General features: G+C 45.3%; 2 protein-coding genes and 1 long non-coding RNA gene across 3 annotated transcripts; all 3 read right to left on the bottom strand.

The window, feature by feature from the left end:
• Positions 1-5856: 5856 nt before the first annotated feature.
• On the bottom strand, positions 5857-26462 carry LOC311114632. The gene is made up of 3 exons (XR_014611136.1): positions 26234-26462; positions 9924-10007; positions 5857-6614 (listed from the first exon to the last, which is right to left on the bottom strand). It is a non-coding gene; the product is annotated as an uncharacterized lncRNA (long non-coding RNA).
• A 532-nt stretch (positions 26463-26994) lies between these two features.
• On the bottom strand, positions 26995-41796 carry LOC311114633 (PHD finger protein 20-like). The gene is made up of 17 exons (XM_084189875.1): positions 41436-41796; positions 37656-37756; positions 37247-37418; positions 36987-37071; positions 36814-36890; positions 36027-36639; positions 35683-35733; positions 35299-35568; positions 35004-35204; positions 34273-34374; positions 32889-33044; positions 32075-32256; positions 31733-31832; positions 30838-31033; positions 30250-30721; positions 29893-30079; positions 26995-29449 (listed from the first exon to the last, which is right to left on the bottom strand). Exons 1-17 carry the CDS (start codon positions 41463-41465, stop codon positions 29307-29309), a joined length of 3138 nt encoding a protein of 1045 aa, XP_084046001.1. The 5' UTR covers positions 41466-41796; the 3' UTR covers positions 26995-29306.
• Positions 41797-45644: 3848 nt separating this feature from the next.
• On the bottom strand, positions 45645-61847 carry LOC311114631 (rho GTPase-activating protein 39-like; the record flags this gene model as incomplete). The annotated part of the gene is made up of 8 exons (XM_084189874.1): positions 45645-47601; positions 47874-48043; positions 48129-48220; positions 53500-53699; positions 54080-54153; positions 56107-56196; positions 56407-57043; positions 60563-61847. Coding segments are annotated over 8 exons (2743 nt in total), but the record flags the coding sequence as incomplete, so codon positions are not given.
• Between the last annotated feature and the right edge of the window lie 378 nt (positions 61848-62225).

The raw sequence follows: 62225 nt of genomic DNA, 5'->3' as shown, positions 1-62225 counted from the left end.
AGAGTGAAAACTCAAATGGCAGTGGCAGTGAAACATCAAATTGCTGAGGCTATTTTGGGCTCTGAGGGAAGAAGGTCTGCATTGAATATCAATATGATCTCAGGCTTCTAATGCACCAATATGATTTTGTAACAGCAGATTTTCCAGTAAGTAAGGCATTGAGTAATGATTTTGCTCATTAATGACTGTGCAATGAACCAGCTGTGACCCCATGGTCATCCAAAGAACCTTCACCATGATGGGCTGCAAAAGATACATTTGTATCCTAAAGAGATTGACAAACGTCTATATTACACTGTAATAACAATCCACATTCCTCTATATCACTTATATGAGTGAGTGTGTGTACGCATGCATTCACTGGAATCAGTATGTGTGAGAGATTGGTGCATACAGCGATACACAGATATTTCTCTGTAAACGTCTCTCCTTCTCTATTGAACCTGATAACCTATTGATTCTTCATATATTTTATCTCATCTCTATGCGAGTTTCCCACTAGCAATTACCAGTTGGAGGGGCGTTCAAGTGGATTTTTCCCAATCGTATGCTGGTATTTACAAATTTACGAGATGTTATGAATGCAGCATAACAGATTGATATTGCTGGCCAAGTGGGCTGAGTTTACCCGTGGAGACCAACAGGTACATACTGTAGAATATATCGAGTGGGCGGAGCAGCAAACTCAGTGTGTGTTCTATTGGTCCTACAGTGTGAACTCCACCGACAGTGATAGGCGAGCTGGGTGGAGCACTGCTACTCCAGCTGCCCTGTCTTCCTCTGACTATGTTTTCCCTCATAGTCCAAGAGCATCTGGTCGTGGTGGTGGCAGAGGGCTACTCATTTCTCCTAACTGGAGAGTTTCTCTTCTCTCCCTCTCTCAACTGTCCATCTGCTCATTTGAATTCCATGCTGTCATTGTCACTTGTCCATTCAAGCTTGTTGTCATTTATCGCCCACCAGGTGCCCTTGGAGAGTTCCTCAATAAGCTTGACACCTTGATAAGCTCATTTCCTGATGAGGGCTCACCGCTCTTCATACTTGGCGACTTCAACCTCCCAACGTCTGCCTTCGATTAATTTCTTTCCAACTCTCTCTTTCTTCACCTTGCCTCTTTTGACCTTACCTTTTCCCAATCCCCTCCAACTCACAAGGCAGGAAATACGCTTGACCTCATTTTTACTAGAGGCTGCTCACCTACTAATCTCACTGCAAACCCCCCCCCCCCTTTTCTGACTCCTTCCACCTACCCTAGCCACTCAACCCCTACCCAGATGATCATGCACCGTCGCAATCTTCGCTCTCTCTCTCCCACTACTCTTTTCTCTTCTATCCTATCATCTCGCCCTTCTGCTAAATCCGTCTCCCTCCTGTCTCCTAATTCTGCTTCTTCGACCCTACTCTCCTCCCTTTCCACATCCTATGACTCGCACTGTCCCCTTTCCTCCAGGCCGAGCTGGCTGAGTGACTCATTGTGAGCTTACAAAACAGGGCTTTGGGCAGCTGAGCAAAAATGAAGGAAAACTATACTTCCGCAGGACCTATCATCCTTTCACTCCCGCCTCTCTACCTTCTCTTCCTCTGTATTCACTGCTTTCTATCACTCTACATTTCAAGCTTCTGCCTCTAACCCTAGGAAACTATTTTCCACCTTCTCCTCCCTCCTTAATCCCCCTCCCTCCTCACTCTCTGCAGATGACTTTGTCAACCACTTTGAAAAGAAGGTTGACGACATCCGCTCCTCATTCACTCAGCCTATTGAATCCACTGGTCTCACTCACACAGAAGTACCCTACGCCTTGACCTCTTTCTCCCCTCTCTCTCCAGATGAAATCCTGCGACTAGTGAGTTCTGGCCGCCTGACAACCTGCCTGCTTGACTCCCATTCCTCACTTCCCTCATCAACTCATCCCTGACTAATGGCTGCGTCCCCTCTGACTTAAAAATGGCCCAAGTCGTTCCACTCCTCAAGAAACCAACACTCGACTCATCTGACGTCAAAAACTATAGACCTGTATCGCTTCTTTCTTTTCTTTCCAAAACACTTGAGCGTGCTGTCTCTGATCAACTTTCTTATTATCTCTCTCAGGACGATCTTCTTGAACCTAACCACTCAGGCTTCAAGACGGGTCACTCAACCAAGACTGCTCTACTCTGTGTCACAGAGGTTCTCCGCACTGCCAAAGCTGACTCTCTCTCCTCTGTTCTCATCCTCCTAGATCTATCCGCTGTCTTCGACACCGTGAACCATCAGATCCTTCTCTCCACCCTCTCAGGGCTGGACATCTCAGGCTCTGCACACTCTTGGATTGCATCCTACCTGGCAGGCCGCTCCTATCAGGTGACGTGGAGAGGATCTGTGTCTGCACCACATACTCTCACTACTGGTGTCCCCCAGGGCTCGGTTCTAGGCCCTCTCCTCTTCTCTCTATAGACCATGTCACTCGGCTCCGTCATATCCTATCATTACTATGCGGATGACACTCAACTACTTTTCTCCTTCCCCCCTTCTGACACCCAGGTGGCGACATGCATCTCTGCGTGTCTGGCAGATATCTCAGCTTGGATGTCGGCCCACCACGTCAAGCACAACCTCGACAAGACGGAGCTGCTCTTCCTCCCAGGGAAGGCCTGCCCGCTCAAAGACCTCTCATCACGGTTGACAACTCCACAGTGTCGCCCTCCCAGAGTGTAAAGAACCTTGGCGTGACCCTGGACAACACTTTGGCTTTCTCTGCAAACATTAAAGCAGTGACTCGCTCCTGCAGGTTCATGCTCTACAACATCCATAGAGTACAACCCTACCTCACACAGGAAGTGGCACAGGTCCTAAACCAGGCTCTTGTCATCTCCCGTCTGGACTACTGCAACTCGCTGTTGGCAGGGCTCACCGCTTGTGCCATCAAACCCCTGCAACTTATCCAGAACGCTACAGCCCGCCTGGTTTTCAACCTTCCCAAGTTCTCCCATGTCATCCCGCTCCTCCGCACATTCCACTGGCTTCCAGTTGAAGCTTGCATCCACTACAAGAGCATGGCGCTTGCCTACGGAACAGCAAGAGGAACTGCCCCTCCCAACCTTCAGGCTATGCTCAAACCCTACACCACCTGTGGTCTCTTAGCCCTCCCACCCCTACGGGAGGGCAGCTCCCGCTCAGCCCAGTCCAAGCTCTTCTCTATCCTGGTACCCCAATGGTGGAACCAGCTTCCCCCTGAAGCTAGGACAGCAGAGTCCCTGCCCATCTTCCAATAGCACCTGAAACCCTACCTCTTCAAAGATTATCTTCAATAATCCCCCTCCTCACCTAAACCCCCCTCCTAAAAAAAGAAATGTTCCTGAACCAACACTTGCACTTGACTCAATCCCCCCCCCCCCACCCCCCCCCCCTCTAGCGCTGACTTTGCTGATAGTTACTTTATTGAGGAAAAGTGTACTTACTATGCCTGTGATAAGTGGTTGTCCCACCTAGCTATCTTAAAATGAATGCACTAACTGTAAGTCGCTCTGGATAAGAGCGTCTGCTAAATGACTGAAATGTAAATGTCAAATGGAGCGTACTACCTAGTGTTTCTACATTAATTATTCCCACTACTGCCCCACAGGGGGTGCCACATACACACACATGCAGAGGTATGGATACAGAGACACATTCACACTGTACAAACACCTGTTGTCCGGTCTAATGATGATGCATGCATCTCTGGTAAAAATCACCCCACCCGGATTATCAATAATCTGTTCACAAGTGACTGCTATCTCCGCACACAGGCACACAGCAGCTATGCGCACATATTTTTACTGATAAATCACCACCACTTTAATTCAGGTATACATTTCTCATTAGTCTGTTTTGGTTCAATTCCACAGTGTCACCTCAGAACGCAATCATAGAGACTCGTCATGACTGTTTCTAAGTCTCTCAGCCAAAGGCAGGCCAGTGACAGTGACACAGTCAAGCTGTAGTGACAGTGACACAGCCAAGCTGTCACCTCTCCGTCCCTGTGAGTCATACAGACACTATTGTCTCAGCACCAACCACCCCCTCCAAGGAGATGGAGGACAGAGGAGAAAGTGGAGGACAGGGATAGCGTCTTAAAGAGGACACTGATGTACTTCTTCTCATTGCACTGTTTTCCCCACTTCTCCTTTGGAGCTACATTAACCAATATCTTAACCACATTATTCTTCAATAACATAGACAAGTTTTCTGCATTGTACAGGCACATCTTAGACACGAAAGTCCAGCTCCTCTGCTCTGCACCATCAGTCAGGCTTAGAGCGCCCTCTCCTGGGCTAAACGAGATCAGCAGAACACAGGGGGCCAATGACTTGCAATCCCAGTTTGACTTCATTTGAAGCCATTTGCTTCACCCACTGAAGGGGAAGAGAGAGGAGAGAGCATTCCTGGAGAAGGCCAAGATCAAGCTGGGAAGAGGTTGTCAGGTTCTTTAAATTCATACACTATCATGTTAATTCAACTAGCTTATAAAGTGAGCTCCAAAAGTATTGGGCAGTTTTTTTGGCTCTGTACTCCAGCACTTTGAATTTAAACGGATACAATGACTATGAGGTTAAAGTGCAGACTGTCAGCTTTAATTTGAGGGTATTTTCATTCATACAGCACTTTTTGTGCATAGTCCCCCCATTTTAGGGGACCAAAGGTATTGGGACAAATTAACTTATATGTGTATTAAAGTAGTCAAAAGCTTAGTATTTGGTCCCATATTCCTAGCACACAATGATTACATCAAGCTTTGCTGTTTGTTTTAGTTGTGTTTCAGATTTTGTGCCCAATAGAAATGAATGGTAAATCATGAATTGTGTCATTTTGGAGTCACTTTTATTGTAAATAAGAATAGAATAGAACACTTCTACATTAATGTGAATGCTACCATGATTACAGATAACCTCTCAACATTACAATAACAGGGCAGGTTAGCATTTTTGGGGGTATGATATTTATGCATCTGTAACTTTCTCACTATGTACAAAAAGTGCTGTAATTTCTAAACGGTTCACCCGATATGGATGAAAATACCCTAAAATTAAAGCTGACAGTCTGCACTTTAACCTCACAGCCATTGTATCATTTCAAATCCAAAGTGCTGGAGTACAGTGCCAAAACAACAGCAAAAAATTGTCAGTGTCCCAATACTTTTGAAGCTCACTGTACATAGAACAATATATCTGAAATGGATTACACCATTGTCTCTGCTAGATCTAAGGAGGACTGAATTGTGATGTTGAACAGAGCTAAGCACCCTGTTACTCCCCCTTTAGTGTCATTGCAGCTCCCAGAGCAGGTCTCCTGACACTGCACTCATTTAGCATCACATTTTGAAAGCATAGCCATGTCTAGCTCCATCATTTTGTTCAGAATTCCTGCAAGAGTTTAAATGTATAACAATGTGCGAAGGGAGGGAGGGTGACACACATCTAGTGGCTACCTCCGTGTGATGTAAGAGAAACATTTTTTATTTAACCTTTATTTAACCAGGTAAGCCAGTTGAGAACAAGTTCTCATTTACAACTGCAACCTGGCCAAGATAAAGCAAAGCAGTGCGATAAAAACAACAACACAGAGTTACATATGGGGTAAAACAAAACAGAAAGTCAAAATTACAACAGAAAATATATATACAGTGTGTGCAAATGTAGCAAGTTATGGAGGTAAGGCAATAAATAGGCTATAGTGCAAAATAATTACAATTAGTATTAACACTGGAATGATAGATGTGCAAGAGATGATGTGCAAATAGAGATACTGGGGTGCAAATTAGCAAAATAAATAACAATATGGGGATGAGGTAGTTGGGTGGGCTAATTTCAGATGGGCTGTGTACAGGTGCAGTGATCGGTAAGGTGCTCTGACAACTGATGCTTAAAGTTAGTGAGGGAGATAAGTGTCTCCAGCTTCAGAGATCATCATCAGGTTGGGACTGCATCATCCCTGTGGTGACTGATACCCTATGCCTCACCCTCGGGCCCTGTCGCCCCTTCCCATCCACATCCACACACACCGTCTCTGGGTGATGACGTCACAGCAGTGCTGCAGTGGAATGACTAATGGAAGCTTCTGTAATAATTATACAAATCCTGGTGGATTTACTGGCTATACAAACACTGCTGGTACAATGTCCCGATGGATGTGGCAAAGGTTAAGGGAATATGTCTGAAAGTGTGTGTGTTTGTGTGTCTGACAATGCCTATATGTGTGTCTGAGTGTATGCATGAAGGGGGGGATGGGTGAACAGACAGGACCACATGGAGGAAAAGAGCATACACCAGCCCTGCTCCACTGAGCATGCTTACTATCCTACCTGCTGTAGCTATATTTAGCCCAGGATGTGATGCAGGGAACAGGCATGACTGCATGGAGGCTGGGAAAGCCAGGGTTAGTTAACCCTTTACAGCCCCTGGGAGAGGCAGCATCTACCTGACTGTTGAAGGGCAACCCTCATACTTATGTATTTTGTACTGTGCACAGACCACTGTCCACTGTCAGAAGATACAAAAATAATTAAGATATATTTCTGACTGTAGCCTATGTATGTAGGCTAATAATAACTGGAGACACTCACCTGGCAGTCAAAGTCCTGGAAATTTCGTGAATTCTGAGAGAAAAGAGGAAAGAAAGGTATATGTTATTGAGGTGTTGGATGGTAGAAATAGTTTCACCTACAGTATTTTACACTGAACAAAAATATAAACGCAACATATAAAGTGTTGGTCCCATGTTTCATGAGCTGAAATAGAATATCCCAGAAACTTTCCATATGCACAAAAAACGTATTTCTCTCAAATGTTGTGCACAAATTTGTTTACATCCCTGTTAGTGAGCATTTCTCCTTTGCCAAGATAATCCATCCACCTGACAGGTATGACACATCAAAAAGCTGATAAAACAGCATGATCATTACATAGATGCACCTTGAGCTGGGGACAATAAAAGGCCACTCTAAAATGTGCAGTTTTGTCACACAACACAATGTCACAGATGTGTCAAGTTTTGAGGGAGTGTGCAATTGGCATGCTGACTGCAGGAATGTCCACCAGAGCTGTTGCCAGAAAATTTAATGTTAAGTTCTCTACCATAAGCCACCTCCAAAATCGTTTTAGAGAATTTGGCAACATGTCTAACTGGCCTCACAACCGCAGACCACGTGTATGGTGTTGTGTTGGCGAGCGGTTTGCTGATGTCAACGTTGTGAACAGAGTGCTCCATGGTGGCGGTGGGGTTATGGTATGGGCAGGCATAAGCTACGGACAATGAACACAATTGCATTTTAGCGATGGCAATTCAAATGGACAGAGATACTGTGACGAGATCCTGAGGCCTATTGTCGTGCCATTCATCCGCAGCCATCACCCCATGTTTCAGCATGATCATTTACAGCCCCATGTCGCAAGGATCTGTACACAATTCCTGGAAGCTGAAAATGTCCCAGTTCTTCCATGGCCTGCATACTCATTAGACATGTCACCCATTGAGCATGTTTGGGATGCTCTGGATCGACATGTACGACAGCTTGTTCCAGTTCCCGCCAATATCCATCAACTTCGCACAGCCATTGAAGAGGAGTGGGATAACATTCCACAGGCCACAATCAACAGCCATCAACTCTATGCGAAAGAGATGCTGACTGGTTTTCTGATCCATGCCCCTTCATTTTTTTAAAGTACATGTGACCAACAGAGGCATATCTGTATTCCCAGTCATGTGAAATCCATAGATTAGATCCTAATGAATTTATTTCAATTGACTGATTTCCTTATATGAACTGTAACTCAGTAAAATTGTTGATTGTTGCATTTATTTATTTTTATTTTTCCTTTATTTAACTAGGCAAGTCAGTTAAGAACAAATTATTATTTACAATAACGGCCTACACCGGCCAAACCCGGATGATGCTGGGCCAATTGTGCGCCGCCCTATGGGACTCCCAATCACAGCCGGTTGTGATACAGCCTGGAATCGAACCAGGGCGTCTGTAGTGACGCCTCAAGCACTGAGATGCAGTGCCTTAGACCACTGCGCCACTATTTTTGTTCAGTATAGAAAAAAACACTATGGGTGTTTCAATATACATGCGCTGCCTAATTGACATACTCTAAATATGCTATCCTATTTATCACCTGTCTGCCTCTCCTGTCAACTCATTACTGTCTGTCTGTCCTCACATCTATCCTGCAGGCTCCTGTGAGTATGTCTGTCAGTTGGGTTCTTAATGAGGTGGCCTGGCCACTAGGTGGAGATAGAGGTAAACCATAAACCCATTCATTCAGATGAGCTCATGACGCTGCCTTCCTTCCACCTGTCTGTCCACAGCCAGCCCACTTCACCAGCACCACTGTCAGGTGATGAATGGCCTGTTCAGCCCATGATGTATGACGCAACACCCTCTGCCTCAGCCTATACATCAACTCATGTCCTGTGATGCAGAGAAAGCCTAACAGTGGGTTTTGACCAGAGGCGTGGCCTCCTCTTGACAACGCTTGGCTCCAAGGCTTCACTTTTCCTGAAATTTGCATAAAGTAGAGCAGAGCTGAACTTTTTCTACCGCTCCGCTAACAGGGTTCTCGTCGCTCACCTTCCCACAATGCCCTGCACATTTATCCACGCGCCCTCGTTGAAAATGAATGTGGGCGGAACTTCTCCTGCCAAATTCATTTTTTGGTGAAAACCTTCTGTAACTGTCTGTAATATTAAATTTACATTACATTTTAGTCATTTAGCAGACGCTCTTATCCAGAGCGACTTACAGTAATATCACCCTGGAACTGTCTGGAACAGAATAGTCCCCTCTGGGTATAAAACGAGTCAATTTACACAGATGGGCTGACTTCCTTCTCCATGCCCCACTCCAAGGCAGGCTGGGAGCTCATCCCCTCCTCGATGCTGCAGTGGAGACGGAGGTCCTTGAGGAACGGTGGGATGAAAGCTTTGATCTACTGGAGGTTTTTTTCTTCTCTCATCTGAATCTTTCAAGCAAAAAAGAGATGAGTTTCTGCTAGGTTCCCCTTTGATATTCCCCTCTTTCCTCCCCTCCCTCTTGCTTTCAAGCTTCATCTGCCTACTCTCTCTCTCTCCATCTCTCTGTGTCTCTCTCTGTATCCTCTGTATCTCTCTCTTGAGCCTAACTCCATCCCTTGCTTTTTCTTCTATTGACTCCTATTCCTCTATTTTTCTCTAGTCTTTTCTCTTCCCTCACTACAGTGAAGCAGAGATTATAAATAATTCACTTTGATGAACAGAGTTCTGGAGTGGGGAGGGAAGCACTGTTCACGATGGAGACAAACAGTGAATAAGTCTCTGTGTGTAATTCACACTGAGTCTAAAAAACATTAAGAACACCTTGTATTTCAATGACATAGACTGACCAGGTGAATCCAGGTGAAAGCTATGATCCCTTATTGATGTCACTTGTTAAATCCACTTCAATCAGTGTAGATGAAGGGGAGGAGACAAGTTAAAGAAGGATTTTTAAGCCTTGAGACAATTGAGACATGGACTGTGTATGTGTTCCATTCAGAGGGTGAATGGGCAAGACACAATATTTAAGTGCCTTTGAACGGGGTATGGTAGTAGGTGCCAGACGCACCAGTTTGTGTCAAGAACTGCAATACTGCTGAATTTTTCACACTCAACAGTTTCCCATGTGCATCAAGAATGGTCCAACACCCAAAGGACATCCAGCCAACTTGACACAAGTGTGGGAAGCACTGGAGTCAACATGGGCCAGCATCCCTGTGGAACGCTTTCAACACCTTGTAGAGTCCATGCCCCGAGGAATGCAACTCAATATTAGGAAGGTATTCCTAATGTTTGGTATACTCAGTGTATAGGCAACATTTTGTGTGTGGTGTACATCTGTCTGTGTATGTGTGACTCTCCCTCGCAGGTGGTCATCTCATACTCTCACCTTATTGGTCAGCAGGGGCTTGATCTCAGTCAGCTGCACGTCCTGTAGCTCATCCATCTTCCTGTCTGGTCACTCTACTCCACACTGAGAGAAAGACAGAGAGAGAGAGAGAGAGAGAGAAGAAGACAACAAATGATCCATGTGAGCCACACATGGTATACATAGCACATAACATACCTTCTGAAATTAGAGCTACACAATTATAGCACATACCATCATACAAATACTTTATTATTTGCGTATTCACACACACACACACAGAACATAACAGAGATCTGAGAGACCACTGCTGCGTCGATAAGTTCATGTCAGCTTCACACTATTAGTTAATATGGGAGCGGTTAGTAACAGCACATCAGGCTGATTGATCTATTTGTATTGGATGAGAGAGGCAGGCAGCTGTGTGTCATGCTGTGGCCATGGCCCTCCTGGCCCTGTCATTCCTCCCCTGAGACTCACACACAGACCTGAGCTGTATCGCCATGACACGCATGTGATGATGATGCATGAGGATGAAGCTGAAGGGTTGAAGGATTGAAGGGCATTCTCCCCCTCTGTGTGCTCTGTGAAAGGTTATTCCAGCCTTACATAGCCTACACCTAAGGACCAGGCAGCAGGCAGGCAAGGGGGCAGGCAGGCTGGCAGGCAGGGACACCACACAAATCCCTCCTCATTTGTTTTCCGTTTGAGGCAAATAATTACACAGAGAGAGACTACACCCCCGCCAGCACCTCCCCCTTTGACCTCAGCCCTGCTTGCTCAATGTGAGGACAGTAAACGGTGTTCTGTTACCTGGCTCTCTGAGAGAAGATCATGTTACAGAAGGGATAACAGGGGATATAATCTAAAGAGACAGGCCTAGGTCAATGCTTCTAACAACATGTAGAATAAAATAAAACTTATCCCATTTTGTAATTGTCTCTCACTTACATGTATTGGTAAGTTAATACTCATATATTAACAACCTCAACAATTAATAGAAAATCGATCTAAAAAGTAACAGTACAAATACGGTGAAGGCTGGTCTTCAATAGAAAAGGCCATGGCTATTGGACTCACAACAGCCAATGGGAGTTCCAGTACTATAATAACTTCCTGTGTCAGGGCCCACCTCTCTCTAACAACCTTGAGCTGAGCATATAACCTTCAGGGTAGGCTGGTGATGTGCTTGGATAGTCTGGAACTCAACCAACCAGAACATCTCCACTCCACAGATGACTTCATCCCAGTTTGAGTCAGCAGGAACCCTTAGGGTGTTCTCAGACCTGCTATGGTGGCTCACCCATGTGCATAGCCTCCGTCTGAAATATAATATAGCCCTATGGCAAAACATCACTACCTTCCTGGAACAGACTGGACATTCCATCAAAACCCTAGCCTATGCCTGCACATCAATCATCAGAAGTAGTTAGTATGATGAAAACATGCCCAGCAATCCTGCTGACAAATCCGGTTCAAAGGAACTAAATAATATTTAGACAAGGAGCGAGAAAAAAGAAAAACAAATATTCTGCATGCTTGAGCAGATTCAGCGTATTGGCCGTATCAATCCAACACTTCCTCGGGCTGACACAGAAAGTGGGCAGGTAGCAAAGGCCAACTGCAATCGTGGCCTGCTAATCGGCTAACACAGCCACCAGAGGGAAGGGTCAGGGTAGGCTTATACCCAAATGACAGACAGACAGTTCCTAAAAGCTATCTTACAATAGGAAGTTGTATTGTATTGTACTGTATTGTATTGTACTGTTTTGTACTGTATTGTACTGTACTGTACTTTATTGTATTTTATTGTACTATATTGTATTGTAGTGTATGATTATACTGTACATTTCCTATGGCCCGACCCTGTTCCAACTATAAGAACACCAGGTCCTGTCTAGATACCTTAGTCTCCAACAGACTCACATTCCACTGTACGGTGTGTGCTGTGGTTGCCATAGAGACAAAGCCAGTGATGTTTATTCTAAGATAGGACAAACCCTTGGGACAAATGAGAGACAAAGAGACAAAGGGAACATAGAGAGGCTGTAATGGGACGTACAGATTGGGGCAGTGCAGGTCTGGAGAGAGAAGTTTTACCAATGATAACTTCTTCCCTGAGGCCACACAGTGCCATGTAGGACAATTCAAATACAGTCATTCAGATACACATTATTCAGACAATGAGAGTTCAATGAGTTAGCCTAGGCCAGGGATTCCCAAACTCGGTCCTGGCCCCCGTCCCCCCCTGGGTGCACATTTTGTTTTTTTGCCCTAGCACTACAAAGCTGTTTTAAATAATCAAAGCTTAATGATGAGTTGGTTATTTGAATCAGCTGTGTAGTGTTAGGGCAAAAAACTAAACGTGCACCAAGGAGGGGGGGGGGGGGGGGGGGGAACCCTGACCTAGAGGAGTCACATTTGGTTAAATGCCTCTGACATCAGACGATGCTCAGAACACGCTATGTGCGTGGATGAATATAGAGTATGGGGAAGGGAAAATACTGGAAACAGCTGACACAGTACAATGAGGTACATACCTGTGACCTAACTGTCTGGAAAGTCTGACTGGTGGTGGATTATGGATATTCTGAATACAGTACGTCTCTTAACTGTCTTGTTTACAAAGACCAATACACACACTTATACACACACATGCACAAGCACACACACAGGTCCTCTGGTCAATTTAGCGCTCAGCAGGTTGCTCCTGCAGTGCCTCCTCTTATCAGTGTTAAAAATCACGCCACACTGCACCACAGTGACTGAGGACCGAGCACTAGGAAAAACATCACTGAAGATCATGTCTGAGGTAAACCACGAGTCACAAAAGTGAAGAAAGCTCAGTCTTCACCACAGAATTAAACAGACAAAATAGTCCTATTTTTAAATGTCTGACTGTGTATTCTTATTTTCCCAGTCTTCCATCCTATGTGAAACTACACTGGTCTAACGGACAACCCACCAACGATGCCCTGCCCTCTGACGTGAGCTGGCTGGAGGTCATAGTATGAGAGAGGTGTTATTAGCTTTAGCCTAGTGCTGAGACACACACACATGCACACACACACACACACACACACACACACACACACACACACACACACACACACACACACACACACACACACACACACACACACACACACACACACACACACACACACACACACACACACACACACACACACAAGGGAGTGCTGTAGCTGCCTTGTCAGCAGCCGGTGCTGAATGATCGATTGAGAGGACACATTCACACTCCTCCCCCTGCCTCATCCCTCTCTCCATCCATCTATCTATCTCCATCTCACATTGGAGAGCAGTGCACACTGGGAGGGGCTCCTATTATGGATTACAGTCGCCTGAGAGTCGTGATGCTGACCCTGAGGTAGCCCTCCTTAAATGGCAAATGTTGCCATGGTGACCTTATTTCTACCTACCTAGATGTCGCCGTGGAAACCCTAGGTCTAAGGTAACCTATAGACGTCGCCATGGTGACCCTGACTTGACCTACCAAATGCCACCATGGTGCCTTGAGTTAACCTACCTGTATGTTGTCATGGTGACACTGATTTCACTTACCTTAACGTCACCTATGACGGGCTGATGGATCTGCTGTGAGAGCAGGGCCCTGACAACAAGCTGAAATAAAGGGACTGTCTGTGTCGTGTGGCTGTCCCCTTTCACTTTGGATCAAATAACTTTGATGACACAGTCCCAATTAAAGAACAGAGGATCCTCTGTGTGTGGGGGAGATGTTTTGGGGTAAGTAGTCAAGCATAAAAATAACACGAGAGAAACAGGGCAAGACAAATTCCTGGGACGCTCCCGCCTCCCTCCCAGCCAACCATTGAGGACAGATCCCATGCCTGCTTTCCTTTATGTGACTCAATCGTGCTGGCATGGCCACCATCTGAAAGGAACAACTAACTGGCCTGTGTTCAAACCAGGAACATCTGAATAGAAACGTCTGCCCTGGCTGCTCCGCATCGCTGCCCCCACTCCCTCTGACACACTGTTTACAGTGCTTAGTCTGTGTATAATCCGCCCCAGAGTATAATTCTGTGACTGTGACGGGCTCAGTTCCAGATTATTCCTAACACTCTAACCCAGGCCATTCGTTTGGTAAGAGAATTAGAGGGAAAATCTAAATTTCACGTTTCCCTTTCCCTTCCTATCAGGGGATTAACAACACGACTATAGTGTTAGTCTTATGTTCTGATCCAATCCCTCTGCTCTGTTCTGACTGGAGGGGGAGAGACTAGTCGGTCAGACAGAGCATCAGAACTGGGAAAAGATTCTCTCTCTCCCTCTCTCCTTCCCTCCCTACCATCACCCCGGGAGCTTCCTGTGATATAGGAGCACACCCAGGCCTGAGAGGAAGCGAGCTCCTAGTGCTCCAGCCTTAATTACACTCCTCCTTTCCCAGAACAGTCTGTTCTCCTGGGGCCCACATCTCTCTTGTTACTGCACTGAGGCCTACTGATCCAAGCAGACAACAAAATCTCTCCTCTGTTATAGTGCACACGCAACCTCCCATCCACAGGGTCGGTTAAGAAAACATACGCTTTAACTGAAGAGCACTCACACACACACACACCTTAGCCAAAGTATTCAATCTAGAATCAACACACACATCATTCACCCATTTATAATTCACAATTCTTATTCACAAGCAGTGTGTGCAGTAGCATAACCATGTGTTAATTCAGGTGACTGCAGTGAATTATTGAGGTGACCATTTAAAGTGGAATTCTCTGGATCTTTGAAGGATTAACCAGCCAAATACATAATCCATTAATCCAAATACATAATCCATTAATATAATTAACTCATAATGATATTGGAAAACACAACCACACTCTCACACACAGATTTTAATTTCCTGACCCTCCTATAAGCATAACTCAAAAGACTGGCAATAATTCCCTGGTTCTACACAGACGGTTGATTAATGTTAAGAGCCACCCCTCCACCCTCCCCCCTCTCTCTCTCTCTCTCTCTCTCTCTCCCTATCTGGTACTAGACTAGGGCTTTGATAGGGAGGTCGTAAAGGGGCGGAGGGACGTGACCTTGTGGAGTCTCCTCCTTCTTACTCAATCTCAGTATCCGTCTCTTATCTCTCTGCCTCTCAATTCAATTCAATTCAAAGGGCTTTATTGGCAGGGGAAACATATGTTTACATTGCCAACACAAGTGAAATAGATAATAAACAAAAGTGAAATAAACAATCAAAATGAACAGTAAACATTACACTCTCAAAGATTTCAGAGGAATAGAGACATGGCTATGTACAGTGTTATAACGATGTGCAAATAGTTAAAGTACAAAAGGGAAAATAGATAAACATAAATATGGTTTGTATTTACAATGGTGTTTCTTCTTCACTAGTTGCCCTTTTCTTGTGGCAACTGGTCACAAATATTACTGCTGTGATGGCACACTGTGGTATTTCACCCAATAGACATGGGAGTTTATCAAAATTGGATTTGTTTTGAAATTCTTTGTGGGTCTGTGTAATCTGAGGGAAATATGTGTCTCTAATTTGGTCATACTGTACATTTGGCAGGAGGTTAGGAAGTGCAGCTCAGTTTCCACCTCATTTTGTGGGCAGTGTGCACATAGCCTATCTTCTCTTGAGAGCCAGGTCTACCTACGGCGGCCATTCTCAATAGCAAGGCTATGCTCACCGAGTCTGTACATACAGTGCATTCGGAAAGTATTCAGACCCCTTGACTTTTTCCACATTTTGTTATGTTACAGCCTTAATCTAAAATTGATAATACATTTGTATTCCTCATCAATCTACCCACAGTACCCCATAATGACAAAGGGAAAACATGTTTTTTGACATTGTTGCAAACTTATTAAAAATAAAAAACAGAAATATCTTATTTACATAAGTATTCAGACCCTTTGCTATGAGACTCAGGTGCCTCCTGTTTCCATTGATCATCCTTGAGATGTTTCTACAACTTGATTGGAGTCCACCTGTGGTAAATTCAATTAATTGGACATGATATATAAAGTCCCACAGTTGACAGTGCATGTCAGAGCAAAAACCAAGCCATGAGGTTGAAGGAATTGTCCGTAGAGCTCCGTGACAGGATTGTGTGGAGCCACAGATCTGGGGAAGGGTACCAAAATATTTCTGCAGCATTGAAGGTCCCCAAGAACACAATGGCCTCCATCATTCTTAAATGGAAGAAGTTTGGAACCACCAAGACTCTTCCTAGAGCTGGCCGCCCGGCCAAACTGAGCAATCGGGGGAGAAGGGCCTTGGTCAGGGAGGTGACCCCAGAACTCGATGGTCACTCTGACAGAGCTCTAGAGTTCCTCTGTGGAGATGGTAGAATCTTGTAGAAGGACAACCATCTCTGCAGCACTCCACCAATTAGGCCTTTATAGTAGTGGCCAGACGGAAGCCACACCTCAGTAAAAGGCACATGACAGCCCCCTTGGAGTTTGCCAAAAGGCACCTAAGAATCTCAGACCATGAGAAACAAGATTCTCTGGTCTGATGAAACCAAGATTGAACTCTTTGGCCTGAATGCCAAGCGTCACGTCTGGAGGAAACATGGCCTCATCCCTACGGTGAAGCATGGTGGTGGCAGCATCATGCTGTGGGGATGTTTTTGAGCGGCAGGGACTGGGAGACTAGTCAGGATCGAGGAAAAGATGAACAGAGCAAAGTACAGAGAGATCCTTGATGAAAACCTTCTCCAGAGCGCTCAGGACCTCAGACTGGGGAGAAGGTTCACCTTCCAACAGGACAACGACCCTAAGCACACAGCCAAGACAACGCAGGAGTGGCTTCGGGACAAGTCTTTGAATGTCCTTGAGTGGCCCAGCCAGAGCCCGGACCTGAACCCGATCGAACATGTCTGGAGAGACCTGAAAATAGCTGTGCAGCAATGCTCCCCATCCAACCTGACATAGCTTGAGAGGATCTGCAGAGAAAAATGCGAGAAACTCCCCAAATACAGGTGTGCCAAGCTTGTAGCGTTATACCCAAGAAGACTCGATGCTGTAATTGCTGCCAAAGGGGCTTCAACAAAGTACTGAGTAAAGGGTCTGAATACTTATGCAAATGTGATTTATTTTTATTTTTATAAATTAGTAACAATTCATAAAAACCTGTTTTTGCTTTGTCATTATGTGGTATTGTGTGTAGATTGATGAGGGGGGAAAAACTATTTAATCAATTTTAGAATAAGGCTGTAACGTAACAAAATGTGGAAAAGGTCAAGGGGTCTGAATACTTTCTGAAGGCACTGTATGTTGAAGAGGGTGGGGCTCACACTTTAAAATATGTGTGAAACACAAACCAATGATTGCAAAGTTATGCATAAGTACTACTTTTAACAATTTCCACAGAAAATCTTACAAAAACACATTTACCTGAAAACAGTGCAGATGCAACGCTTGGTAACAGAATGACAGTTTGGGCTGTTTGTGTAGCCCAACCCCCCCTGTCCACCAGCACCATTTTTTCACTCTAACTAACAAACAGGAAAACTCCATTTTAAACATTAAATCAAACAAAGAAGTATATGTATTAACCATAATTCATGCATCATCGTGACATGTAGGTCCTATGAGAGCCGATTGTTTGAGTAAGTCTTCCATGTTCCCAGTGTGTAGCCTACATCCACAGCCTCTCCGACTCAGCAAGGTCTATTTTGGTGTTCATGTATAAGTCATGTGGTGATCTGAGCAATACACTGCATGCACTTTTTGGGTGATGTGATTTGATTCTTCGAAGCGCTTGTGTCTATTGCTCTCTCTCACTCTCCCTCTCTCTCTCTTTAAGGACAAAAAAGCAATGATATCCCTGTTACATCAAGGGGGGTTGATTATAGAGCATGAAGATTGCACTGAACCACTGACAACACTAGCGGTGAAAAATGCAATACTTGTATGTTCACACCACATGATGTTATATCCACAGATTGAAAGAGAACACTGATTAACATATACCTAAACAAAATAGTCTGTTTTCTACCAGCTAAAAAAATTTGTGAGGTGTCTCTGACATTCCAAAGTAGGATTAATTAGAGAATGGACATTGTGACAATAGCAACTTGTATGCATTATCGATACATCGATACGACCAAACACGGCCCTCACAAAAGGCATAGGGGCAACTAAAAAAAACATACTACTGCGCGGAATGACAATAGATGGATGAATCCCAATAAATCTACTGCAATCTATAACATGGTCGCTACCAGCGCTACTCCAGCTAAAAATAAGGCTGATGGGCCTGTTCTCAATGCTGCTAATAGAGTACCTGCCTCCACTCAGCTCTGCACGCTGGCTGCCCTGCATGGGAGCTGGTGGGGACTGTCTGTAGGGGATTCCTAGCACTGCTTACTGGTGCAGATAGGAGTGAAGAGGCAGGGCAGAGGCAGGGCAGAGGGAGCGCAGAGGGAGGGTAGAGAGAGAAAGGTAGAGAGAGACAGAGGTAAAAAGAGGGGTAGAGAGAGAGAGAAAGAGCAGATGAGGCAGGGGTTCACATCATAGTTGAGCCACGGTGACGGTGAGCCTTACTCCAGATAACAGGTTTACAGGACCCAGGGCTCTGATGTGTCTACACTACAGGACATAACACTGGCCCAAAGATGGGTGACAGAACCACAAGGCCATCGGTACATGTTAGTGTGACAACAGCGAGGTTCACACTCAGAGATAACCAAGACACTATAGAAAACATTCAAGGTAGTATTCTTTATTTAACACAGGCTTATGAGAGTATCTCTATGTGGATGGCAGGTAGGTAGGTTGGGTCTAAGTCAGTCTGTAGAACTGTATGGATCTGTAGTGAGCAGCCTGTTGGTCTAACCAAGCAAGGCTTTTTCCTGATAGAGCCATCTCACATGGTCATGGCCGGCTGTCACTGTGACAGATCAGGACAACTCAATCTCCCAAAGAGAGACAGAGGTGGACCCTCTCAGAACAGCACTGGCACCATCTCTTGTCTCCTGGTCGCCAGGGAGGCTGGCTGTGTCCTTGACAACCACAGGGGGCTGTCAACCCCTCTATGCAGCACTGCTGGTGATGGCATGATGCATAAAACCGCTCATCAGACCAACCGAAACAGTGTAAAAAGCTGCCCTTAGTATTATGGAGGCAACCCCCTGAAAGCTGACCATTCAGATAGGCTAGATGGATAGGCTAACATATTCAAAGGGTTAAGGTATAGATAAATAAAGACAAAGTACAGGAACTAAAAAAAGACAGTGAGATAAGAATACAAGCTCTGAATCAGATTCCTGCCTTCTGCGGTACAGATCTATCCTGTACACTCCAAACACATATACAGTGGGGGAAAAAAGTATTTAGTCAGCCACCAATTGTGCAAGTTCTCCCACTTAAAAAGATGAGAGAGGCCTGTAATTTTCATCATAGGTACACGTCAACTATGACAGACAAATTGAGATTTTCTTTTCCAGAAAATCACATTGTAGGATTTTTTATGAATTTATTTGCAAATTATGGTGGAAAATAAGTATTTGGTCACCTACAAACAAGCAAGATTTCTGGCTCTCACAGACCTGTAACTTCTTCTTTAAGAGGCTCCTCTGTCCTCCACTATTTACCTGTATTAATGGCACCTGTTTGAACTTGTTATCAGTATAAAAGACACCTGTCCACAACCTCAAACAGTCACACTCCAAACTCCACTATGGCCAAGACCAAAGAGCTGTCAAAGGACACCAGAAACAAAATTGTAGACCTGCACCAGGCTGGGAAGACTGAATCTGCAATAGGTAAGCAGCTTGGTTTGAAGAAATCAACTGTGGGAGCAATTATTAGGAAATGGAAGACATACAAGACCACTGATAATCTCCCTCGATCTGGGGCTCCACGCAAGATCTCACCCCGTGGGGTCAAAATGATCACAAGAACGGTGAGCAAAAATCCCAGAACCACACGGGGGGACCTAGTGAATGACCTGCAGAGAGCTGGGACCAAAGTAACAAAGCCTACCATCAGTAACACACTACGCCGCCAGGGACTCAAATCCTGCAGTGCCAGACGTGTCCCCCTGCTTAAGCCAGTACATGTCCAGGCCCGTCTGAAGTTTGCTAGAGTGCATTTGGATGATCCAGAAGAGGATTGGGAGAATGTCATATGGTCAGATGAAACCAAAATAGAACTTTTCGGTAAAAACTCAACTCGTCGTGTTTGGAGGACAAAGAATGCTGAGTTGCATCCAAAGAACACCATACCTACTGTGAAGCATGGGGGTGGAAACATCATGCTTTGGGGCTGTTTTTCTGCAAAGGGACCAGGACGACTGATCCGTGTAAAGGAAAGAATGAATGGGGCCATGTATCGTGAGATTTTGAGTGAAAACCTCCTTCCATCAGCAAGGGCATTGAAGATGAAACGTGGCTGGGTCTTTCAGCATTACAATGATCCCAAACACACCGCCCGGGCAACGAAGGAGTGGCTTCGTAAGAAGCATTTCAAGGTCCTGGAGTGGCCTAGCCAGTCTCCAGATCTCAACCCCATAGAAAATCTTTGGAGGGAGTTGAAAGTCCGTGTTGCCCAGCGACAGCCCCAAAACATCACTGCTCTAGAGGAGATCTGCATGGAGGAATGGGCCAAAATACCAGCAACAGTGTGTGAAAACCTTGTGAAGACTTACAGAAAACGTTTGACCTGTGTCATTGCCAACAAAGGGTATATAACAAAGTATTGAGAAACTTTTGTTATTGACCAAATACTTATTTTCCACCATAATTTGCAAATAAATTCATAAAAAATCATACAATGTGATTTTCTGGAGAAAAAAAATCTCATTTTGTCTGTCATAGTTGACGTGTACCTATGATGAAAATTACAGGCCTCTCTCATCATTTTAATTGGGAGAACTTGCACAATTGGTGGCTGACTAAATACTTTTTTTCCCCACTGTATATCGTGTACACTACACACACAGATCTACCCTGTACACTACACACAAATATATATCCTGTACACTACACACAAATATCTATCCTGTACACTCCAAACACAGATCAATCCTGTACACTACACACACAGATCTACCCTGTACACTACACACAAATATATATCCTGTACACTCCAAACACAGATCTATCCTGTACACTACACACACAGATATATCCTGTACACTACACACACAGATCTATCCTGTACACTACACACACAGATCTATCCTGTACACTACACACACAGATATATCCTGTACACTACACACACAGATCTATCCTGTACACTACACACACAGATCTATCCTATACACTACACACACAGATCTATCCTGTACACTACACACACAGATATATCCTGTACACTACACACACAGATCTATCATGTACACTACACACACATATCTATCCTGTACACTACACACACAGATCTATCATGTACACTACACACACAGATCTATCCTGTACACTACACACACAGATCTATCCTGTACACTACACACACAGATATATCCTGTACACTACACACACAGATCTATCCTGTACACTACACACACAGATCTATCCTATACACTACACACACAGATCTATCCTGTACACTACACACACAGATATATCCTGTACACTACACACACAGATCTATCATGTACACTACACACACAGATCTATCCTGTACACTACACACACAGATCTATCATGTACACTACACACACAGATCTATCCTGTACACTACAAACACAGATCTATCCTGTGGCCTACCTACACTCCACAGACAGCAGACCATACAGATCTATCCTGTGGCCTACCTACACTCCACAGACAGCAGACCATACAGATCTATCCTGTGGCCTATCTACACTCCACAGACAGCAGACCATACAGATCTATCCTGTAGCGTAGCCTTCATAAACTTAACACACAGATTTAACCTGTAGTGGCCTACATACACTCCACACACAGCAGGGTCACGACTCACCAGGGAGCCACACGCTTAAGCACAGGCCCAATCTCCCTGAGTGCTATTCACTCTGTAAATGAGTGTTTGATGCTTGTTTGTCGTGTTCCTCTCCCTCTTCGTTTAACTGCACTCACAGAAACACAGCCCTTGGAGGGATTCAATTCACTGGGGTGTCATATCGTCAATTTGCTTTGCTGCAATTACAACTGGTAGGGTATTTCATTTTCTGGGCCAAGGATCAAATCCTTATACTCTTTACCCTATCTGAGACCTTCCATCATTTGACTTCCTCCTCTGAAGGCTGAGTGTGTAGTGTTTACCACAGGAGGCTGCTGAGGGGAGGACAGATTATAATAATGGCTGGAATGGAGCTAATGAAATGGCATGTATTTGATACCATTCCACTAATTCCGCTCCAGCCATTACCACGAGCCCGTCCTCCCCAATTAAGGTGCCACCAACCTCCTGTGGTGCTTACTTATGTATGGGAGGAGCCTGACCACAAGCATTGATCTGTCTATGAAATGCTTTGTGGAATGGAGCACAGACCAGCAAAGCCCTCACAAGAAGTGCTTTAGCTACAGAACTCAAGAAACATGAGAAATCTATAACCAAAGGTAAACACAGCAGAACTGCAGTCTTTCCATTAACAGAGGACAAAGAATGAGTAGTAAACATCCATCAATTACTGTCCAGTCCATAGGTCTTTGAGTTTGCAAGAAAGGCATTTCACTGTACTTGTGCATGTGACATTAAAACTTGAAATGATCCGTTTTTAAGTTCAGTCACTGGACACTCTCACAGCACCTTAAACCTTGTTGAGAATATCTAACTGTGTAGAGATACCCGGATGTCGACTGAGAAATTCTCTGTGGTCATGTTACTAGACTACATTTCTGTCTCCAGAGCCAGGTATCTCCTTTTACTGCAGCAGAGGTGTGCATGTGAGTGTGAATATGAATCCCAGGCGGCAGTGAAGGACAGCGCAGGGCATCCAGAGGTCCAGCTTGGAATCAGTCCATCTTCCTGGATCAACAAGCCAGCCACCTGTGCTCTCTCTCTCTCTCTCTCTCTCTCTCTCTCTCTCTCTCTCTCTCTCTCTCTCTTTCTCTACCTCCCTCCCTCACCACCTGCTGCTGCTGACGCTGATAAAGAACAGAGAGAGACAGCTCCAGAGGTCTGATCCAAGAGATTGGCATTACTGACAAATGTGAGGAAAGGATACCACAGGAGCTTCATATGACCATGATGAGACTGTACAGGGGCTTAGAGAGGTTTACTATGTCCAGCACAGGCATGGGTCCTCAGATCCTCAAAAGGTTCTACAGCTGCACCATCGAGAGCATCCTGACTGGTTACATCACCGCCTGGTACGGCAACTGCTCGGCCTCCGACCGCAAGGCACTACAGAGGGTAGTGTGTACGGCCCAGTACATCACTGGGGCCAAGCTTCCTGCCATCCAGGACCTCTATACCAGGCGGTGTCAGAGGAAGGCCCTAAAAATTGCCAAAAACTCCAGCCACCCTAGTCATAGACACACGGCAAGTGGTACCAGAGCGCCAAGTCTAGGTCCAAAATGCTTCTTAACAGCTTCTACCCCCAAGCCATAAGACTCCTGAACAGCTAATGGCTACCCAGACTATTTGCATTGTCCCCCACCCCCTCTTTTACGCTGCTGCTACTCTCTGTTTATTATCTATGCATAGTCACTTTACATCTACCTACATGTACATATTACCTCAATTACCTCGACTAACGTGTGCCCCCGCACATTGACTCTGTACCGGTACCCCCTGTATATAGCCTCGCTACTGTTCTTTTATTGTTGCTCTTTAATTATTATTATTATTATTTAATTTTTTTGACATCAGTTTATTTTAGTAAATACATTCTTAACACTTATTTTTCTTAAAACTGCATTGTTGGTTAAGGGTTTGTAAGTAAGCATTTCACTGTAAGGTCTATCTATACCTGTTGTATTCTGCACCGGTACCCCCCTGTATATATAGCCTCCCTACTGTTATTTTATTTTACTTCTGCTCTTTTTTTCTCAACACTTTTTTGTTGTTGTTTTATTTTACTTTTTTAAATTAAAAAATAAATGCATTGTTGGTTAAGGGCTGTAAGTAAGCATTTCACTGTAATGTCTACACCTGTTGTATTCGGCGCATGTGGCCAATAAAATTTGATTTGATTTTAAACACAATTTTATTTTATTTTATTTGACTAGACACACCAATCACCTCGGTATTGTGTGTTAGGCGATAGTACATAGTACAGTGTAGGCCTAACTAGTCTATTAGTGTTATTACAATGTAATAAGACTGACCATATAAGTATAGACCCAGGTTGTGAAAAGGAGACATATAGGCACTGCCACAGGACAGGAACCTGTGCATCAGCTCTTTCCTCTGATAGGTCCACTTAGCAGATAACCTGCTGTGCAAAGCAGGTACTGCTAAGGACTGCTGGGACTTCCAAAGCGTGAATTATATCCACACAGTTCAACTAGAGAAACTGAAGATACATCACTGCTTCGCTTGAGGGCAAATAGGTGAATCTGTGCCTGTGTCATACAAACACAACAAATTTGGATAAGGGTATAGAGATACAGTAGCACATAACTATACTGACCAGTGAGTTAGAAAATAACTACAAACAGTGAAGTTGTCTGATACTCTAGGCTAGGAGACTTCACTACTAGAAAACTCACTATGAGAACTTTCAACAGCCTGAGAGTAAGACATGGAGGTGTTCCTGGAGGTGTCAAGACGTTGAAGACGCATGACTCCTCTCATTGCCATGGTTTACAGGGCTTTGTTTTGCCCTCCAGCCATGACAGACAGACAGGGAAGCTGAGGTAATAGAGTAAACCTAACAGACTGGCTGACTGGCAGCACAGCTTCATTAAATCTCTCATTGCCCCTGTGGCCACTATTCCCTGACATTCATCTTTCTAACTCTGTTAAAAGTCTCACATCTCTCCATCACCAGACTCCTCACTTATGGGAATGGGGTACAGTCAGGAATCTCATTTGTGTGTGTGTATGTGTGTGTGTGTGGTGTTTACCTGTGCCTGTACAACACGGTCTCAGGTATAGTATAAGTAGGATCCCACCAGGTGTAGGGCTCACTCCACAGAGGAGAAATGCCCACCACTGGCCTCCTTCTAAACAACTTCTCAGCATGGACAATGGCTAATCCACAACTTTTAGACACTCCCACCAGTTAAGCATTACTTTTTAAAGTGATAATTAACCATGGTGGACTGCAGCTCTCTCCCAATAGAATAGAAGGCTTAGGCTATTATGATAACAACACTGTCCAAAGTATAATTTTGGCGAATCTTTCAGTCACATACTAAATCCTCGTAAAACCATAATAAACTCACAAAAAGCCTGTAGTGGTCTTTGAATGGGAGCACTGTTGTGAATGACAACAACTGGAAACTATGTCACTGTTTGTTGTGTAAACTCTACCCCCGCTTTGGTGATTATATGGCATTGTTGAGGTCATTCAAGAAGGGAGGACTCCCTTCCAAAAACTGAATTCAAACACCTGCGCTGAGGTCACACCTGAATCCAATGACCTACACAGCTACACCTGAGTGACCTTCACCAGGTGACTGCTGACATTGTCATGTAGTGCAAGAAGAATGATATGTAATATCTCCACGCCATTGGTTGCCAACTACAGCATGGACTTGCCAAGTCATGTCTGTTTAATTCAGCACTAACATACATTCATTTATTGAGTACGAAGCAAGCAACCATATTATTCAGTACGCTATGCATGATTTGTAACGTTGATGTTATAATGAAAGGTTCCAGACATGAGGGTCGAACAGGCACCCTGTTGTAGATCTCTATCTCGAGGATGGTGACACAGTGACAGAAATATTCAGCAACATACAGTAACCTTCCTAATCGTTCGATGTTGAGACATTATAGACATGGGCTATTGACATACAGTATGAAGTAATACACCTGTGACTCATGAAAAATAAGTTACTCATTCAACAGGAAATTGTATCCTACAAATGGGCTACTGTCGCAGCAGCGAATCGTGTTAGAGGAAACATTAAAGTGAATAGTAGTTCAGTTACAAAGTTGCAATGCATTTCATGTCCTGCATGCACCATGACACTTTAGTATCAAAACACCCGTTTTCATTGTTTCATTTAATTGTTTCAATGTAAAGTCCGCAGAATCGCGGAATGATACAACTGTGATGTTTAATTTAGGCTACTCATAGAAATTACCTAGGCCTACATTAGAACTGGTTGGAAAATGGATATAGAATATCATATCAAGATTACACCGCGAGCTGGTGGATTATCGACACCAATGGCCACATCTGCATTTGGCACAGCAGCCTATTAGAAAATGCTGTCTCGATCAACACTTACCGCTTGGGTTGAAGACGTATCCGTTCGATCCGCGTCAAATCCTCCGGGATAGATTTTAGGGTTAAATACCAGTGTTTAAACTGCACCTTCTCTTTGCCTAATTCCTTTCCTATTCCAACTAGTATTACTATTTCGATGTCACTCTTTCAAGGCGGAACTACACATTGCGTCCTAGACATTAGGGAGGACACGAGAAGCGAACGAAGCAGCCAATACGAGAGGAGGCAGTACAAATTAATTCGAACGCCCCCAAGAGGTTAACTGAGAAGATGATGTCTAAATAACGTGTACAGTTCACTTTTTTTTTTTCTTAGATGGGGGCCCATCATTCCCATCACTGTGTTGTTGACCCATTTCTCGGAGATTATGCGCTTAGAATTCACATGGAGTTTCTATTTTCAATCCTCAACTGATTGTATAAGCATACAAACAGGCTGTGCTGCTGCTGCAACATGTTACATAAAACTTTTTGATCTAAATTTCCGACATGTTTTCAAGTTGTATTTCCAGACCAGCTGTATAAATGTAGAGATCAGCAGAACGGTTTCCTTCAAATCCTCATGAAATGAGGGAGACAACCAACATGCATTGAGAAAGGGATAGAAAACAAGAGACTTTATACTAGGCTACCTGTATGTAAATAAATAAAAAAAAAATGTGGGGGGGGGATTTGTGCTGAAATGTGTGTGGTCAAGAGAGCACAATTGATTTGTTCAAAACCATGTTTTGTACTCCTCAGACAGATCGACAGTATTCATATCAATGGGAGAGATAGTAGTTTATTTATATATCAGCATCTGTTGCATTTCTTTCAACATCTCGTTTGGTTCTTAACCTGGCTGACACTAGTAAGGTATGGTTATTTTTGTAGGACTGTTTAAAAATAACTATCAATACAAATTCATCCCAAGAAAAGAACATATTCAAATGTATTTACACTAAAAATACAAAATATTGCAAATAAACAGTACAAGTGAAATACAAGAACATTAAAATGTATAGGTCCGTCACAAGTCTTTTTCACTGAGAACAGAGCACATAATGCTGAGGTCATAGCAGACATCTCTACAAATATTTGTAGCAAGCCAAAGGTCAAATGCTACAGTGAAGCAAAGTTGAAGGTCGAGTTCCTACCCGGCTACATGGGCAGGTGTTGCATTGCATCAACCAATGGTTGTGTGCCATGTCATCAACCGTGCAGTCGGGCACCAGATTGCTAGATCATTTGATGTGGCTAACTAAAATGTGAAATACCTATACAGGCTTTCTATGATCTGGCATACGTCTGCAATGTAGTCGGCCAGGAATTCGTCCAAAGACATCGAGACGAGAGTGAATAGGATAGAGGATATCCACAAGAAAACAATGAGAATGGAAAGAAACCAAACCCATTTAAAACAATATTGAAACAAAAATCCAGAAACTTCACTCGTCAAACTGTATGATACTGTCCCTCCAGTGTCTATAATACAGACACTAACTGTATAAGCCTGTATAAGCTGTAGCAATATAATTCACTGCGTAAAATCAGAAAGACAGTACTTATCTACAGTGCCATTATATAAGAATATAGTTTGTATTTTCACTCCCTATTTAAAACCTTATTAAGTAGGGCTGTGACGATACCAGTATCGCAAAACATTTTCCATGGCAAAAATGAAAAAAACGAAGCAGACTTCACTCGTTGATCCTTTAAAAGCCTGCTGCATGTAAAATATTGTGTGCTATAGCTTGAAATATAAATAAATGTGACTCTGGATAATGACATAATGATGTTTGTTTCTAACATTAGGGCTGTTTTCCTAAAGAAGTTCAATCCACTTAGTGTTTTGTTTCCTTGCCATGGCACTAAATGAGTATCGAGATACTGGTATCGTCCCGGCCCTAATATTACGGCTCTGCTATGTAAAACAGTCCACATGTTCAACAAACATAAGCTTAACAATTATGCAATGGGAGACAATCAAATACTAAGTACTTTACAGAAAGGAAAAAATGTTGCAGAATATAGCTCCAAGGAAAGTGTTGTCAGTTACTGAAAGTTGTCATTATGAAGATTAAAAGTATGCCTATCAGAAGTTCAGGTGAGGTCTTTGAATACACACTATAGCTCAGCAATTTGTAGAGTAGTTGACAGCAAGCGCCAAACTGAACCTCAGACCAAGGCATTAATATGATGCAGGTTTGCACCAACAAACCCATACAACCATGAACTGTCCCTGTTGTTTCTCTCTTGTATTGACTCCATCCATTACCAACTGTATGTTGTTTGACTATGATACAGTACACTTCCATTCTGTGGGCTTTTCCCTGTACAGACTAGAGGCCTTAAAGAGGAACACCAACCTACATCCTGAAGCATTCAACCCCATGACGTGAGATGCTCCCACCAGCCTACAGTATAATGAAAATAAGTGCATTTGCATTAAATTATCTGGTAATTTCTCCTCAGTCCAACACCCCAATGCCATAGATAGACCAGTGAGTGCTGCTCTCGACTGCAATGAGGGAGTTCAATTAAGTGCACCGGGCTATGGCCTGTGACGGGTAAAAGCGGTGAGGGAGGAGCACCCTTCTCAAATTGAACCGTAATCTGCGCCACTCGGTCATGTTGTCAACAAGGCAGCATCCCACTGGGCACAGACGCCAAATCAACATCTATTCCACTTTGGTTCAACATAATTTAATTGAAATGACATGGAAACAATGTTGATTCAACCAGTGTGTGCCCAGTGGTGCATCGTTCAGAAACATACATATATATTTTCCATAAAATGTTTGAATTTTCAAACTCATTTTCATTGGGAAGGCAGATAAAGCCTTCTTCTCAAAAGCAATCACCTTTGCATGTAAAAACACAGAACCCTACTCATTACATCACTTTTGTTTTGAGCCGACTTCGCGGTATGCCAAAATGGAACACCTGGCTCACGTCCGGGAGGCAGCCCAGTTCCAAAACAAATGCAATCAATGCTGACCCGGTTCACACGGGGCATTAATCGAATCCCCTCATTGTCTCTCGGAGTGCTGTGAACAGCGGTGAACATGGATGTCACACTGCTCACTGGCGCCCTTATGTGGAGCAGCACAGGGCGATCTGCTGCACCTTGGCCAGCTCTGTAAGCAGCAGCTTCATGCGGTGTTTGAGCTGAGGCAGGCGGGCCAGAGGCTCTGGGGGCTCCAGCTCTCCTGTGTAGTCCAGCCAGCTCTCCAACACTGAGGAGGAAAGATGGAACACTGTCAATTACTCATGTTAAATCCACAATACATAGCTGAGAGGTCATTATTAGGGCGGCAGGTAGCCTAGCGGTTAGAGCATTTGGCCAGTAATCGAAAGGTTGCTGGTTTGAATACCCGAGCCGACAAGGTGAAAAATCTGTCGATGTGCCCTTGAGCAAGGCACCTAACCCAAATTTGTTCCAGGGGCGCCATACTACTATGGCTGACCCTGTAAAACAACACACTTCACCTATGTGGCAATAAGAAATAGGTTCATTTATTGTGGCTACAATTTTGTGATGGATAAGAAAGAAGCTACTGTCTTCAGTTGACTTGTTTTGCTTGAAATTCTTTCTTATTCACTGTACATATACAATCTGTGGCATTACAAAATGCTTCCTTGCTAATAAACAGAAAACAGAGGGGCTATGTTGTCTCACCATCCAGCTCCCTCTCGATGAAATCCATCCTGTGAGTGACCTCGTCCTGTACAGCATCTATGTGATCCAGCAGGTTGATCTGCCACTGGTGCTGCTGGCCACTGCCATCTACGTCCCCTCCCCCACCGCAGCCAACACCCTCCTCCCGCTTCACCTCAGCCTGGCCCCACCGACCAACATCTGAACCCTGGAGACATGGGAAAGAGGATTCAGTCATAAAGTTAACTTTTTAGAGTATCAACCACTCTATAGTGTATGTGGGATGTATAGATAGATAGATGGTACAACATATATAGACAAGACAGGTAGAGATAGAGGTGTTGAAGACGAATGTCTGAAGTCTGAAACAGAACGGACCTTGGTGCGAGTGTTCAGGTGTGTGTGGGCTTTGGGCCTGGCTGTCTCCAGCATGCCTCCATAGCGCTGCTCTCTCTCCAGCAGGTCCTCTGTGCTCCTCAGGCTGTCCTCCAGCTCAGAGCCCCTCCGTGTGGTCTCCACCACCAGCCTCTGCTCCACTGCAGGGTAGTATGCCCGCGGCTTCTGGTAGCAGTGCTCACTCAAGATGTACGAGTCCTGGAACGACTGGTAGGGTGAGGAGGAAGACGACGAGGAGGAAGAGGAGGCTCGGCTAAGCTTCTCCATGGCGGCTGACATCAGAGCTTCTGCGCCCCCACGGGCGAGACTCTTGTGGTCCCTCTCGGAGCCCTCGTCTGTTGGCGCGGGAGAGGGTGCTGCATCTGTGCCCGTCCCCGAGCCACCTCTCCTCCAGGGCCTCTCTGCCCGCTTCCAGGGCTGGCACCACAGCTGCAGGTCCGGGTGGGTCTGGGTCCTACAGGGGCACACAGGGACAATCAGACTCCATCCAGACCGTATACATTTCATAAGGATATTAGATATTGATTCATATTAGTGTATAGTTTTTCCATTCTATTCAACACTACTTACTGTAGGACGCTCATCTTGAGCTGGAGGCCATTGAGCACCTCCACCACACGCTGTACGTCTCCTAGTAGCTGGTGTGTTGCTGCAATCTTCTTCGCATTCTGGTGGGAGTAGTTCTCATCCAGGAAGGATAGACCGTACATGTGACCGCTGCTCAGCCAATCACGGTCATAACGGTACCGCAGGCTTTGCCTCTGACCTGGAACAGAGGTCACGTGATATCATAAGTGTGATGGGGAAAATGTACAGTGAAAAGTTAATATTCAGTTTAGAGTGATTAACAATGTTTGCATATTTATATATTTTCCCTTTCTTGTAATACACGATTTCTAGCATTCTATTTGTGACACTCATTTGTGTCTGGGATGATGGTCACTAGACTTGATACTGAATGTTATGGATTGTTCTCATATCTGTTGATAGTGATTGAAGCCAGAGCTACTGAAGATACAAGGACCGAGGACACTGATTATTATTTGATTGATGACATTATAAACACTGTGATTCTGTAGCAGCTGGCAAAGTCATTGCCTTTTGTTTCGACTTCCTACAAGCCTCTCGGGCTGGTGTTTAGAGAACATTTGGTGCCGTCTGATTAGAGTAAAAAGGTCCTGTCTCCAGGAGGCCAGTTAGACATTGTCTCTGCTTCTGGGCTGGAGGTGTCTCCCTGTTGTAATTTGTAATAAACCGGATTGATTTTTGATTGACTTTACCAAGGACTGCTCTCCTTTTTGTTCACCTGGAAATTCCTATTACAATAAGACACATCCACAAAAACCACAGTTAAATGTACTGGCTTGTCTTGTTTTGTGTTAACCCCCCCCCCTCCCAAGTAACCCCAAGGAGAAACCGGAGATGGAGTTTCTAGCAAGCCCAGTTGTGTGTTGCTGGCTCTCACCTGGTGGGTCTCTGCAGATGTAGCAGGCATATTTTTCTGGGACGTTGTCCTCCAGGAGGCCCATGCAGGTGCCATGCTGCCAGCACAGACACTCCTCACACTGAGGAGATGAGAGACAAGGCAACACTATCAAACTGAGTTTTCCCCCTGCTGCTAACTGTTGGCCTGAGCTTGCTTTTAAAGCAGAGTTGGGCTAGGCCTTTAGTTAGGTGCAGTTTGACAAATTTGATTGATTAAAATGATTGAGAGACTAGTGGATTGCCATCAACATTTATTTCAGTCTCAAGTATGTGTATTGGAGGCAGGTTAGGGCTAGTCAGGTAAACCCCCAAGACAGCTCACCTGTATCATGAAGTCGTTTTCCTCTTCCGCCTCACAGACGCAACGCACAACCTCCTGACTGCCTGTCTCCAAGGCAACAGAGCCCAGATTTAGGGGTGGTGTAGTATTGTCCAGCTCCGCCCCCAGCTCATCATCACTCCACTCACAACTGTCAGTGGACCAATCACTGATGCTATCCTCATCTGGAGGGGAAATCAAGGGATGGAAGGGGTTAACTAATAAAGACAATCCTGGTCATGGTGACCCTAGTCTCTTTTAGCAGCATTGTAAAACTACATACACATCTATATTTCCCCCATGAGCTGGTTTCATACCAAACAGTATATTTCTCAACGTAAGTCCCCAGGATATATCATCTGGATGTAACTGATGTGTTTGATCTAGAGATTATTGCAACACCAGCAGAGAGAGCGAGAAAGAGTTCTCCATGGTAGAAATATAGGAGGAAACTATAGATCATTTCATCTACAGCATTGTAACATACAGTATATCCCTTATGCATAGCTCCGTGAGTCGTACATATAACAAACTGATTAGAATAAAGCAAGCCATAGCAGCAAAGAAAAGGCCCCGGATTCAATCAATAAACCATAGAATCGGTCCTCAACTGTGACAACAGGTCTAGTTTGTTTGCTTGTCCAGCCAGAAAGTGTGGAACATGATTAGCAAGATCGGTTTGATACAGAATGGAAAATATACACAGGTAGACGCAAAGAACAAATTACTTATGGACTGAAACCAGGCAAAGAATAATGGCAAAGGGGAGAGAGTGACACACACTCATAGACATACACAGACACACAATAATACCCACCATCCACGTGCATCTGCTCTGACTGGTTGTATCCGGGCCTGCAGTGGTAGGACTCAGGCTTGTGATTGTGTGAGAGGGGGAATTTGAGTGGCAAATTCAATTTGGACTGAAGAGCGAATATTGAGATGTCAATATTCTCCTCACTACCTGTGTACTCTGTTAATAAAGGGGAGGGAGGGGGAAGCAGACGCAGAACAAAATATGTCAACCTTGGAAATGCTGATGAGGACAAACAAGAGCTACTATTTTTTTTTGGGGGGGGGGGGGGTCAAACAGACAATATATGAAACAAAAAAACGATTGATGTTCACAGCTGAAGATACTATTATGGGTGTGAGAATATGTCCTTAAACAAAGACAACAAAACGGTAAACTTGTGTCCACAAAACACCTCTACTTGAGTGTTTCTGAGAGCTGAACTGGCCAAAACAGTCTAAATAAAGTCTAATTGTGTGTGAATGTACACAGTGAATAAACCATCCTCTTAATACTGTGGGTTATAACAAGTGTCATCCACAGATCCACACAGAGTGAATTTGAACTAGGTCAATAGACCAATAGTGGTTCAAACTTGGTTACAAAAGTGCAGTCACAGTAGCTTGTGCCTAGCAGTAGAGTTCACACAGATTAGTGAGATGGTTAATAAAACCATAATAAAGGCCTGTGTTTTATATGAACCAAACATGAGCCAAAAGATGTGTAAATCATCAGCCAGTGATGCAAACAAAAATTAGCAGCGGCTATTTGACTGATGAAGTGACGTAGGTCAGTAGTGAGGACACAGCAGTTGTAGTGCTACTCCCACACACAGCCCCACCCCTACCACACTGCATCCCACTGCTGGCTTGCCTCTGAAGCAAAGCAGGGTTGGTCCTGGTCAGTCCCTGGATGGGAGACCAGATGCTGCTGGAAGTGGTGTTGGAGGGCCAGTAGGAGGCACTATTTCCTCTGGTCTAAAAAACATATCCCCAACCCCCCAAGGCAGTGATAGGGTGCAGTCTTTCGGATGGGACGTTAAACGGGTGTCTTGACTCTCGTGGTCACTTAAGATCTCATAGCACTTATCGTAAGAGTAGGGGTGTTATCCCCAGTGTCCTCGCTAAAGTCCCAATCTGGCGGTCACCTAACCATCCCTAACTTCCAATTGGCTCATTCATTCCCCTGTAACTATTCCCCAGGTCGTTGCTGTAAATGAGAATGTGTTCTCAGTCAACTTACCTGGTAAAATAAGGGTAAAAAGAACACACCACACCTACCAAGCGGCGTGAATGAAATATCTCAGGGGCCTTCCCATGGCCTGAATGAAGCGTTGCACATGCAGCCTAGCTAAAGCTATATGACAGGAGCCCCATGCAGAACAGTAGGATTACTAGGGTCTCCTTACCAAACTTGGCCTTCTTTTTCTTCTTTTTCTTCTTCTTCAGATTAATGCGAAGGAAGTCCCTCTGTTTCTTATCTTTCAGCCGATCTCGTTCTTTCACCAATGCTGGAGTGACACAGGGGGAACCAAGAGTTAGGAGAGTGCTCTAGAGTCTGAAGGCGTGTTCCGCCACCACAAACACTGGAGCATGCACAATTTCTCAATAATCCTGTTGTGTCATGTTAAGAGAAAGTGAATCTTTGATCAGAAATCAGCAAAGATAGCTACACATTTGCTCAAAGCCAAAGGCCTATTTAAAGGAAAAATCCACTCAAAAACTATCTTTGGGTATTTTTTTTCATTAGTCCACTGTTGATAAGAGTCCCAAAATGTTTTCAAGAAGCAAACTGTCACCTGCCACATCATAATGATGTGTTTTGCGTCATTTAATGCTTTCTCATCATCATGATGTGGCAAGTGACACTTTGCTTCTTAAAAGTCAATACCTTGAACACTTGACTGCTGACATGTATTAGGGAAGGGAAAGGGGGATACTTGTCAGTTGTACAACAATGCATTCAACTGAAATGTGTCTTCCGCATTTAACCCAACCCCTCAATCAGAGAGGTGCAGGGGGCTGCCTATTAACAGTGTGGAGAAATGGAGAAAAAAATACCAAAATATAGTTGAGTGGATTTTTCATTTAAGCCTTCTCTTCATGTCTTTCCACATCTTACACAGACATATGTCCATACCACTGCTCTCAGTAGTCTCTGTCTCCACCGGTCTCTGTCCATTCCTGTCCAGCTGGTTCTCTTTGCTCTTCTCCCTCAGTAGAGCCCTCTGCTGCTGGCGCTGGGTGTTGACAGCAGATGGAGCTGATGTGCGTCTGTTCATTGTCTTGGCCTCACTACGTGGAGACGGGGGAGTTCTAGTAGGACTGTGCACAGTGGAGTCTGCCAGGCGTAGAAAAACACAATACTATGACTAAAACCGATTTCCTCTTTGGGTGAATCTATCATGTAGCTATGGCCCTTTCTTGACACTTACGCATTGAGGCGGAGATGGTGCGTCTCCTCTTAGGACTCTCCAGAGAGTTAGGGGAGGGGTGCTTCTCTGAGGCCCGGGTATGGACGCTCCTGGTGGGGCTGAGGTCGTCCTCTAGCTGCTGGTCCTCTCCATGGTAGTATTTCATGTGGTAGTGAAGCAGCTTGGCCTTGCGGAATGACTTGGTGCAGCCTACAGCGCTGCATTTAAATGGGTTGTGGTCCAAGTTGATGGACAGGACCGGGGGAGGCTGGTTTTTGATCACTCTGTACACTGAAAAAACAATGGAGAAGTGTAAGAGAGGATGGACAAACAGCTAGGAGTAGAGAGACACTTATGTAAACTGATAGACTGAATGATGTAACAGAGTGCAGGGCGAGAACTCACATGGCTCTCTGCTAAATCTGTTCGGGTTGTGGAAACCCTGCTTCCTTATCGCTGGAAATAAAGACACAGACCATATAAACTGACAGTCACTGACTGACGACATTCAACACAAATTAAAAACTGACAGTCACTGACTGACGACATTCAACACAAATTAAAACATTCCACTTAGAATTCTCATAAATCTAGTTTCAAACCTTTTATACTATTTTAACGACTTGTGAGAAAATAAACCTCTAAAATGGACAGAACCTCTAAATATGAGTGTACTGACCGCTTCCATTCATTGGAAATATAAGGAGGCCTTTTGGATAGTGATTTTCTGAAAAGTTGTGTGGCCTTACGTTTCACTGGGAGGACCAGCAGTGCAGGTTTGGAGCTATCCGGTTGGCTTGCTGCCTTCTGCTCCACTCTGTCATTGGTGGGGATAGCTGAGGGTAATGGGACAGACACTGGCCCGGTCTGTGTTGACATCTGATTGGGTGACTCAATGGGTGGCTTAGTTTCATTAGGTGAACTCAGGACTGTGTACACAGTTTTTATTTCCTCCTCTTCTTTCTTTATACCTTCATTTAAATTATGAGTAGGCCTCTCCTCACTCTGTCCTCCGTCTTCTTCCACTTTTACTCCAGTCGGGTCCACAGTGGCTGTCATGTGATCCCTGAGGTTGTTCTGTCCTGCATGTTGCTCTATATCCTCCTCCTGCTTAACTATGGGTGGTATCTCTTTGGTGACGTCCCCCTCACTATCCTTCCTCTTGGTCTTCTCCTCCCCCTCCCTCTCGTGCCAATCATCTTCATCATCACCATCCTCTGTGTCACTGTCCCCCTCCTGGTCAGAGGTACTGCGTCTGGTTCTTTTGTTCTTGGGGCCGTATTCCTGAGGCCTCTTGTCTCTGCCATTCTGGGGCTTCTTGACTCCGTTCCTCTCAGCAGACCGAGTCTTCCCTCCTCCTCTCTATTTCCACGAAGAGAGGGGGATGAAAAGAGAGGAAAATTAGGCAAAGTACAACCCACAGAAACGTGACCCTCTGCATGGCAAGCCAACACAATATGAACAGATAAATGCCCTTTGAGCAGGCACAAACAACTATTTATAGTCCCTGATGAGAGAAGGAAACAAAGAGCTCACCTTTCTGACAAAAGGCTTCACATGGATCCCCTTCACCGTCTGGACGACTCCATCATAAAACTTCACGGTGTAAGATGCTGAGGGCAAATGGAGATCAGATGGATCACGTTGATGCTGAACAGAATCCATAAATCTCTTCAATATGCATATGAGTGTACTTCCAAACCACTCACCATCTTTATTCACTGCCAAGACCTTGGCAGGGTAGAAGCGGCAATCAGACCAACTGGCGAGGACCTTGTCATTCACATGAAATCCCTGGACAGACAGATGAAATGAAGTGTCACTGTCAAACATGGATCCAGTATCAGCCTGAGCAAATGAAATCCAATAGAAGTAGGCGGAGCAAACAGAAGGCCAGGTAAAGCTAAGTAGAGCAATCAGTAGGAATATAGTAGGGAGAATAAGTAATTAAATAGAGTACATCTCTTACAGGGATAGGACAGTCGTCCAGCAGTCCCTGTCGTCTCAGCTGGATCCTCTCTACAGGTCTCAGGTAGGGGCTGGTCCAGTCAAACCACTCGTCATAGCGGTGGCTCCACTGACGGTAGTGGATCAGGACCTTCTCGTCATCATAGTCAATCTTCTCTATGTTGGCCGGATACCTAGGAGCAGGGGATATATACGAGAGGGGTGATTGAGTTGGGAGCAAAGGAACTCAACTGGAAGACAAGAGATAATTGGTGTATAGGTAATAAGAGAGGATAACAGAGAATAGCAGAAAGAGAGAGAAAGAGACTGAAAAGGAGCTGAGGAAAGCAACAAAGAGATAGATTGCAGGTAGAGAAAGACAATGTACTGACAAAGAGAAAGAGTGAGAGAGGAACTGAAGCGTGACTCACCAGTTTTTGAGGGCGTCTCTGGCCTCTAGCGTTGCTCCCACCTCAAACGTTATTCCTCTTCTGTTAGGGGGTGTCTTGCTCATCGTGTCCACATCCACCTCCTGCTGACAGGCACACATACAAAGTTCTACCTGGTTAAACACCAGAAACACATCATTCTAGTACCTAAAATGCTATGGTGCAGCTCCTACATAAGGTCATAGCAAAAATAACCAGAGTTGCTAGAGACTGGCTTAGAGCGAACTGGCTTAGATAGAAGGACTGACTCCATAATCAGTAGAGAATTTTGTCCTTTTTCTTAATTTATTTTGATCAGAGTCTACTTGTTACATAATGAATCACATTAGGGGAAAGTGAAAGCAAACATTGGTGCTAGGGGCCTTAGTCATTTTGGTGAGGGGACTGCCAGGAAGAGAGGAGAGAAAACAGGATGAGGCTTGACTATATGGATGAGAGAGAAGGGAATTACATAAATACAGAAACAATAATATACAGTGCCTTCGGAAAGTATTCACTTTTTCCACTTTGTTATGTTACAGCCTTATTATAAAATGGATTAAATCCACACACAATACCCCATTTGCAAATGTATTAAAAATAAAAAAAAGTATTCAGACCCTTTGCTACGAGACTCGAAATTGCGCTCAGGTGCATCCTGCTTCCATTGACCATCCTTGAGATGTTTCTACAACTTGATTGGACATGATTTGGAAAGGCACACACCTGTCTATATAAGGTCCCACAGTTGACAGTGCATGTCAAAGCAAAACCCAAGCCATGAGGTCGAAGGAATTGTCCGTAGAGCTCCGAGACAGGATTGTGTCAAAGCACAGATCTGGGGAAGGGTACCAAAAAGGTCTGCAGCATTGAATGTCCCCAAGAACACAGTGGCCTCCATCACTCTTAAATCGAAGAAGTTTGGAACCACTAAGACTCTTCCTAGAGCTGGCCGCCCGGCCAAACTGAGCAATCGGGGGAGAAGGGCCTTGGTCAGGTAGGTGACCAAGAACCCAATGGTCACTCTGACAGAGCTCTAGAGTTCCTCTGTGGAGATGGGAGAACCTTCCAGAAGGACAACCATCTCTGCAGCACTCCACCAATCAGGCCATCATGGTAGTGTGGCCAGATGGAAGCCACTCCTCAGTAAAAAGGCACATCACGGCCCGCTTGGAGTTTGCCAAAAGGCACCTAAAGACTCAGACCATGACTAACAAGATTCTCTGGTCTGATGAAACCAAGATTGAACTCTTTGGCCTGTATGCCAAGTGTCATGTCTGGCGGAAACCTGGCACCATCCCTACGGTGAAGCATGGTGGTGGCATCATCATGCTGTGGGGATGTTTTTCAGAGGCAGGGACTGGGAGACTAGTCAGGATTGAGGCAAAATGAACAGAGCAAAGTACAGAGAGATCCTTAATGAAAACCTGCTCCAGAGCGCTCAGGACCTATAATAAATATAATAATATGCCATTTAGCAGACGCTTTTATCCAAAGCGACTTACAGTCACGCGTGCATACATTTTTTTTTGTGTATGGGTGGTCCCGGGGATCGAACCCACTACCTTGACGTTACAAGCGCCGTGCTCTACCAGCTGAGCTACAGAGAACCACAAGACCTCAGACTGGGCGAAGGTTCACCTTCCAACAGGACAACGACCCTAAGCACACAGCAAAGACAACGCAGGAGTGGCTTCGGGACAAGTCTCTAAATGTCCTTGAGCGGCCCAGCCAGAGCCCGGACTTGAACCTGATCTAACATCTCTAGAGACCTGAAAATAGCTGTGCAGCAACACTCCCCATCCAACCTGACAAGAGCTTGAGAGGATCTGCAGAGAAGAATGGGAGAAACTCGCCAAATTCAGGTGTGCCAAGCTTGTAGCGTCATACCCAAGAAGAGTCAAGGCTGTAATCGCTGCCAAAGGTGCTTCAACAAAGTACTGAGTAATGGGTCTGAATACTTATGTAGAAATGTCTAAAAACCTGTTTCTGCTTTGTCATTATGGGGTATTGTGTGTAGATTGATGAGGGGAAAAAAACAATTTAATAAATTTTTTAATAAGGCTGTAACCTAACAAAATGTGGAAAAAGGGGTCTGAATACTTTCCGAAGGTACTGTATGCCATTTATCAGACGCTTTTATCCAAAGCAAATTACAATCATGCATGCATACATTTTATATATGGGTGGCCGACAGAGGGAATCGAACCCAGGACCCTTGGCGTTACAAGCACCATGCTCTACACACTGAGCCACTCAGGACCACACGAGGGGATCCCACCAGGCATGGGGGTTGTGGGCGCGGCTTAAATCAGTCCGGAATTGGCAGCAGAGAGAAAAATTGGCTGTTTTCCTATTTCCTGCAATTCTATACATTTTTGCCATGGCTAAAATGTATAGAACATTATAACAAAACCAATGGGGACCCCAATCAGGGCCCCTGGTCATGTACCCTGCGTGGCCCATCAGTAATCCAGCCATCCCAAAAACACTCCTAATTTCTCCCTGTGTCTAGATTATATTTAGGCGATTTCTAGTTCTCAAAGATGATATTATTCAAAAATATATAGGTCTGGGTTTAGTCATTTAAGTTTACACTGAAAGCGTTTTTCCATCCCGAAAATGTATTAAATAATTTGGTGTGCCACTGCTAAATGAATACAGCGGAAACACTGGTGGAACAATGTTGGCAGTGGAATTTAGCCCCAAGTCTAAAAGGTGTGTTGAAAAACTATAGTTCTAAGCTATATCTTAGTTTGTTTCATCCAAAGACACGTGTGAACATTGTAGAAACTTAACTTTAAGGCATTATAGAGCATCCACAAAGTAGTCATTATCAAAAGCACTACATAGACGCTTTATAAGCAAGCTACATAAAAGGTGACGTAAAATTCCCTTACATCTGGTGCTCTTCCAAAGATGGCATAACCATTGACACCCTTCATATAGCTTGATATTCGTTTTGAATGATTTCCAAAGGACTTTAAGGGTTTATGAACCCTTTATGATATCAAATGTATCTGAACACTTGGCAAAGAAACCCCTATATGCCTAATGTCTACCTCAGATCTCAACCTATGGCCACCTGCTTGCTTCACAAAGGATGCTACTTAAATTGAGGAGATGAATAGAAACCGGTCATCCAGGGCATACCAGCACGCAAACCTTCCTCTTTGAAGCTTTTGCATGCAACCCTTATGAAAGACTCCATCGATTTTTACATGAATACTGTCTAATCCACGTATTGAGCATCTTTCTTCAGGCAGTAGCCTAATAAATGAGGTCAAGTGCCAGAAAGCTTTCGAAGATGTGGGCAGCACGCTGTGAAATTCCGACAGTCTATTCTGTATTTTTACATGAATGCTGTCTAATTCACGTATTGAGCATATTCTGCAGGCAGTAGCCTAATAAACGAGGTCAAGTGCCAGAACACTTTCGAAGACGTGGGCAGCACTCTATGAAATTCCCACAGTCTATTCTTTATCCCTATTTTTTTGTCCACCCGGGGTGATCACAAAGTGTGATGATTCATTATAATTTTGGCAATTTTACTAAAATGTTCATGTTGATGATGAAATTTGCTCAAATAAAAGATATGCACTGCTACTCAAACCGGTCCATTGTCTGGTCCATTGCATAGCGTTACATTGTTGTCTCGCGCCCTGGATACTTTGTATCCTCTCTATCCCAGTCAAACACAATCATTTTCAAAACACCAGGAAACACAACATTCTAAGCATTTCTATGCAATACATTATCCTACTTTGGGGAGGCCAAACTCACCTTTGGGGAGAGACTTTGAGCATATTCCATTTCAATGCAACCTAGCTAGTAGCCGGATATCTTCACACTACTTGGCAAACCACGTGTTCTGGTCAGGCGAACATTCCACGTATTGAAACAATGGGAGACAATAGCAATGGTCTCTGAAATTAGATGAAGCTAGTTATGTAGATAGGCCAGTTGAATAACACGAACCTACCGTAGGGCTATGTAGGTTCAATAAACACACCTATTCCGACAAAGCACTTGTGAATGAATAGGGTATTATTATTTGTTGGACTGACGTTGTGTCGCTCAAAACGCACGGAAGCGACCACAATCAAATGAAGCAAATGGCGCGCAATACACATCTGTTGTTTATACTACACCTGATAAAGGGTGAAAATAACCTTCAATTTGGACCTTGCAGCCTCAACTAAAGGCCTACTAATAGTCCATGGCTTTAAATGTACTATGTAGCCTAAGAATAGAAGCAGAAAAAATATCGAAACATAGCCTAATCCTGCCCTGCTATGCCATGTTTTTTATCCCCATAATTTTGGGAGCGCTGTCTGCTCGTTCTGCGTTTAAGCAATCACGCAGCATCCACTCAAAAGTGAGGCTCAAATAAAATGCGTACGATTTTATACAATTCACGACGGCAAAACTCGCGTTTGTTGACTACTTTCTGAAACCTTATTGTCCGATATTCTGTAAGGAGTGGGAGTGTTCAATATATTACACTGTAGTTCGTCAGTGATTTGAACAAAGCTAATTGGTTAAGGGGTCTGATTGGGGCGGGCTTTAGAAATCTTACAGGCCATTCAGGCTGTCATTCATAAGGTGATCGCGGGGCCTCTGTAGGCCACACTTTTCTTACCGTACTAAATACTGCATGGAAATAAAGCATTTTGAACTTCCCTGCAGCTGCCGAACCCGCCAGAAAAACAATTACGAGTCAACCTTACGCCAAACAGTATAAACGGTATAAGATATCCATAAGGCAAAATAAATCTACATTACAAGTCATTTAAAGTTATTTGTTTAGAACTCAGGAAGCACAAGCAGCATTCACAATATTTTGTGTTATTGATGCATAAATCCTTTTGCTATTATGTTGCAAATACTAAGACTAAATGTTGCATCAAATGTTACCTTGATTTCTGGATACTCTTTCCGATGGTGATGTGCACAGTGAGCGATAAAATATTTTCGTGTGGTGCCTCCGCATCTGATTCCAGTGCACGCAGTTGAATTTTTCTTCCTGATGCACTCGAGTCACACTACCGGCGACTGGCACGCAACTACGCATGTGCAATTATTAAAAGGACCTTCTGTTCTCGCTTCACAGAGGTGCATGGTAGAGGCTACATGTACCAGAGCCATATATATATATATATATATATATATATAATAGGCCAACTTTTAGAATTTTGAATGTTGTTCTATTTCTACACATTCAGTTAAAAAGCATTGATTCAATATTCCCCATGTAATGTTAATAGGGAGCTAACATGGCTGCTATGTTCAAGTGTCATGTAAATGCATCATAATGCATAAACCGCATTGGCCCAAATCAACATATATACACGACCAAAGGTATGTGGACACCACTTCAAATTAGTGGATTCAGCTATTTCAGCCACACTCGTTGCTGACAGGTGTATACAATCGAGCACACAGCCATGCAATCTCCATAGACAAACATTGCCAGTAGAGTGGCCCATACTGATGAGCTCAGTGACTTTCAACGTCATAGGATGCCACCGTTCCAACAAGTCAGTTCGTCAAATTTCTGCCTTGCTAGAACTGCCCCGGTCAACTGTAAGTGCTGTTATTGTGAAGTGGGAACGTCTAGGAGAAACAATGGCTCAGCCGCGAAGTGGTAGGCCACACAAGCTCACAGAACGGGACCATTGAGTGTTGAAGCGCATAGCGCTTAAAAATCGTCTGTCCTTGATTGCAACAGTCATTACCGAGTTCCAAACTGCCTCTGGAAGCAACGTAAGCACAACGGTTCGTCGGGAGCTTCATGAAATGGGTTTCCATGGCCGAGCAGCCGCCATGCGCAATGCCAAGCGTCGGCTGGAGTGGTGTAAAGCTCGCCGCCATTGGACTCTGGAGCAATGGAAACCTGTTCTCTGGAGTGATGTATCACACATCACAATCTGGCAGTCCGACGGATGAATCTGGGTTTGGCGGATGCCAGGAAAATGCTACCTGCCTCAATGCATAGTGCCAACTGTAAAGTTTCATGAACCAATGTTATTTTTGTAAACTGTGTTAGTACTTGGTTGCACAGCCTTTGGCCTAGATAACTGCCAACAAATGCTTATTTTAGTTGCACCTTTCTACTGGCAATTCGGCTTATTGTTCAGTAGAAAACTGTTCTAATTTTTCAACGTTTTAGGGGTGCCCTCCAACTGCTGTTTCAGGTCTCACCATAGGTTATGGATGTGATTCAGATCTGGACTCTTCACTGGCTACTCCAGAACAGTCCAGTGTTTCTTCTAGAACCATTCCAGGGTGTTTTTTAAGTGTGTTTGGGGTTGTTGTCTTACTGGAAGACCCACAACCTTCAACTGATACATTTGTGGACACTGGGTTGAACATTGCACTCCAAAACACCTTGATAATATGCTGATTTCATGATGTCTTGCACACATTCAAGGCCTCCCAGTACCAGAGGCAGCAAAGCAACCCCACATCATTATCAAACCTCCCCCATAATTGATTGTAGGGAGGGTGTTATTTTCTTTGAGCGCTTCATTTGGTTGTTGGTAAACATAGGAAGACCCCACTGCTGAAGGATACACAAGAAAGCCTGATTGAACTTTTCAAAAACCCACCTAAACAAGCCTAAATCCTGGGGAAAATGTTCTGTGGACCAATGAAATAAAACTAGACTTTTTGGGCAATAGAGATCAGCGCTGTGTTTACTGACCAAATGAAGCATTCAATAAAAATAAAACCCTCCCTACAATCAAAGATGGGGAGGTTTGATTAATGGTGAGGGGTTGCTTTGCTGCCTCTGGTACTGGGGACCTTGGACGTGCGCAAGGCATCATGAAATCAGCAGATGATTAGGTGTTTTTTAATCCAATGTTCAACCCAGTGTCTCCATTGAAGGTTGTCGGTCTTCCAGCAGGACAACGACCCCAAACACACATAAAAAAGCACTCAGGAATGGTTAAGAAGTGATGCTGGACTGTTCTGGAGTGGTCAGCGAAGAGTCCAGGGCCCGGTTTCCCAAAAGCATCTTAAGGCTAAGTTCATCGTTAGAACCATTGAACATTGAACAGCCTTCACTGGCTTACCTGGTTAAATAAAGGTGAAATAAAAAATAAAAAGAACAGCCTTAAGATGCTTTTGGGAAACCGGGCCCAGATCTGAATCACATCGAAAACCTATGGTGAGATCTGAAAGCAGCAGTTGGTGGAGGGGCACCCCTTAAATATCGAAGAATAAGAGCAGGTTCCTGCTGACAAGTGGGCCAAATTGTCAAAAGGTGCAGCATGATCATTGATGGCTATAAGAAGTTTGTCTGCAGTTATCTTGGACTAAGGTTGTGCAACCAAGGACTAGCTCCATGGTGGCAATAATTTTGTCCATGACATTTCTTTATTTTCCTAATTAAAATTGCAAACTTAAGTTTACAAAAATAACATTGGTTCTGTAATGTTGAAAATCCAATAACAAGTGACCAAAAGTTTTTCTAAATGTCAACTTATTTGAGAAGAAATAGGGAATTATTTAAGAATTTCAAGGGTGCCAATATATTTGGCTGCAACTGTATATGGCTCTGACTTGTACCACAAGTCAATTTAATGTTTTATTTTTACAGTAGGCCTATACTGCATGTACTTCCAATGGCAAATTTACATCAATAGTAGGCTAGGCTATTCGACATCTTATCACACAGCACATTTATCATGCTATTATTTCTTGAAAAGTGCTCTCTATTTTATTCCGAAATAGGCTACATTTTCTTTATTTAGAAACTTCTGCTCTACATTATTATGAAAAAAAATATCATTTTTTTTCTAGGACCATGACATGACAACCATAAAGAACTGAGGACCATGCACATGACAATACTCAAACAGAACATACAACACATTTGGACCAGACATGACTGTAGGGAGTGCCATGGGGCAATACACTCAATCAATAATAGAGAACTTTGTTATACACTTAATCCAGTAAATTAATGATAACCGGTCTACAATGAAACAAACCTTTATTTTTCATGAACAATCCTTCCATAGAATAACAGAGGCTATGTTCACATAATAGTTAGCAGGGAAATTAACAGTAATTACAAAAACACATTTTTCTCGCTCAACAGGAATATTCACCTTTACCCTGGATCATTTAAAAACAGAGCCAGAGATCTTACTATTTACAAGCATTATTTACATTAGCAAAGCCTCCAGGGAGAGTCTTATCTACATCACCAGAGTGCTTGACAGAGTGCCCCATCCATAGTTTAGGAGCATATAAAAATCTGACTTTCAGGTAGAGGGGGAAGCAGAGAGCAATTATTACTAAACCTGTTTTAACAGAACACCTGACCAAAAGTTCTACAGACCACAAAGAAAATAAGTGACAGTAGTGCTTTATACATTTGTTTATGCCTCTTTTCAATTAGATATTGGTTTATCGCCTTGAATAGATCTCCCATACACACAGTACAGTACATACATACATACATACATACATACATTTTACATTTAAAAATGTAAATACATACATGTACCAGACAGTATACATTTACAACATCCTTCCTCAGCAGTTGAACACCAGAAGGTTGTTATTGCAGAACACTCTCTCCACGGACCACTAAAAAAGGGCATTTTACATAAGCTCCAAAACACATGGTCTTATTTCTTCCAGTTTGTACTTTGACATGTAGGCTCTGACTGTACAGTATATTAAAATAGCTGTGGTGGTACTCTGCCGCTTCAGATAAAATCATCAACATAGCATTGAGACTAATGCAGGGTCTTGTTAATACAACTACTAAAAACATCACAGACAAGCTTATTTCTATATATGTTTTTCCTCATCACACACAGACACACACACAGCCTGACAAAAGAGGCCAAATATCAACATGGTTTCTTTGTAGATATAAATAAGGCGGGAACCCTGGGTCTGTTTGTCAGTTGCCCTGTTTCCTGACAACAACGTCCATCCTGTAAAAAACATATGAGACTCCTTCTGCACAGCCCACATATCCAGTGAAACAATAGCACTTCACATTCAGTCATAAATGTAGGAGGAAAATCTGATTTTACATGCAATTTAAAAAAGTCATCAAAATGAACTGGGTAAATAACGGTGCCTATGATGTGAAGTAATTTGTAGTCTTTTTGAGTGCCATCATTGTGGGGTTTCCATCACAGAACACAATGTCTCCTCTGCAGTCAGCACATATGTATTGTTCCGCAGCCAGAAAGTAGAACAGGATGGGTCCAATGTCAAGTGACAGTATTAAAGATACACTCCAGGATCTTAAGCACAACAAATTCGTAACATATAGTATGATTTGGATTCATAACATATACAAATTGTACATAATTTTGTTTAAATAATTTGAAGGATTTAACATATCATACGAAATTGATGACAAGTACACAACTTGACGACGTAGTACACAAAAAACTGAGACCGCTTTTGGCTGGTGAGCACCACATTCAGAACTACTGGTGTAAATTATACAAAGTTTGAGAGTACATCTTTAAGTACAGTACTCAGTGGTGAGACATCTGTGTAAACCCTGTTTTCTCTTATGTCCCTGCCCCGACTTTGAAGATAGAAATGATCAACTCTTGTATCGTTACAGTATGATTTCCAGTGTGTGTGCATGTGTTGGTGCTTTGTGCTTTCGGACTGATCAATGGAGTGGGGCAGGCTTCATTCAGAAAAGCAGAGTGAATCTCTCTGTGACCATTGGGCACATGTGATGTCAGGGGAGTCAGGAGTCAGTCTATACAACGCCCTCAATGAAACTGGTGTCCAGGTGAATGATGAGCATGCGCAGGAAGGACATCTCCTTGCGTGTGTTCTCAAAGATGATTCGTGGATCATCAGACTGGCAGCGGAGGCAGTTTGGGGCCATCACCATGGCAAGGTTATTGACATCCATCTTAGTAACAGACACATTGGCAGGCTGAGCAAACACCTGGGGATAATTAGTGTGGGACAGGGAGAGAAATTGTGAGGGACAGAGGGAGAGTATGTAAAGTATCTTGAAACAGAGATTGACCATATTCTATATTAACAATACAGACAATAAATGACTACTGACAAATTAATGAGTTTGTAGTAATTTGTTCCATTTCAACTACCTGACCAATGAATATGATAATAGTTGTGTGTCAGTATGACCGTCTAGTGGTGTCCAGGACAGGTACAGTGTATTAGCTGTAGTGTTCTGTGTTGTGTGATGATTACCTGCAGGAAGTGGATAAAGTAGCACAGCACCAGTCTGTTGAGCTCAGGCAGACACTGGACAACAGTGATAGCTGCCACAGGGTCGTCATAGTTACTGACACACTGCTTGTAGAAGGCCATGGGGATGAGAGGCTCCTCCAACTCACGATACCACAGCTTCATAAGGGAGGCTGGAGGAGACAGGGACAGTGTTAACACTAGCGCACACACACACGAGCACATACACACAGATAACAGAGGTACAGACTACCTCACCAGGTACGTTGGGGTCTGAGAGGTTTTCTGGGATCCTCCATTGGTCGACCTGAAGCTTAAGTGCGTTGACTTCATCGATATCTCCTGGCACCCTACAGAAAATGCAGTATTCAATATTCAGTATAATTCAGTACTCAGTTACACTGCATGGCCACTAGGGGGAAATACAACCCCACTATAAAAAAATCTATGTTGAGTGGCGTAGCTAGTAAACCCATTATTACATGGTAATATATTCTACATGTAGAATTGGTTTGCACTCGGTTAGCAAAATACTGGCACTCTGTTCTAGGGATGGGCATTTGAAATTATTTTACTATTCGAATAATATCATTACATTTTTTCGGATATATGGATAGTCAAATTTTTGATTTATTTAAATGATGCAAATGCACATGGCAGAGGTAAACAGTGGACATGCTGCTTTTCGCCAGTAGTTTGGCTAACAGCACCAGTGAAAGAGAGGTCTGATTTTCTCCATGATAAAACTGATTCTGTTACTAAAAGGTTTTCTTGTGAGTATTTTGCATTGATCTGTGTCAGGTATTGTGGAAACTACACTGCTCAAAAAAATAAAGGGAACACTTAAACAACACAATGTAACTCCAAGTCAATCACACTTCTGTGAAATCAAACTGTCCACTTAGGAAGCAACACTGATTGACAATACATTTCACATGCTGTTGTGCAAATGGAATAGACAACAGGTGGAAATTATAGGCAATTAGCAAGACACCCCCAATAAAGGACTGGTTTTGCAGGTGGTGACCACAGACCACTTCTCAGTTCCTATGCTTCCTGGCTGATGTTTTGGTCACTTTTGAATGCTGGCGGTGCTTTCACTCTAGTGGTAGCATGAGACGGAGTCTACAACCCACACAAGTGGCTCAGGTAGTGCAGCTCATCCAGGATGGCACATCAATGCGAGCTGTGGCAAGAAGGTTTGCTGTGTCTGTCAGCGTAGTGTCCAGAGCATGGAGGCGCTACCAGGAGACAGGCCAGTACATCAGGCGATGTGGAGGAGGCCGTAGGAGGGCAACAACCCAGCAGCAGGACTGCTACCTCCGCCTTTGTGCAAGGAGGAGCAGGAGGAGCACTGCCAGAGCCCTGCAAAATGACCTCCAGCAGGCCACAAATGTGCATGTGTCTGCTCAAACGGTCAGAAACAGACTCCATGAGGGTGGTATGAGGGCCCGACGTCCACAGGTGGGGGTTGTGCTTACAGCCCAACACCGTGCAGGACGTTTGGCATTTGCCAGAGAACACCAAGATTGGCAAATTCGCCACTGGCGCCCTGTGCTCTTCACAGATGAAAGCAGGTTCACACTGAGCACGTGTGACAGATGTGACAGAGTCTGGAGACGCCTTGGAGAACGTTCTGCTGCCTGCAACATCCTCCAGCATGACCGGTTTGGCGGTGGGTCAGTCATGGTGTGGGGTGGCATTTCTTTGGGGGGCCGCACAGCCCTCCATGTGCTCGCCAGAGGTAGCCTGACTGCCATTAGGTACCGAGATGAGATCCTCAGACCCCTTGTGAGACCATATGCTGGTGCGGTTGGCCCTGGGTCCTCCTAATGCAAGACAATGCTAGACCTCATGTGGCTGGAGTGTGTCAGCAGTTCCTGCAAGAGGAAGGCATTGACGCTATGGACTGGCCCGCCCGTTCCCCAGACCTGAATCCAATTGAGCACATCTGGGACATCATGTCTCGCTCCATCCACCAACGCCACGTTGCACCACAGACTGTCCAGGAGTTGGCGGATGCTTTAGTCCAGGTCTGGGAGGAGATCCCTCAGGAGACCATCCGCCACCTCATCAGGAGCATGCCCAGGCGTTGTAGGGAGGTCATACAGGCACGTGGAGGCCACACACACTACTGAGCCTCATTTTGACTTGTTTTAAGGACATTACATCAAAGTTGGATCAGCCTGTAGTGTGGTTTTCCACTTTAATTTTGAGGGTGACTCCAAATCCAGACCTCCATGGGTTGATACATTTGATTTCCATTGATAATTTTTGTGTGATTTTGTTGTCAGCACATTCAACTATGTAAAGAAAAAAATATTTAATAAGATTATTTCATTCATTCAGATCTAGGATGTGTTATTTTAGTGTTCCCTTTATTTGTTTGAGCAGTGTATGTTAGGTGAGCGCCTGTAATTGCTATTTGAAGTGGGGAAAATAGTACGTTTTAAAAACTACATTAAAAAATGTGTTTTATTACGTTTCAAATGTCATGGTATATCATTTAAGATCACATTTAATTTAGACAAAGCTTTTTCATTGTAACCAAAAAATAAACAAGTAATGAAATACTAATGTCCTTTCGGATATCCTGATATTCGATTAACCAGGTGCAAAGTACTCTTGGCCAGTAAATGCTACCGATGTGTCAAAGCCTTAAAATTATATGGAATTGAATCAGCTACAGAAAGACCAAACAAAGACTAACTACACATTAAACATTGCTGGTCTCCAGGGGCTCTTGAGCAGTGGTGTCACGATCGTCGTAAGCAATGGACCAAGGCGCAGCGTGATATGCGTACATCTTTTAATGAGTACTTTAAACACACACAACAAAACGATACGTGAAGTCCTAAGGTTAACAAACACAAACCTCTCCGGAACAAGATCCCACAAATGACAAGTGCAAAACAGGCTGCCTAAGTATGGTTCCCAATCAGAGACAACAAGCCACAGCTGCCTCTGATTGGGAACCACCCCGGCCAACATAGAAACACATGAACTAGAACATGAACATAGAACACTAAACATAGAAACTAACACCCTGGCTCAACATATAAGAGTCCCCAGAGCCAGGGCGTGACAGTACCCCCCCCCCAAAGGCGCGGACTGCGACCGCGCCAACTAAACCCAACAGGGGAGGGGCCGGGTGGGCATTCCGCCTCGGAGGCGGATCCGGCTCCGGGCGTGACCACCACTCTCTAGCTACCCCCCCCGTAGCGCCCCTGGTCTGGTCCCGCTGGCTGGAGCTGGACTGGACATCGGTGGAGCGGATTGCTTAGGCTCCGGTGTAGAGCAGCTTACCAGTACCTGACCAAGCACCGGTGGAACAGGCACGGGCTGTGCCGGACTGACGACGCGCACCACTGGCTTGGTGCGGGGAGCAGGAACCGGCCGGACCGGGCTGGCGACGCGCACCACTGGCTTGGTGCGGGGAGCAGGAACGGGCCGAACCGGGCTGACGACGCGCACCACAGGCTTGGTGCGGGGAGCAGGAACAGGCCGGACCGGGCTGGCGACGCGCACCACTGGCTTGGTGCGGGGAGCAGGAACAGGCCGGACCGGGCTGGCGACGCGCACCACAGGCTTGGTGCGAGGGGCAGGAACAGGCCGGGCCGGGCTGGCGACGCGCACCACTGGCTTGGTGCGAGGGGCAGGAACAGGCCGGGCCGGGCTGGCGACGTGCACCACTGGCTTGGTGCGAGGGGCAGGAACAGGCCGGACCGGGCTGGCGACGCGCACCACTGGCTTGGTGCGAGGGGCAGGAACGGGTCGGGCCGGACTGGGAACACGCACCACTAACTTAGTGCAGGGAGCAGGAACGGGTCGGGCCGTACTGGGAACACGCACCACTAACTTAGTGCAGGGAGCAGGAACGGGTTGGGCCGTACTGGGAACACGCACCACTAACTTAGTGCGGGGAGCAGGAACGGGTTGGGCCGTACTGGGAACACGCACCACTAACTTAGTGCGGGGAGCAGGAACGGGTTGGGCCGTACTGGGAACACGCACCACTAACTTAGTGCGGGGAGCAGGAACGGGTCGGGCCGGACTGGGAACACGCACCACTAACTTAGTGCGGGGAGCGGGAACGGGTCGGGCCGGACTGGGAACACGCACCACTAACTTAGTGCGGGGAGCAGGAACGGGTCGGGCCGGACTGGGAACACGCACCACTAACTTAGTGCGGGGAGCAGGAACGGGTTGGGCCGTACTGGGAACACGCACCACAGGCTTGGTGCGGGGAGCCGAAACGGGCCGGGCCGGACTGTGGAGGCGGACTGGAGGTCTGGAGCGGAGAGCTAACACAACCCGTCCTGGCTGAATGCCTACTTCCACACAATATGTGTGAGGCATCAGCACAGGACGTAAAGGGCTGTGCACTCGTACTGGCGCTACATCACGTGGCACTGGCGCAGGATATACGGGACCGAGGAGGGGTACTGGAGGCCACGAGCGTTGAGCCGGCACACTCCGTCCTGGCTGCATGCCCACCTTAGCACGACACGTGCGTGGTGCTAGCACAGGACGTACAGGACTGTGCCGGAACACTCGCGGCACAGTACGTGGCTCCGCATAACACGGAGCCTGCCCAGACTCACGCTTCCTAGCCTGAGTACGGGGAGTTGGCTCCGCTCTACCTCTAGGCTCCGCCAACCACCCCTTTTGCCCCCCCCCAAAAAAAATATTGGGGCTGTCTCTCGGGCTTCCTCCTCGGCCGGTACCCTCTGCGTTGCCGCTGCTCCTCTCTGTAGCGCGCCTCCACAGTCTCCTCCCAGGGACGGCGATCCATTCCGGCCTGAATCTCCTCCCAAGTCCAGGATCCCTTCCCGTCCAGGATCTCCTCCCAAGTCCAGGCTGTCTGTTCCTGGACACGCTGCTTGGTCCTCTTTTGGTGGGATCTTCTGTCACGATCGTCGTAAGCAATGGACCAAGGCGCAGCGTGATATGCGTACATCTTTTAATGAGTACTTTAAACACACACAACAAAACAACAAAACGATACGTGAAGTCCTAAGGTTAACAAACACAAACCTCTCCGGAACAAGATCCCACAAATGACAAGTGCAAAACAGGCTGCCTAAGTATGGTTCCCAATCAGAGACAACAAGCCACAGCTGCCTCTGATTGGCACCACCCCGGCCAACATAGAAACCCATGAACTAGAACATGAACATAGAACACTAAACATAGAAACTAACACCCTGGCTCAACATATAAGAGTCCCCAGAGCCAGGGCGTGACAAGTGGTAGTCAATGTTTGCTCTGTTTTCTGTCTCTGTACAGTAAGCTGCACAGGGAACGTTTGCTTTAAACTGTACTGCTTCAGGAGACCACCCACTAAGGCTGACAAATACATTTGTCTAGATCCTTTCTTTGTCTACATCTCCTCTTATGACTGCTACCTTGCTAAACACACACCACTACCCCACACCTCATTGGTGAATACCAAGGTTGGGGTCCATTCCATTTCCAGACAATTCAGGAAGTACACTGAAATTCCAATTCTCGTCAATGCTTTTCAAATGAGGAAATTTGGAATTGGAATTTGGTTTACTTTCTGAATTGAAATGGAATTGACCCTAACCCTGAGGTGTTTGGCTGACCTCCTGTCCGTCAGTCTCACCTGAAGATGCCCTCGGTCTGGGCCCCTCCCAGTGCCAGGACATATTGGGAGAGCTGCACCTGTACCCAGGGTAGCTTCCTGTCTGGGAAGAGTTCACTCTGGCGCTCCATCACCTCATCCAGGGAGCTGCCGAACAGGGAGGGGGTCACGATGGCCAGCCTGCTGTGGTCAATCTCCTCCAGAGTGGGCTTACGAAGACCCTGCAGGGGAGGTTCACAGAGCGTGACTACTAGGACGTTTTGTACTGTACATGTATGACTCTGTCTATGATTATGTCTATGACTGTCGACATCAAAGATGATATCTGAAATAGACTATAACTATGTCTTATCTTTATGTTAAGGCCTGTGACTGTCCCTATAAGGATCTATCCATGTCTATCCATGATAATATGTTTCTGACTAATGTCCATGTTTATCTATTTAGCATTACTTATCTCTCTAGCAACATCTGTATTGGTTTGGTCCACTGTGGGTATTTAAAAAAAAGAGCGAAATTCAGGGCGGGGTTATGTATTGTCCAAGGCTGCCCCCCTTGTCGATATTCCCCACCCCTTTGCCCTGCTCATATCTCAACTTACCTTTTTGCCTCCAGTTATGGCCACTTTCTGTAGTTTGCGATAGCAGAACTTTGCATACGTGCTGATAGGTAGACCTGTAAAGAGAGAAGAAAGACAGGGCCACTGTAAGACTGAGGAATGAGACCCGAACACCATGGGAAATCCAGCTCTCATTGTAGCTGCAGCTCACACCTACACAGATACATCTGCTCAGTGAGTGAATCCTGTGAGGAACTTTCCAACCAAGCCAACATATAAAGGGTTAAACAATTCCTCACTAAAAGGACAAGCTATTTGTTCCCACAGATGTCAGATATTTCCAAGGAGGTAATTAAAGAGACATGTTTGCAGTGTGATTCTGCCATTTGGGGATCAGAGCATACACGCCTCAACTGTCACGGTACAGGAGACTGGAGCCAGCCAGCCATCCAGCACATCATGTCCCAGGTGATTAATCAGACACTTAGAACACTGGAGGGAGCAGAGGTATCCCTACCTACACCCCAGCCCTATACGTTGTCACTGTGATAACTCAAGTTCACACATAAAACAGGCCTCCACTTCCCTCCCTGAGCCTCCCTATCACACCCATGGGGTCCCGTCCATCTCCCTTCCTTCCCAGAGAACTCTCTCTCAGGTGGCTGAACCCCGGCCAGATGGAGAACTTTGTGCTGCGATGAAAAACATCCTTCCCGGAATGTTCCCTAGCCTGAACTGAAAGCCCCTGGATTTATAGCAAACAGGTAACTGACTCCCATGCATGTTCACAGCCAACGTTAATCTGGCCCAGTTTGACTGTAATTACAGCTAATTACAGAGATCATACAGATAATTTCGCTCATGATCTCAGAGAAAACACACTGTTTTTCCCAAGACTCCCTGAATTCACTAATCATTAGAGGAAGAAAATAAAGAGTTGGGTTATTTTCTTTACCCAGCCTGAGAGCAGGTTTGAACACCAGCGGTGGTCCAAATGAACATGTTGTTTGGATAAGGCAAAACAAACAGCGAAGCAACCAGAGCCTGTGAGAAATCACCACAAATCACCACTCATTAGAGGATTAAGAGCACAAGGCAGAGAATGTGATAACAGCTGCCAACACATGGGATCAGAAAGTATCTCTGAGATTCTCCAAGGGATCTGTTTAGTCAGTGTTGCTACCTCAGTCAAGTCTAATTTCATAGCTAATTGTTTAAACCCAAGTAAGCAAGGCCCGCCTCAGCCCAGCCTAGGCCCAAGAGAAGCCCATCCCAGTCTAGCCCAGGCCGAGCCCAGACAAGAGGCCTCCAGTTCCCACACGTGACTCCCTCCCACCCCTCTGCTCACAGCTGCGCCGTGCCCACATCATGAGTAATATAATGGCCCTCCCCCTCAAGTCATTATTACAGCCAATATCTGAAAAACTCTTCAGTGAGTCACTCCCATGAAGGGTAACCATTCCTCATGGCCTGTGGGTCACTGACGTTGTCCAGTGTATAGGTTGGTGGCACAGTCATTGATGTAAAATGTGTGTGGGTTTACCAGTGTGGTCAATACTACGAGACGAGTATAGGTTCTTTGCTGATGACATTATCAAGGCTGGTATTGTGGGTTGCCCTAATGAGGTCATGTGCAGTGGGTAGGCTTTCCTTAAATCGTTGATGGACACACAATGTGGGACTGCCAGAGGGAACCACTAACATGGCTCCCTATTGTGTCTCTATAGAAATTGTCATCATTCAGCTCTTTTATCACCTCCTGTGGTATTCTGTGAAAACTATTCATAATATCTACCAGGGAAACTCTGCATATCAGCATGGTAGTCAAGTGACATATCATTACAAATTTCCATTTCACTCCAAATTCTTCATCTGCAGTGAGATAAATATGAACCACGTTCGGTTTGTAGTGGTTTCTAACCAATAAGGAAATAACAGACAATTAATCTTGAAAAGTGGCAAATTATTGGTCTCTCACTTCAGCACTCCCCAACAGACTTCCTCCTCGGCAACACTTCCCATACTAAACATTCATCTTTATAATGTTACCTTAGTGATCTCAGACCTACCTTCTTCATCCGTGTTCTGTTTCCGTTTCTTTCTGGACTTTGAGTTCTTCTTCAGTTTCATGTCTTGCTGGTCTAGTATGAACTGAGTCACTGGAAACCAGAAAATAAGGCAGAGGTTAAAAGGCTATTCAGAAAATCTAATAACATCCACAAAGAGCAAACAGGAGAGAAGAGAAGAGGTAAAAACCAATTCAAACCATCACACCCCTCAAACTAGACCTGTCATGCTGATAATGACACACACACACACACACACACACACACACAGAGTGACGGAGGAAACAGGGAAATTCGACCCACCCTGTTGCTTGTCGCTGCTAGGCTCTGTGTGCCTCTGGATGTATCCCTCCAGGTAGCAGCGGAACTTGGGTGAGGGGGCAAAGAAGGCCAGGCTGACGGCCATCAGCTCCCAGCCTGCAGCCAGGCTCCTTGGGCTGGTGTTGCCCGTGGTCTGCCTCACCAGCTGCACGTACAGCTCGTCCCTCAGGCCCTGCATGCCCCAGCACTTGGTGATGATGAGCAGGGCAGTGTGGCGGCGGTCTAGGCGGGAGGGTCTGTCTCCCATGTAGGCCTGGACCAGTTTGAACATCTCACAGGCCTCCTTCCTCACAGCGCGGTCACTGGTCACCAGCATGGGCTTCTTGATGGAGCCGCGGTTCCAGGAGAGCATGTTGGCGATGGAGACACGGCGGCGGAACAGGCCCTGGGTGTGCATGTTCAGGTGCTTGCTGGCCCAGTCCGCCATGCCTGAGTTGTCTGGTGGGGGCTGGCGCAGGGTGGTGTAAGAGAGCTGGTGGAAGGAGCCTCCTATTTCTCCTCCATCTCTGTTGTCATGGGAGACGGAGCGGTGGTGGTGGGGGCCCAGTGAGCCTGTTCGTCCATCCACCATATCTTTCTTCCTGCTGTCCAACTGAGCCTTCAGTTCCAGGGTCCCTGCCTTCAGGAGACAAAGAGAGGGAAGACAGAGGAGAGAGAGAGGGGTGAGGGAAGAGAGGAGAGAGAGAGGGGTGAAGGAAGAGAGAGGAGAGAGAGAGGGTTGAGGGAAGAGAGAGAGGGAGAGAGTAAGCGTCAGTGCAGCTGTATGTATGTATGTATGTACAGTGCATTAGGAAAGTATTCAGACCCCTTGACTTATTCCACATTTTGTTACATTACAGCCTTATTCTAAAATGGATTAAATTGTTTTTCCCCCCTCATCAATCTATACACAATACCCCATAATCACAAAACAAAAAACTGAAATATCACATTTACATAAGTATTCAGACCCTTTACTCTGTACTTTGTTGAAGCACCTTTGGCAGCGATTACAGCCTTGAGTTTTCTTGGGTATGTTGCTACAAGCTTGGCACACCTGTATTTGGGGAGTTTCTCCCATTCTTCTCTGCAGATCCTCTTAAGCGCTGTCAGGTTGGTTGGGGAGCGTCGCTGCACAGCTATTTTCAGGTCTCTCCAGAGAAGTTCGGTCAGGTTCAAGTCCGGGCTCTGGCTGGGCCACTCAAGGACATTCAGAGACTTGTCCCGAAGCCACTTCTGCATTGTCTTGGCTGTGTGCTTAGGGTAATTCGCCCCAGTCTGAGGTCCTGAGCGCTCTGGAGCAGGTTTTCATCAAGGATCTCTCTGTACTTTGCTCTTTCCCTCGATCCTGACTAATCTTGGTTTCATCAGACCAGAGAATATTTTTTCCATGGTCTGAGAGTCTTTAGGTGCCTTTTGGCAAACTCCAAGCGGGCTGTCATGTGCCTTTTACTGAGGAGTGGCTTCCGTGTGGCCATTCTACCATAAAGGCCTTATTGGTGGAGTGCTGCAGAGATGGTTGACCTTCTGGAAGGTTCTCCCATCTCCACAGAGGAACTCTGGAGGTCTGTCAGAGTGACCATCAGGTTCTTGGTCACCTCCCTGACCAAGGCCCTTCTCCCCTGATTGCTCAGTTTGGCCGGGCGGCCAGCTCTAGGAAGAGTCTTGGTGGTTCCAAACTTCTTCTATTTAAGAATGATGGAGGCCACTGTGTTCTTGGGGACCTTCAATGCTGCAGAAATGTTTTGGTACCCTTCCCCAGATCTGTGCCTCGACACAATCCTGTCTTGGAGCTCTACGGACAATTCCTTCGACCTTATGGCTTGGTTTTTGCTCTGACATGCACTGTCAACTGTGGGACCTTAAATAGACAGGTGTGTGCCTTTCCAAATCATGTCCAGTCAATTTAATTTACCACAGATGGACTCCAATCAAGTTGTAGAAACATCTCAAGGATGATCAATGGAAACAGGATGCACCTGAGCTCAATTTTGAGTCTCATAGCAAGGGCTCTGAATACTTATGTAAATAAGGGATTTCTGTTTTTTTTATTTTTAATCCATTTGCAAAAATGTCTAAAAACCTGTTTTCGCTTTGTCATTATGGGGTATTGTGTGTAGATTGATGGGGATTTTTATTTATTTAATCCATTTTAGAATAAGGCTGTAACGTAACAAAATGTGGAAAGAGGGAAGGGATCTGAATACTTTCCCAATGCACTGTGTGTATTTATGGACTGTATGTCCACAGCTGCAGTCTCCTCAGTGTGGATGAGCTGCCTTTCCTCTGCTCTGCAGTGCGAGGGCTCCAGGGGGAATTGTTGCAGGATAGGCACATTCATTTTCTAATGCCGGAAAGGAACCGCACCACCCAAAAATGCCCCAATATCCACATGGGCCTTTTCGTCAGGAGCAGGTGAGGAGCACAGAAGGGTGACATAAGAGGCCCTAACTATTTCTGCCCCGACCCACCTCTCCTTAAACACTGCATGTGCAAATCCACTGTCTGATCCCAAGTGGGATTTCTGCCTATAAGGAGCCCTATCCACAGTCACTGCACCTTCACAGTGAAAACCAAACCAGTAATCCAGCTCTGGTCAGACTCAGAGAAACATCCAGGAACAACAAGAAACCCAGGCCAAATCAAAGCAGGAATTTACTATCTGAACATACAATGTTAAACATATTTCTTCATTGTGACCATGATGTAATATGGGGTTGGAGTGTGCCAAAGAGCCTGGAATTTAGATTTAGGGTTCCTGCTCAAATAGCGCAGATCTCCAGATTTGGGTTTGGCAGCACTTCTTTATATATGGTCATATGGACTTCATGGTCTTAATTGAGTGGCATGGGTCACTGTTTAAGATCAAATGGAACAAGGCAAAGGAACACTAACAGTATGAATTATATCTTCTATAATTCCCCTTCTCTTTTATACAGATAGCTTTAAGATGCCCCATGACATGGTAGTAATTCAACGGCAGAGTTTAATTACATTTCTATTTAAGGAGGCCAATAATGTCCAAAGTCCTTAAAATCAGATTTTAATATGAAACATTCAAGGTTGTATATATAGATTACACAGTGAAAACAGATCACATTTCCGTGCTGGCTTTAAACCCCTGGGTTTACTGGGTTTTGAAAAAGACGCAAATGTTCTGCTTCTCTACAATGGAATGGATAGAAAAATACAGGCAAAGCTTTACAGGGGTATAGTCAACAACCAAAAGTGTGTGTATTCTGTACGTGTATCATGATATAACAGCAGGTTTGTAGAGTATTCAAGAACAGGCTTAGGGACCCATTTCCAATATTTGTTTAAATGTGATTGCTTCAGTACCAACCCCTCATGGCACCAGCCCCTGAGCCCCACCCCTACCCAGCTCTCCAACCCTGTGCCATCTGGGACAGTGGCCCTCCTTCCTGACCAGGGGAACCATGTATTGGACCAGTGGGGCCTCTGAGCCTGACACTCCTACCATCGTCCAGTCTAATTGTTCTGTTTACAGGTTTTATATTATAAGATATTTTTTAATTGAAACATCTTTACCTTTTTGGCTCTATAGTTTCATTGGAATACTGGAACTCACATGATACGGAGAGGGGTGCGTTGTTGAGAGGGCTTTTGGGATTATATTTGGCAGCGCTCATAGCACTAAAGATCTGCTATGGCTCTAAACGGTTACTTATGTAACTGTTCATGAGAGGGAAAATGCTCCCCTAACTCAAATCATGTGCACCTGTCCTAGCCTAATAAGTCAACCTCCTGACAGTGTGTGTGTGTGTGTGTATATATTACTCTGCCTAGTCAAAATATAATTATCACATTTATCTAGTTATATAATAGGCCTAATGAGCCAATCTGTCCTTACTGTGGTGTGCACAACTTTAACTTGGAATTGAGACACTCTTACTAGTCTAGCAATGAAAGTAGTCCTGGAAAGCACCAGCAATGTTACTACCTCCAGACAAAACAAAACAGAATCCAAACAAACCGTTCCACATAAACAGACCACACAACAATAGGCACCAGTCAGGGTTTTAACCAAATAGACAAACCAGAACTATTCAATTTATCAGGTCTAATCTCTCACAGACAGACAGAGACAGGTGACAGAGACGAGACGGAGACAAAGACACACAGCGGAGCGGATGCGTACCTGTGAGGGGGGTCCGGGGGTGTCTGGTGAGGAGAGGCTGGCCTGGCTGGTGATGCTCTTCTCCAGGGTGTCCACCTTCTCATAGGTCCTCTTCTGCCTTCCTGGCATCTCCAGCGGCGCCAGGGCCGGGTTGCTATGATTACCCACCCTGCTCAGCAAACGGCTGGCAGAGGGGGCATCTTCTCGCACCCCCAGTCCACCAGCCTTCATCTCCCTCATGGTGTTGGAGCGGCTCACCACCTCCCTCATCTCCGCCATCAGTCTGTCGTTGAGGGCACACAGGTCCCCGCTGCTGCCCACTGAGCCTGGCCTCCCCCCGGCCCCTACCCTCCGCCGGCTCTTCCTCCTCAGGCTGGGCGAGGGCCCAGTGGAGTAGCCAGAGTCCTGGTAGGTGGAGGTGGTCTGGGGGCCTGGAGGTGTGGGGAAGTCCTGGGAGGCCTGGCTGCTCTGCCTGCTGTGGCAAGCCTCCACTGCCCTCAACACACTGGCCTCCAGGGCCCGCCACATCTGCTTCTTCTCCAGGATACCTGGCATCACTGGGGTCCCTGGCTCCCTCTGAGGCTGGGGCTGGGCCAAGAGGGGGTCCAGCCGTGGGGTGGGGGTGCGGGTGGGGCCGGGGGAGGTGGACAGAAGGGCCTGTTTGGGATCCACATTGACCATGTGCTTGATGCCCTCCAGGCCAGCAGGACTGTAGTCAGAGGCAGAGGGATTCCTCTTGTGCCTAGAGATTGAGTGAGAGGAGCCAGGGTGCTGGAGGAGCCTGAGCTTCTGCAGGCTGTGTGTGGGGGTGAGGCGGGACAGACCACCAGGCCCATTATGGAGGTTAGCCCCCTCCACCTCCATGTCCGCAGGAGGCTCATCATAAATGGGACACTGTGATCCCGTGTCATCGTAGATGGGAAGTGTGGAGGCATACTGGGGAGACACTGACCTGGGGGTGCTGGGCTGGGACCTGAGATTGCCTGGGGTTTGGGGAGGGTCAGAGGACACCAGATAGAAGCTGCCGTTCCCCGTCTTCCTCAGGTGGTAGGCATCGGCGGCCATCTTGCCAGAGGGGGCAGTCTTGTAGCCCTGGGCAGAGCAGGCGTGGGCCCACGGGGGCTTGCTGCTGATGGGGAGGAGGGTGAAGGCCTGGTTGCCACTGGGCTTGGTGTGGGTGTTGTGGTGACAGAGTTGCAGGGCCGGGCTAGATGGGCCTCCAGGCTGGATCCGACTCACACTGTTCACGTTAACCAACATGGCTGCCTTAGACCCTGGGGAAGGCTGCCATCTCTGAGAGAGCTCCCTGGAATAGAGAGAGAATGAGGGAAAGGATGAGATCTGGGTTTGGATTTAAAGAGATAACGCACACACATACATCAGATGACAGTCACCCGAACAAGCAAAGCATTGTTCCTAACTTCTACAAACCTGTGGCTACCTGTAAATAGTGACCATCTAAAAATGCTCCACAAATTAACATTTCAAACTCAGGCAAAGTTAAGAAAACAACTGCGATCCGATTCCTCGCATTCTTCCCCACATTTCACCGACCCTCCAAAGGCTTTTGTTCCTTTTTTAGTCCGGCCAGCCAGCCAAAACACTGCCTTCTAAGTAATGAGACAATAACTCCAGTGTGTGTTGTGCAAACCAAAATAAATAATGACCACTGCACATCTATCCG

The sequence above is a fragment of the Coregonus lavaretus genome, assembly GCF_964263955.1.
Source record: "Coregonus lavaretus genome assembly, contig: HAP1_SCAFFOLD_3511, whole genome shotgun sequence".
Taxonomy (NCBI): Eukaryota; Metazoa; Chordata; class Actinopteri; order Salmoniformes; family Salmonidae; genus Coregonus; species Coregonus lavaretus.
Note: the sequence above shows the minus strand (reverse complement) of the source record. Positions and strands in the feature narration are given on the sequence as shown.

Bases quoted from the DNA above. Each gene is read 5' to 3' on its own strand.
- LOC311114633 (XM_084189875.1), bottom strand. From the start codon at position 41,465: ATGGAATATGCTCAAAGTCTCTCCCCAAAG. The intron at 34,375-35,003 runs GTATGGACATAT...GTGTCACTCCAG, and splicing joins AGAGACTACTGAGAGCAGTG to CATTGGTGAAAGAACGAGAT. The intron at 32,257-32,888 runs GTGGGTATTATT...TTTCCCCTCCAG, and splicing joins AGAGCAGATGCACGTGGATG to ATGAGGATAGCATCAGTGAT.